This window comes from Arachis stenosperma, chromosome 10, assembly GCF_014773155.1.
Source record: "Arachis stenosperma cultivar V10309 chromosome 10, arast.V10309.gnm1.PFL2, whole genome shotgun sequence".
Lineage (NCBI taxonomy): Eukaryota > Viridiplantae > Streptophyta > Magnoliopsida > Fabales > Fabaceae > Arachis > Arachis stenosperma.
The window spans coordinates 8,570,745-8,642,833 of NC_080386.1; the positions used below are offsets into that span (position 1 = coordinate 8,570,745).

Here is a 72,089-nt window from a genome sequence, read left to right on the forward strand (position 1 = left end):
TCAAGCTTTGAAGATTTGGAACTAAGAACTTTTCTCTCTTTTTCTCTCTACCTATTTTCGGCCACAAAGTGAAAATGAGCCAGCCTTGGGGGTTTTGGAGGTGTAGGGTGAGTTGTGATTGGTTGGCTTGGAGGTGGATTAAAATAATATTAAAATATCTCAGGTGTATAACTACTAAAACTAGGTGTATCGGAACACTTGCAAAAACATCTCTAAAAATTATTTTCTGAGCTACTAGCATAAATGACACTAGTAACATATTTATTATGAGAATAAAACATGAATAATCAGGCCTTAGCATTGCTAAATTCATCAGAGAGTGTTGGTGCTAAGCTGCACCAGTAAACCGTAAACCCGGTTAAACCGATTTTCTGTTTTTAACTAAAACTGACCAGATAACCTTATAATATTATTCAAGAAGCTTCTAATACTAATATAATGATAATATCATCCTATTATCTCTCTTCTCTCATAAATCGAGTCCGGTTCGTCAAACTGAGACTATTTACAAAAAACCAAATCAAAACTTCTTACCGATACGGTTAAAAAACCAGGTTCTTCGTGACCGCGTTATCGAGCTTGTCTCGGAAAAAGGTTCTAACTTAAAGATGACATAATGACAATGAGGATTGAGATACTTGATGATATATCAAAGGTTTTTCCCTTACTGATCTTCCGGAGAAATCCGTACTTTCAGAAAAGATTTCGCGTTCTCGAAAACCGGGGTTGTTACATTAACTAAGTTAACGTGGTACTTAACAAAGAAGAAAAAGAGGACTCCACGTTAACGAGAAACATGAACTCCAATAACGTTTCTCCTCAACGTTAGTGGTAAAAGTGAACACCACTAACGTTGGGAAACTAGGCAATGCCCCACGTTAAGAGTCACGTTAACTTAGTTAACGTGAACTCTAACGTGGAAGAGGATCAACAACGCCAACGTTAGTGACACTCACTTTTGTCACTAACGTTGGATCATTAGCATTGCCTACGTTAACTCTCACATTAAGATTGTTAACGTGAAAGTTAACGTGGAGTTGGGTTCAAAGAACCAACGTTAGTGACACTCACTTTTGTCACTAACGTTGGAAGATGGCTTCATTATTACGTTAAGAGCCTCGTTAACTTAGTTAATGTGGGTTCTAACGTAGGGACTTAAGGCACTTGGAGCATTAGTGACAAAGGTGAGTGTCACTAACGCTCTCGAAGGTTATAGATACCCACGTTAAGAGCTACGTTAGCCAAGCTAACGTGAGATCTAACGTAGGGGCAAGAGGCAAGCAACGTTAATGGGAAAAGTGATTCCCATTAACGTTTGCGAAAAGGGGCACAAGCCAACGTTAATGGGAAAAGTGAGTTCCATTAACGTTGGCCAAGGATTGAGTAAGAAACGTTAGTATTCACGTTAAGACTACTAACGTTGGAATTAACGTGGGCATATAAGGGTGGAACGTTAGTGGAAAAAGTGAATGCCACTAACGTTCTCGCACCCAAAATGTTACTCAACGTTAATCTCACTAAATGCCCAAGCCTAATTCATATTTCTCTGCAAGCTGGGCCCACTAAAGATGAGAATTGCTTCAACTCAAGGTCCAGAGCCCACATCCAAGACTTAAAGAACTCACTAGAAGAGCATGAAGAATAGTATATATAGGAGTAGTTTTGAACTAGAGAGAAGCTTAGCACTTTTGGGAACTACTCTCTGCATATTTACTTTTCTGTACTTCTAGCATGGATTCTTCTTTTCTGCCATTTTTCATTCCTAGAGCTATGAACAACTAAACCCCTTTCATTGGGTTAGGGAGCTCTGTTGTAATTTGATAGATCAATTATAGTTTTCATTCTTCTTCTTCTTTCTTTTCTCTTGATCTTACTAGAAAGCTTTCGATCTTAATTCAATTGGTTAGTTGTCTTGGAAAATAAACTCTCCATAATTAGATCTCCTTTGAACCTTGGAAAAGGGATGAGGAAATCATGCTAGAAATGCTTTCTCATGTTGGACTAAATTGGGGTTTGGATGGATATTGTGACATTTAATCCTCCCAACACTTTGATTTGGAAATACATGTGGTATAATCAGTGACCACACTTTCATCTCTTTCCATGAGCAATTAAATCAAGGAATTGGGCAATTGTTCAAGCTTAGAGAGATTGGATTGCTAAGGAATTGGGATCCAATCACTTAAGATTGCCAAGGAGATTAATGAATGCATTGATTGAGGAAGAGATGAGAATGAACTTGATCCGGAGAATGCAACATCTCCTACACCCAATGATCTCCCCATTTCTGATCTTACCCATTCTATTTACTTTCTGCCATTTAATTTCCTGCTCATTACCCCAACTCCCCATTTAAGATTCTGCACTTTAATTTCTGTTATTTACTTTCTAGTCATTTAAATTTCTACATCTCAATCTCAATTCTGTTTAGCTCAACTAGCATATTCTTCTAACTAAAGTTGCTTGACCAATCAATTCCTGTGGGAGTCGACCTCACTCTATTGTGAGTTTTACTTGACGACAATTCGGTATACTTGCCGAAGGGAAATTTGTTGAGAAACAAGTTTTCACGCATCAAGTTTATGGCGCCGTTGCCGGGGATTGATTTTGAATCAACAATGATTAAGTTAGAAGATCACTAGATTGAGCATTTTTTTTATTTCGTTATTCGTTTTTTTTATTCAGTCAATTTACCTTAGTTCGTTTTTAATTTCTTCCTCATCCCCTATACCCTCTCTATTTTCTGTTCTCTTTTTCTTAGTTGATCATAATTCAGCTCACTAACCCACTAACTGTTTGATAAATTGCATCACTCACACTAACAATTACTCTAACAAGAATAATCTTCACTATACCTCCTGTTGTGCAATCTGTTTGTTGTATGACAGGGAGAAGAGAAGGAGTCTCAACATCCTTTGATTCAGAACCTGAAAGAACCCTTTGGAGACTAAGAAGGGAGGCAAGAGGAAAAAGAATTATTAGTGCTGAGAAAGAGGAAGAGTACTTTGAACCCAACATGGAAGAGAATTTGGAGAACAATCATGAAGAAGAAGCTCATAATCATGCCAGAGAAGGCCATGCAAACCGAGCTGGGCAAGAAAGGAGGGTCTTAGGATCCTATATCAATCTTAATTCAGGAAACTGTGGAAGCAGCATTCAGAAGCCCACCATACATGCCAACAATTTCGAGCTAAAACCTCAGCTCATCACCCTTGTGCAGAATAATTGTTCATTTGGAGGAGGTGCTCAAGATCCTAATCAACACTTGACCACCTTCTTGAGGATTTGTGACACAGTGAAGTCCAATGGAGTCCACCCGGATGTCTATAGGCTGCTCTTGTTCCCTTTTTCACTCAGGGACAAGGCATCCAAATGGCTTGAATCCTTCCCAAAGGAAAGCTTAACTAATTGGGAAGAAGTGGTGAACAAGTTTTTAGCAAGATTTTATCCTCCTCAAAGGATCAATAGGCTAAGAACTGAGGTGCAGACTTTCAGACAACAAGATGGTGAGACACTTTTTGAAGCATGGGAGAGATTCAAAGACTTGACAAGTAGATGCCCACCAGAGATGTTTAATGAGTGGGTTCAACTTCACATCTTCTATGAAGGTCTTTCCTATGAGTCAAAGAAGGCTGTGGATCATTCATCAGGAGGGTCTTTAAACAAGAAGAAAACCATTGAAGAAGCCATAGATGTCATTGAAACAGTTGCTGAGAATGACTACTTCTATGCCTCCGAAAGAAATAACACTAGAGGAGTAATGGAGCTGAACCACATGGATGCACTGTTAGCCCAAAACAAGATGATCACCAAGCAGCTAGCAGATCTTACCAAGAAGGTGGAAGAGAACCAAGTTGCAGCAGCCATCACCTCATCACCAACTCAAGAAGGAGTGAACATAGGAGAAGAAGGTGACTGGGAGCAAGCCAACTATGTGGGAAACTCACCTAGACAAGTCCATGATTCATACTCCAAAACTTACAACTCTGGATGGAGAAATCACCCCAACTTTGGATGGAGAAATCAACAAGACCAAGGGCAAGATCAGAGACGCCACAACTTCAACTCCAACAACAATGCTACTCATCAAAACACCTCACAGAGATATTACCAACATCCATCTAACCAACCTTCTCAACCACCTAATCTCAACCCACCATCATTAACAGATGATAGGCTTTCAAAGATTGAGGTTCTACTTGAAAACATATGCAAAGAAATTCAAGATAGCAAAGCTTTCCGGGAAGAAGTGCAATCTAACATTGACAAACCCCGTTTTAACGGTTTGTCTTGTATTGATTTTAGGGGATTTTATAACCTTTTACCCACATTTATCCATTGAAATAGCATGGTTTTATAACTTCTCCTTTAATTGTGCTTAAGAGTGAAAACATGCTTTTTAGGACTTAAAATAGCTAAATTTAATTCTCCTTGATTCCATTAGATGCCTTGATATGTTTGCTAAGTGATTTCAGATTTAGAAGGCAAAGATTGGATCAAGGGAATGAAGAAAGAAGCATGAAAAGTTGGAGAACTCATGAAGAAATGAAAGAACCGGAAAGCTGTCAAGCCGACCTCTTCGCACTTAAACGACCTTAACTTGAGCTACAGAGGTCCAAATGATGCGGTTCCAGTTGGGTTAGAAAGCTAACATCCGGGGCTTCGAAACGATATAAGATTTGTCATAGTTGCTACACGTATGGTGGCGCGCACATGCAAAGAACGCGCACGCGCCGTTGCTGCCACCTAGTTCACTTAAAGCAACATGTGGCCAGCGATTTTAGAAGCCTTGTGGGCCCAATCCAACTCATTTCTGATGCTATTTAAGCCAAGGATTGAAGGGGAATCAACATACTTCTCATACTTTCATACTTTTCATACTTTACAAGTTAGTTACCATTAGTTTAGTTTTAGTAGTTAGAGTTAGTTTCTAGAGAGAGAAGCTCTCTCTTCTCTCTAGAATTAGGATTAGGATTAGGATTAGTTCTTAGATCTAGGTTTTAATCTTTGCTTTCTTCTACTTCTACCTTTCAATTCTTTGTTGTTACATTCATCTTCTTCTACTCTTTTGTTGTAATTTCCTTTATGTTGTTCTTATATTTTGTTGTAGATATAGTATTGTTCCTTCTACATTCTTCCAATTCAATAAGAGGTAATTCATACTAAATGTGTCTTCTTTGCTTTTCTATTGTTGATCTCTTGTTTTTGTAGTTGTAGATTCCTTTAATTCTTGCATTTAATAATGATTACTTCTATTGCACTTTATGTGTTTGTTGAAATGTCTCTTTTAGTTTTAGTGTAGATTTTGTTCCTCTTGGCCTAGGTAGAGTAATTAGTGACACTTGAGTTATCTAATTCCTTTGTTGATTGATAATTGGAGAGATTGCTAATTGGTTTGGAGTGCACTAAAGCTAGTCTTTCCTTGGGAGTTGGCTAGGACTTGTGGCTCAAGTCAATTCATCCACTTGACTTTCCTTTCTTTAGTAAGGGTTAACTAAGTGGTAGCAATGAACAATTCTCATCACAATTGAGAAGGATAACTAGGATAGGACTTCTAGTTCTCATATCTTGCCAAGAGCTTTGTTAGTTGTTAGTTTATTTTCTTTGCCATTTACATTTCTTGTCCAAAAGCTTAAAAACCCCAAATATAATTCACAACCAATAACAAGACACTTCATTACAATTCCTAGGGAGAACGACCCGAGGTTCAATACTTCGGTTTATAAATTTAGGGGTTTGTTACTTGTGACAAACAATCTTTTGTATGAAAGGATTATTGTTGGTTTAGAAACTATACTTGCAACGAGACTTCATTTGTGAAATTCTAAACCGTCAAAAATCCAATCGTCAAACATGCAGAATCAAGATGCTGCCATCAAAAAACTGGAAACACAGATTGAATTCTTATTCAAGCAAACCCCTGGGCACAACAATTGCAGCAATATTAACTCAATACCAAGGGAGAAATGTCAGGCCATCACCCTCAGAAGTGGGAAGGAATTGAAGGAGACCCACAAGAAACCACCAGAAAAGGAATTGGATGAAGAAAACAAGGGACATGAGGAAGCTCAAACCTCAATCCCCAAGTCACATCAAGAAAGAGAAGCACCCAAGCCATACCTCTCAAAGGCCCCATATCCACAGCAACTGCAATTAAAGAAGAGGGGAGAGGACAACCAATTCTCAAGATTCTTGGAAATCTTCAAGAAACTACAAATAAACATACCCTTTGCTGAAGCAATCGAGCAAATGCCACTCTATGCCAAGTTCTTGAAGGAGTTGATGACCAAAAAGAGAAGCTGGAAGAACAATGAGACTGTGGTACTTACGGAAGAATGCAGCGCCATCATCCAACACAAATTGTCCCAAAAAGTGAAGGATCCTGGGAGTTTCCAAATCCCTTGTATCATTGGAGAAATCACTGTAGAAAAGGCTTTATGTGATCTAGGAGCCAGCATAAATATAATGTCTCTAGAAATGATGAAAAAAATGAAGATTGAAGAAGCCAAACCAATAAGAATGGCCCTGCAACTAGTAGACAGATCATTCAAATTTTCCCATGGGATAGTAGAAGATTTGTTGGTAAAGGTGGGAGACTTCATTTTCCCAGCAGATTTCGTGATATTAGACATGGAGGAAGGAGCTAAGACTTCCATCATCCTGGGGAGGCCATTTTTAGCCACTGCCGGAGCCATTATTGATGTCCAAAAGGGTGAACTTGTCCTCAGATTACACAAGGAGAAAATGACATTCAATGTGTTTAAGGCCATGAGGTACTCACACAACTCATTGGGAGAATGTATGAGGTTGGACTCCGTAGAAGCTTTGGTACAAGACTCTTGAAGAAGAACTTGAAGCATCAACAGAAGAGGAGTTAGCAACAAGCGAAGAAGCTGCAGCCGCTGAAATACATGTTCAAGGTAGGCTAAAAGAGAAGGAAGAAAGAAAAGAAGTGCCCAAATTGAAGCTTAAAGCACTGCCAACCACTCTCAAGTATGCATACTTGAGAGAAAATAAAAGTTATCCAATAATCATAAATTCAGCTCTCAGCCAAGAACAAGAGGAAGAGTTGCTTCAAGTCTTACGAAGGCATAAGGATGCGATTGGATGGACACTTGCTGACTTGAAAGGAATCAGTTCAGCCATATGCATGCATAAGATACTCCTGGAAGAAGGTGCCACACCTTCCGTTCAGCCCCAAAGAAGGTTAAATCCAGCAATGAAGAAAGTAGTGCAGAAAGAAGTTATGAAGTTGTGGTAGGGAGGAGTAATCTATCCAATCTCAGATAGCCAATGGGTCAGTCCAGTTCAGGTGGTTCACAAGAAGGGAGGAATCACTGTGGTGCCCAACGAAAGGAATGAGCTAATCCCTACAAGAACCATTACAGGCTGGAGAATGTGTATTGACTACAGAAAGCTTAATGAGACCACAAGAAAAGATCATTTCTCACTTCCCTTCATGGATCAAATATTGGAAAGACTTGCGGGACATGCATATTATTGTTTTCTAGATGGTTATTCAGGATATAACCAAATAGTGGTTGATCCAAGAGACCAAGAGAAGACATCATTCACCTGCCCATATGGAGTGTTTGCCTATAGGCGCATGCCATTCGGGCTATGTAATGCACCCGCAACTTTCCAACGCTGCATGCTCTCCATCTTTTCAGATATGATAGAGAAGTTCATTGAAGTTTTCATGGATGACTTCTCAGTATTTAGAGATTCCTTCCCTAATTGCCTAAACCATCTTGCCTTGGTATTGAAAAGATGTCAAGAAACCAATTTAGTCTTGAACTGGGGAAAATGTCACTTCATGGTGACAGAGGGAATAGTTCTTGGCCATAAAGTTTCTAATCAAGGCATTGATGTAGACAGAGCTAAGGTGGAGCTAATTGAAAAGTTACCTCCACCCAGTGATGTCAAGGCAATTAGGAGCTTTTTGGGACATGCTGGCTTCTACAGAAGGTTTATTAAAGATTTTTCAAAGATAGCCAAGCCCTTAAGCAATCTCCTAATGTCTGATACACCATTTATTTTTGATGAAAAATGCATGCTAGCATTTGAAAATTTGAAAAAGAGGCTATCCTCAGCTCCCATCATCACCCCACCTGATTGGAATCTACCATTCGAACTGATGTGTGATGCATCTGATTTCGCAGTTGGGGCAGTGTTGGGGCAGAGAAAAGAAAATTTGGTGCATGTCATATACTATGCCAGCAAGGTCCTTAATGATACTCAAAGAAATTATACTACTACTGAAAAGGAATTGCTGGCAATAGTGTTTGCATTTGACAAATTTAGATCATATCTTATTGGCTCTAAAGTTATTGTTTTCACTGATCACACAGCACTCAAATATCTATTTGCTAAACAAGAATCAAAACCAAGACTAATTAGATGGATTTTATTGTTGCAGGAGTTCAACATTGAGATTAGAGACAAAAAGGGTGTGGAGAACAAAGTGGCAGACCATTTATCCAGAATCCCTTGTGAGAAGGGTGATGCCCATGATACAAGTGTAAATGAATTTTTTCCAGATGAGCAGCTAATGATGATTCATAAAGCACTTTGGTTTGTGGATATTGCCAATTTTAAAGCAGCCGGTGACTTACCTCCTGGAATCAACAAATATCAAAGGAGGAAACTCATCAATGATGCCAAGTATTTCATATGGGATGAACCCTATCTCTTTAAGAAATGCTCAGATGGAATTCTTAGGAGGTGCATCTCAGAAGAAGAGGGACGAAAGGTCCTGTGGGGTTGCCATAGTGCTAGTTATGGAGGTCACTTTGGAGGAGAAAGAACTGCCGTAAAGGTGCTGCAATATGGGTTCTTTTGGCCCACTATTTTCAAGGATGCCAAGGAATTGGTGAGAAGCTGCAACAAATGCCAAAGGGCTGGCAACCTACCCAAGAGAAATGAAATGCCATAGCAATATATTCTAGAACTTGAACTGTTTGATGTATGGAGAATTGATTTCATGGGACCATTCCCACCTTCATACTCAAACAGGTTTATCTTGGTGGCTGTAGGCTATGTATCTAAGTGGGTGGAGGCAGTGGCAACTCCAACTAATGACAATAAGGTAGTCATGAACTTTCTTCGAAGGAATATCTTCACCAGGTTTGGAGTCCCACGAGCCCTCATCAGTGACGGAGGGGGTCATTTTTGCAATAGACCATTGGAAGCCCTACTCCTGTGATATGGGGTGAAGCATAAGGTTGCCACACCTTATCATCCCCAAACAAGTGGGCAAACAGAGATATCTAACCGAGAGTTGAAAAGGATTCTGGAAAAGACTATGGGGATATCAAGAAGGGATTGGGCAAAGAAGCTAGATGATGCCCTTTGGGCATACAGGACAGCCTTTAAAACACCAATTGGGATGTCCCCATATCAACTAGTGTATGGTAAGGCTTGTCACTTGCCATTAGAGCTAGAACACAAGGCTTCCTGGGCCCTTAAAACACTGAACCTAGATAGCACCGCTGCTGGTGAAAAAAAGGGTCCTGCAGCTTCAAGAATTGGAAGAATTCAGATCTCAAGCATATGAAAACACCAAGATCTATAAGGAAAAAGCAAAAAGGAGACATGATCTCAACTTGGTACCCAGAAGTTTCGAAGAAGGGCAACATGTACTTCTCTACAACTCTAGATTGAAACTCTTTCCTGGGAAACTCAAATCAAGATGGTCCGGACCCTTTCTAGTCACAAAAGTCTCACCCTATGGACACACAGAAGTAATGGAAGAAGGCTCAAAGAGAAGATTCACTGTGAACGGACAAAGACTCAAACATTACTTGGGCAGCATGGGGGAGACTCCCAAACAGAAGTATAACCTCAACTAAGGAAAGAATCATCGAGCTAGCGACGCTAAAAAAGCGCTTTGTTGGGAGGCAACCCAACCTGAGGTACTTCTCTTCTCATAAGTCTTTCAATAAAAAAAAATATTTTTTTTCAAGTTAAATTCTCTATAGTGTGAGGAACTAAGTTTGGTGTTGCACACCCAAAAACAATTCAAGGGTGAATATAGGGCTCTAAGTTTGGTGATCCACCAAAATTTCAGACGAAGAGTGCAGTGCAACCCTTAGTGATGAAGCATTCCTCTAGCAATTAGAGAACTTACTTGACAGAGGCTTAACCTCTAAAACATAGATTATCTTTTTAGCCCATAGTTATTCTTAATAAAAAGCACACAAGGTTCTTACATGCATCCAAATTGTCAAGTAAGCAAAGAACTAAGTTTGGTGTTCACACACCAAGTTAAGTTCTGAAGCCCACGAGCACACAGGCATGCTGACCCTTTTCCAAGTGCTTGGAGAACAAGCAACTTTCAATAGTGTTGCAGAAAATTAATCAATCTCAGAGAATGAACAGGCCAACAAGTGAAAGGTGGTGAAGTTCCTTCTTAGTTTACCTTCTTTTTCAAAGCTTTAAATAAGAAAAATCATGTATGAAATAGAACATGCTTCCATGGTAGCTTAGGATTTTCAATTATGCATTTAATTATCTTTGCTTAGGTCTATGTTATTGAGCCTAATGTCTTGAATGCTCACTTTTACCTTTCTTACTTGTATGCTTGTCTCTTTGAGTTAATCAAAAAGTAAATGTTACGGAAAGAACGAGAGTGGAGTCATTTTGTGAAGTGCATTCTGAATGTTTGTGGTAGGATGATTAGTAAGCTAAGTTGGTTCACCAAGAAAGGAAAGAAAGCAACTATCCATCCTAAGTCCTATGTTTGAGACACATTCTTTGAGGCTAGCTAACCAATAAGATCCCAACAAGAAAAGAAAAAAGAGTAATACAAGTGAAAATAAGAAAGGGAACACAATAAGAAACAATGCTAGGCACCAAGGGTTTCAAAATTGAGGCATGTGTCTGTGGTGTTTATGTACAAGGGATATACTTGGATAAATAAGCTCTAAGGGATGCCTTATCACTTGGTAACTTGGATTAACTAATCCGGGATTATCAGCTGAAAGTCCACTATTAAGAGTAACCCTTGTTACAGAGCACTTAGTAACCCAAAGAGGTGCTGGACACCAAGGTCTCAAGAAAGAAGAATAACAAACCATGTGCCTGTGGTGTGTATGTATGTGGGAAAGAGACTTGAGGGAGTAAGTCCTTAGGGGTGTCTTAACACCTAGTACCTTAAAACCAACTAGTTTGGGAGTGTTGGCTGAAAGCTTATCATAAAGAGTCGCCCTCTTACAAAGCACCTAGCAAAAAGAAAAATAAACTTTAAAAAAAAAGAAGAGAAGGATCAATAAGAAAGAAGCCTCAAGGGATGCAATCAAGAGAGTGACTAGGGATTTGATAAAGGCTTGAAACCTAAAAGGAAAGAACCTAAGTTGCTATGCATGAAACTCCATGAACCAGGAATGCTACTTCCATTTTATCTTCTTGTTCTTTCATTTCATTTTTTCTTATGCTTCAGTACTTGCTTAGGGACAAGCAAGCTTTAAGTTTGGTGTTGTGATGCCAGGGCATCTAGGCCAGTTTCACTGACCTTTTCTTTACTGTTTTAGGGTAGTTTCATGCATTTTCCTAGTGAATAAGGCAAGTTTTGGGTGAAAATACACTTACACCTTCATTTAAGCAACTATTGTGAATTTTGCATAATTTCATGAGATTTTTGCCAGAATTGCATGATAACTTGATGATGCATAATCTCATGACTTTGGCTAGAGCTTTGATCCACTTTAATTGCTTAATTTCAAGACAAATGAAGCATGGAAGAACCACGTTAGCATTCACGTTAACTTAGTTAACGTGACTACTAATGTGGGATGGCAAAGAGCTTGCAACGTTAATGAGAAAAGTGATCACCAATAACGCCTGCGAAGCCATTCATAGCTTACGTTAAGAGCCACGTTAACTAAGTTAACGTGGTACTTAACAAAGAAGAAAAAAAGGACTCCACGTTAACGAGAAACATGAACTCCAATAACGTTTCTCCTCAACGTTAGTGGTAAAAGTGAACACCACTAACGTTGGGAAACTAGGCAATGCCCCACGTTAAGAGTCACGTTAACTTAGTTAACGTGAACTCTAACGTGGAAGAGGATCAACAACGCCAACGTTAGTGACACTCACTTTTGTCACTAACGTTGGATCATTAGCATTGCCTACGTTAACTCTCACATTAAGATTGTTAACGTGAAAGTTAACGTGGAGTTGGGTTCAAAGAACCAACGTTAGTGACACTCACTTTTGTCACTAACGTTGGGAGATGGCTTCATTATTACGTTAAGAGCCTCGTTAACTTAGTTAACGTGGGTTCTAACGTAGGGACTTAAGGCACTTGGAGCATTAGTGACAAAGGTGAGTGTCACTAACGCTCTCGAAGGTTATAGATACCCACGTTAAGAGCTACGTTAGCCAAGCTAATGTGAGATCTAACGTAGGGGCAAGAGGCAAGCAACGTTAATGGGAAAAGTGATTCCCATTAACGTTTGCGAAAAGGGGCACAAGCTAACGTTAATGGGAAAAGTGAGTTCCATTAACGTTGGCCAAGGATTGAGTAAGAAACGTTAGTATTCAAGGTTAAGACTACTAACGTTGGAATTAACGTGGGTATATAAGGGTGGAACGTTAGTGGAAAAAGTGAATGCCACTAACGTTCTCGCACCCAAAATGTTACTCAACGTTAATCTCACTAAATGCCCAAGCCTAATTCATATTTCTCTGCAAGCTGGGCCCACTAAAGATGAGAATTGCTTCAACTCAAGGTCCAGAGCCCACATCCAAGACTTAAAGAACTCACTAGAAGAGCATGAAGAATAGTATATATAGGAGTAGTTTTGAACTAGAGAGAAGCTTAGCACTTTTGGGAACTACTCTCTGCATATTTACTTTTCTGTACTTCTAGCATGGATTCTTCTTTTCTGCCATTTTTCATTCCTAGAGCTATGAACAACTAAACCCCTTTCATTGGGTTAGGGAGCTCTGTTGTAATTTGATAGATCAATTATAGTTTTCATTCTTCTTCTTCTTTCTTTTCTCTTGATCTTACTAGAAAGCTTTCGATCTTAATTCAATTGGTTAGTTGTCTTGGAAAATAAACTCTCCATAATTAGATCTCCTTTGAACCTTGGAAAAGGAATGAGGAAATCATGCTAGAAATGCTTTCTCATGTTGGACCAAATTGGGGTTTGGATGGATATTGTGACATTTAATCCTCCCAACACTTTGATTTGAAAATACATGTGGTATAATCAGTGACCACACTTTCATCTTTTCCCATGAGCAATTAAATCAAGAAATTGGGCAATTGTTCAAGCTTAGAGAGATTGGATTGCCAAGGAATTGGGATCCAATCACTTAAGATTGCCAAGGAGATTAATGAATGCATTGATTGAGGAAGAGATGAGAATGAACTTAATCCGGAGAATGCAACATCTCCTACACCCAATGATCTCCCCATTTCTGATCTTACCCATTCTATTTACTTTCTGCCATTTAATTTCCTGCTCATTACCCCAACTCCCCATTTAAGATTCTGCACTTTAATTTCTGTTATTTACTTTCTAGTCATTTAAATTTCTGCATCTCAATCTCAATTCTGTTTAGCTCAACTAGCATATTCTTCTAACTAAAGTTGCTTGACCAATCAATCCCTGTGGGATTCGACCTCACTCTATTGTGAGTTTTACATGACGACAATTCGGTATACTTGCCGAAGGGAAATTTGTTGAGAAACAAGTTTTCACGCATCAATAGCCGGTAAATTATATAAGAAAGATTTTATCCAAATTGAAACTACATAAATAATAAATTTACAAAATTATTTGAAATTAAAATACGACGAAACAAAATCATTAAAAAAATGTGCTCAAACCAAAAAATACAAGTACATTACATAGAAATCAACTAAACTACATGTAATGGTCAAAGATAAAGCCATCGTTGTCGCCGTCTCTATCTTCCTGCTGTGATCCTGGTGGTGTCAGCAGTCGAGGACTAGATGATGCTGATAGAGGACGTCTTGATGGCAAAAGAGGCGGCTTGGCTCGCACACTGCTAGACAAGCCTCTCCCAAACTTTTTCCGCATGAAGGAGTACATGTCATGACCGTATTTTTCCATTGTTCTAGATTGGACTATTGGTGGACAACGATTTTCTAGAGGCTCCTACTCTCACTGGTAGCTTGCCTTCAGCTCTGCATATCTTGTTTGATGTTGCTATAGTTCTCGCTCGATGTCCTACTGCAGCTCCCTGTTATTCATACCTCTGTTGGCAGTATACTCAACATTGGAAAAAAACAGAATAGTCATGGTGGATTGATGTCCCATGTCGTAAACCTTCCCCTGCTTTTACCGCTACTAATCTGTGTCCATATCTTATCCTCAGATATGGGAGGCGGCTTAGGGCCCCTATACAATTTGAGTCGCACGCTCCTCCTAGGCTTTGCCTAGCCTATTGTCGAACTCAATCTGAAATAAAATAGTGAAGTATATTTGGGTCTACTGAACTTACAAATGATAGAATTTATTGAGGTATATTTGAGTTTGCTGAACTTACAAATGTGCCCTCAGACCGCTTTCCAACCCACTTGCTATGGTTTCTTCCTCGTGTGTGTCCTCTGGAAGACCTTGCTCCAACGAGGTTTGCGACTCTACTTGATCTCTTGTCAATAAGGTTTAGAATTACAAGAAGTCATTATATATGTTACAATTTTATTAATAATAAAGTAAACAAATTAAGTTAACAATTAAAATTTTAAATGATATGAACTATCTTTTTCGTCATCTTATAGGTACGTGGTGGACCATCTGGTGTGCAGGGGATCCATTGGTTTCGGATGCTCAACTAGCTCGGGCATTAACTGGGATCGCCCAATAATTTCCTATGCTCCAGTAATCCTTCAATTTGGTGAAGATATCGTTCGGGATCCAATCTGTAAAAGTACCCTTATTGTAGATGTTTATTAGCATCTCCTGAAGGCATTTGGTGGCTCTCGCCCACTACATATTGTACATCTTCTCCTCTTTCTGCTAGACAAACTCAAAATGGTCCTACAATATCAATAATTGAATCAAAATAATATAAGTTTATCATTTGATAACTTAAAAAAAAAACCTTAATTACCTCAAAAAAGTTGCCACCAAAGATCGCAGACGTGATATGAAGCCATACTAAACTTGGGTATGAATGAGTCACCTACATCCCACACTAGCCTCTGTCTAAGAGGCTATGTAAATGAGACACCCTCTTCTAATACTCCAGTGTTGACTGTGTCGGCTATGACTAAGGATTAGGCAATGCATATGCCTGGGGTGGTGTCTAGATCTGTATTTGTGTATGTTTCTGGGAATGAGTTTGTGTCTGTGCTTGTGTTTACATTTATAGATGAGGTTATGCTTAAGGTTGTGATTGTGGTTGTGGCTGCGATTATGGTTGAGTAAGTGTCTGGTATATGTCACTCGTATCTGAGGATAACTCCGAGTTGGAATCATCTTGATCCAATCCCTATAACAACTATGTTTGCACCCTAGGTAACAAGGTCAGCGTGTCGACCATAAGATTGGTAGTAGTTGTGGGGTTGTAAGCTAGGTGCATGATGACTGTACACCAAGATCAAGTAAAATATTGTATTCTTTCTGGGTTTGCTCCGTACTATAACCACCACTTTACCCGCCATCGCCTCGTCCTCTATTCCTCTCACCTGTCATGTCACCTAAAACAAGTAATAGTAATAAAGTTATATCAACATTGCTATAGTAAAACACAAAATAATAGCAAATTGATAAGATAAACACATACAAACAAAATATAAACGTATTTACTCGAATTCATTAGAAGATAAAGGGATGGCCGGATGGGATTATCATCACTATCACCATTCTCATCATCCTAATCATCTTTCTCATCATCCCAAGGGTGAAGCAAAAATGTCTAAAATTTCAATTTCAGTTATCAATCTAATAGAATTTGAATCAAGATTTTAGAATAAGGCAACTACTCAAATGAAGATGACAAAAACATCTTTTTATGAAAATGCTTTGTTTGAAAGTATGATTTATTTATTTAGCCACACTTTAAACAAAAATAACACTTTTATAAATATCAAAATCTAACCATCCAATCCATCATCCAAAGGTCAAAAGAGAATATTTTTACATGAAGACAATTATAAAATCTTCATTATAGTATCTACCTTAGAATAATTTCTCTTACACAATTTACCATTCATAATAAGTTAATAACACCCACAATTTGATAATAATGTTTGTTATGGAAGACGCGTGGGCCTCCTATTTGCCTATGAATATAATCTAGTTACTCTTAATTGTTTTTGGGATTTAGATTTCTCTTTTAATAAAGCATAGATTAGAAAGAATAAAATATATATTTTTAGAATTCCCCACTAAGAATACATCATTCGTGAAGTGAAGCAAAGTGATCATTGGATGAAAGCACCGAATAAATGGCCCATCTAGGTGATTAAATAATTAATTAGCCAGAATTATTTAAACCTCCAAGAGAAGGATCATTAACGCAAATTCATTCAAAAGGAATCAACCAAAGGTTTAATTAAATTCAAAATGCTAATAAAGCATGTTGTCTTTATAAATCTGCAAAGGAAAAAGAGAGGATAGGGGACTATTGGGGAGAATCCTTTGGAAGAAAAATTTAAGTGCAACTTTTTTTTTGGAATAAACTAAACGGATCGTCATTTTCATGAGACAAACTCTTAGTTTTATTAAATTTGATTTATTATTCTCTTTTTAAGATTTCTTTTTTCGTTTTTCGACCATATACCATTGGATGAATACCTTCGATATATTATTTTAAAAAATCCCTACCTTTTATTATGTTATCATGCTTTTGAACATTTTTATATTTTATTTTTTAATAATTAATAAAATATAATCTATTATTTTTGAAAAAAAAACTAAGCGGAACATTCTTTTAGGCAACGATTTCAACTTTAATGTTATACGAAATAATATTAGCAACATACAGAATTTGATTGATCAATTTTTAAATAGGTTGATCCTATTTTTAGAATTAGAGATACCTTTTATTTCAAGTGCTGGTCTTGGTCAAATTAACTTAAGCCAAATTATTGATAGAAGTTTTGGTAATAGAATTGAGATGAGATACAATTTGATTTTTGATTTTTTACCTAACAATTAAGAGAATTTTTATTTTAAAGATATTCAATTTGATCTCCAAGTTTTATAACCATAAATTAAATTTATTATTTCGCCATCAATATATTTAATATAATATTTATGTATGTAATTATCTATCATTTTTATCAACCTAATTGGAAACTCACATTCACAAAAGGCATGTGATTTTGTCTTTTAAGATTGTTTTTTAATATGTATGCGATTTTGAGATAAAAATATGAAACTACAAAAATATGTTAGCAGACAGACATGAATACAAACATTATATATATAGATACTAAATTAGTATATTTTGTATTTTGGCAGAAGAGATACAAAGATATTAGTAAGACATGATTTTCATTTTTTTTCATTATTTAATATTATTTTTTTAGAATTATATTTTTTCTTAAATTTTGTACGAGGAAAAAGATAAAATCAAATTGAACTTTTTATAATTTATTCTTTTTATATTTAGTATATTACCATACAAGGTATAAAAATATTAATTTTTTGTCTTTATCTTTTGTGTTTTATTCGTATCTTATTTTGTTTTCAAAATCAAACGCAGTCAAGGGATTAAATTGGGTCATTTATAAAAGTTAGCACATTGATAAACTCAATTAAATCCTTTAACAGATAAAATTGAGTTCGATACTTTTATCACTATGTAAACTAACTGTTAAACTGCTATAGTGATACATAAGTATTTTGTTAACTAAATTGATAAAAAGAAAATTAATTCATAATTATAAAGGTAGAAACTGAATTGTACATGTCTAAAATTAAGGACCAAATTGAATATGATTAACAAAGGCACGATAATTATAGTTATAAATACTGTAGATAAATGTTCCAACGACAAAGGCATGCTAGTGGCCATTATATGATATGATACATGATCTGATTGATTTCCCATAATGGCTAGTGACCAGTATAATTATGCCAACGCATTAATTATCGTATACCATTAAAAGAAAGTGGTGGACCTTGCAACATCATAAAATAATAATACAAAAAAGAAATGTTACCTTAGGCAAATTTATTAAGGCGATTGTGGAAAGTTATCATAAATTATACTATATCAAGACGGTTAAACACTTTGATGAATGGAATTTGTGGGGGTTACTAAGATTTGATTTTGACAAAAGAAACACCAGTTATCTTGAGCCTAGAGGAGACAGCTGAACTCAAGTTGCATTGATTGTAAATGAAACATTGTAGTATATTGGAATTTTTGACTACCAAATCAGAATTTACAAGAATTTAGAATAATCCAACTTGAGTTCAGTGTAGTTAAAGAATTTTCTATTCATGTTAAAACTTTGAACACTGAAAAGAAATACTTGCCAAAAACAAAAAAGGCAAATCTATCCATATATTCTGATCAAGATTGGTTCGCCTCTAAAGCAACTTGAGTCTTACACACTTTCTTGCGGTGCTATGAGTTTTACATTATTTAATTATATGCCTAAAATAACTTCTTTTTATTTAATTTATTTTTTAAAAAAAGGTGTGTGGGGTAGCTTTGCTGTAATAAGCTCATTTTTGGAATTAAATTAGTTCTAACTTCTAAGAGTGTATATGAAACAAATCAATTTACTAAAGTTTCAAATTTAATACAACACCAAAGTTGTATCTAGGTTACTTCGGCTTAAAAGACAACAAATCAGAAGTAGCTGTTGGGTGACTTGGTCATTAAAACTCAACATTATAGAATTCATTTATATAAACATTGCTCGAATTTAAGATGCATTCTTGCAAGAGATTTGATTTCAAGAATATTGAAAAGAAAACTGGAGGACATTATTGTTACAGATATTGTGTTGCATTATAAAGGTGATTTTGTTAAGAGGTACAAGTGCAAGCGTTACTTTTATATGCGAAAACATAGTTTACTATTGATGTTTCTATTCATTAATATAAAAAGGGTAAAATACTGTTTTAGTCCTCAATATTCTTGTCTAAAATCAAAACAGTTTCTAACGGTTTTTCATGTCTGTTTGAGCTTCAATTTTGCATCTAGATTAGAGTTAGACCATGTCCAGAAATTGGGATTGGTGAGTGGTGGAATGGAGATGCAGTGGTGAGGTTTAGAATTTGGATTAGGGATGGTGAAATTTGTGGGGGTGAGAGTGGGTGCAGTTAGAGTCTGAAGTAATTGATTTTGAAAACAAGAAAATTAAAGACTATTTTGATTTTAAGCAAGAACCTTGAGAATTAAAATAATAAAATAATACTTTTGCGCAATCAAAACTCAAGTTCAACATAGGCAAATCATGTTTTAATTCTCTACCAAAACTAAATAATTTAAATCCTTTAAGTCAATTCCAATTCCAATGTCCAACGAGACAAGTCTTAAATGTTGAAGTTTTCTTTCACCAAAATCTTATTTATTTATTTATTTTTTTGGTTTGCACCAGGGTATCCATCAGGCCGAAGCCCAATAAGACAATAACTAATCCCTCGAGTACTGTAGAGGCACACAAAGTGGGCAACCCTCCTAAGCAAATGAGCTCCATTCCCATCCTCCAATTAGTATCGAACCCGAAAGAGATGGTTAAGGAACACAGACCCTCATCCATCTGTACCAACTTGCGTTGGTACCAAAATCTTATTTATAAAAGGTGATTAACACACAATTTGACTAATTGATTGCAAATGTAGTAATATGTTATCCACAGTGTGTGTGTATATTGGAATACTCATATTTTGCCTAATACATACAGATTTACAAACAATATATAATACTTTAGAATAAACCCACCAGTACCTGCCCTATTGTCATCCCTTGCAAAAAAGCAGTTAATCAGCTTAAGAAGAGGTAGCATAATGGCTTGCATGTTTCGCATAATATTTTTTCGTTACGGAATTTTACAGCAAAATATTTTTTCAATGCAAGATTTACCGAAAAGGTGAAATCATCCTGCAAAAACTTCCAATCAGTTGAAGAGTAGCAGTTATGATGATAGGATGCAAGAATAACAAAATGTTTTAAATTGTAGTTGTGAATTCACACTTTCTTTGGTATTATCATTATAAAGTGAAATCCATTAGCGGTCTTATTGTGCAGACAAGGATAGAAATACAATTTTTTCTGCCCTACCAGGACACTGCTGTGCGAAAATGGTAGATGAAGGAATGCTGGTTGAAGATCAATCCATCGTAACTCATACGTTGGATATGGAGATGAACCAATTCAATTTGACCCACAAGCTAAATGAGTTATACCGCGAGCTAGTAATGCAAAAAGAGCTAAGAAAACCATTCAAAAAGATATCTTTCATAAGTGCAAAAAAGAAAGACAAGCCTTTAGATATAGCCAGCATGCAGATACCACAAATGCGCTACCTATTTTATAACTGCAAACCTATAGTGAAATGACCTTTTAAGCCAATAATCTTGGTGAAGGTACCTTAAAAAGATAACTAACATGTTTATCTTGGAGGTGGTGGTGGAACTTGAGATTTGGCCATTCCCACCCATGCGACTATACCGATTGCAAGAATCACCCATCCAAATATATCATACTTGAGGTCACTGCTCTTCTGCTTTGCTGATTCCTGAAACGAACCAAACAATGGCAAATTAAGTTCATATATAATCAGGCTAAATCATATATGTAAGATCCACAGATGTGTATGCCAATACATAAAATCTGTAAAAGAAAGGAAACATTAAGTATTTCAGAAAACTAAACCACATGGCTGCTAGTCATTTTTTCAACATCAAAAAATACGACATGCTAGAAGAGGGTCACTTCAAATGAACAAAAGTTTGTAACCTATTTACTCAGTATTTCAGCCTTAGTACTTATGATCTGGGTAATGGAAGGTGCTTAGTTATCAAAAAAATAAATAACGCTGCATGTCCTTCACAATGTTCTCCGACTCAATCCTAGTTTGTCAATTCAAAATCTGAGTGTCTTTATATTTCCTCCCAATAACTCAATAAGTATTGAAGCTCAGAAATGAGAGGATAAATAGGCTACATGTAGCCAAAAAAGAAGAAACCCAAACCGACCCAACTACACCCTCCAAAACTAAGAAAAATGCCAGTGAAAACAGAACTTAAAAAACCTAAAACACGAACAGAAATAAACCAGAAAGATGGTCAACATACACCACCACAACAGCTCAACCCCAATCTAATCAAGAATCAGTATCACAGCCAAAAACCTAAATCACTTCAATTGTACCACCACGATGGCCATGGATCCAATTCTGACCAAAGTTTCACATGCAGTCCTACAGCCAACCATACTGTTGTGGTACTTTCACAAACTACTTAGCCTGCAGATAATTTATAGCAAACAAACCAAGGAAAAAATTGAAAGCAAAATACCAACATCAGTTTATAACTCTAGAACATGTTTCCTATCTACAAATTTCAAAAGATTGAAACTGTGTCTGCAATGTATCACAAAGAGAAATCATGCCTTTTAGACAGGAAAGAGAGATATCATAGGCAGTCTAGAAGACTAGAACAATCCTGTAAAGCATGTCCCGTGCATCAGAAATCAGCAGGAAAAATATTATTACTATAATAGACCATGAAAAATCCTTGAGATGTGAAGCTTTTTAATTTTCATTTTTTTAGATGTATGTTGATGTAGTTCTTTAATTAGTCAAAATATAACCAAAAAAAAATATTGAGATGCAAATTCCAACATCTTCTGATTAAACAAGAGGGCTAATTTCCTAATTTGAGGCATGATGTCTCAGAACATGGATTTTATACACAGAACAATCTTCAATCCCGATCAAGCTAATTTTAGCATTTTAATATATTCAAAAATGCAATTTCATAAACTTGACATCACAAGCTGTGGTTGATTTAAAGTAAACAGAAAAAGTTGGTGAACATGAAAAAAAAAATGTAGTTAAATGTAACGAAATTTCAGTAAGTCCAACCTTTCTTTTTGAGGGTGTAGAGGAAGCCCCACCACCAGTCATCTGACCAAGCCCATTTTTGTGGATCTCCATGTGCAATAATGGGGCCTGAGACACATAGTTCACAGAGACTGGTTAGAATAGAAGTGATACAATGGCAAATAGGTTAAATATAATCATAAATAACAGAAACAAAAATGAATCAAGAAATCTGTTGCTGCCTCAAATACATATGGGAAGAACTTAAACTTGCCTTTAGCAAAACCTATTCAGAAAACACAGAAGTTGATATATGGCTAATAACATGTTAATCAAGACTGCAACATTAGAAGAACAATTTTCATCATCCATGGTGAACCAACATGATTTTGCTACACAGATGATTAGGAACGAAAAACAAAACATATTTTGCTCTGATCAGACAAATCTAATGGTAAACTTCTGGTGCCAATGATCCAATTTTGATTGCTTTAATAGAAAACGTCCCCAATGTTTAACTTTAACATATTAGCTGCTATGGAAAATATCCGAATCATCTGACATAGTATTAAAAAACATACACACAGTTTTGATTCTTTTTCCTTTGTATTTTTCCAAGTCAACAACAAGACTAGTTAAATATTTAAAAAAATAAAAAATAAAAAATAAAAAACAAATCTGAAAAATTCAATCAAAAAATCAAAATCTCAGATCTTATTGAGAGATAAACCAAAAAAATCAAAATCTAAGATCTTATTGAGAGATAAACCCTTCGCTAAACAGCAGAAACATGACCAGCGACAGGAAGCTAATTTTAGATACAACTGCAAGGCAAAAGCTATTCCATTACCTTATCAGTAACTTCCAAGGACTTCTTATAAAGCTCATTCTCAGGATCCTACAGTTTCATAATCAACAAATAAGTTACCCGTGGATGTACAAGCAAAGAATGAAATCTATCAGGAAGAATTAGATATAAAGAAGAATAGGAGAACACATTACCGCATCAAGAGCTCTCTGGAAACACTCACGTGCCTTGTCAAAATTAACCTTTGCAGCGTCAAAATCAGGAGTTAGGAATGCATAAGACGTGTGGGCATTTCCCAAGCACCAAAGAGTGGCATGCCTTGCTGGATCAATCAGCAAAGCCTCATCCAACTTTGAAATTGCATCTGTTCAATCAGTTCATTATCAAAACCGAAAAATAATCAGTGACCATCCTCACTTTCATAAGAATTAACCTTAAATTTTCTCTAAATCTAACACGCGCCACACAATATGTCCCTATACAATGAAATTGAACCTACTCCTAATTTCGTTGAATATGCAAAAATTATTCCCTTACACTAGCTAAATTGTGGAATTCCCAATCAAGGACCTCAGAAGTAATTCCAAACATTCAAGAACTACCACGCCCGACACAGTATCTTTCAAGTAACTTAATCAACAATTTACTTGGTAAAATTCCAAACATCAAGAACTACCACGCCTGACACATATCTTTCAAGTAACTTACTCAACAATTTACTTAGTAAATACACATACCATCGATCATTTTCTTTGAATCCCTGGGATCCTGGAACGCTGACAGCTCAATCAAAGCTCCTCCCCATTTTGTCAGATTCTGCATGAAACACACGAGTATTCAATAAAGACCCAACTTTACATCTATTTCAAGTCCTTCTGACGAGTAAAATAAACATAAACTCCTTTCTAAACCTCGAGTGTTTAGGGCTAAAAACATTTCCATCCCATAGAAACAATCCACACAGAAACACTTATCAAAACTTCATTTTATTTTAAAGTTGCAGTGAATTTATACATTATCTTTCACAAAATTAATAGAACTATTGATACGCTAAAAAACGCATATTAACAATGAACTGATAGACATAATTAATGAACATGAGATACTTGAGAAACTAGAGAGAATGAAGAGTGATACACATACATCAGCATCAAGAGGGTTTGCTGCATACTTTGCTTCAGCGGTTTTTCGCGTGTGCTCGAACAACAGTAAGCGATCAAAGTCACTCTGAGTGAATTCCATGCCGAAGAGAACGACGACGTTTTTCGTATTTTCACTACTTAGGTTCTGGAGGTTTTAGAGAGCGTAGGCGTACACTGCAGTTACACTAACTGCAGCACTTAACGCGAAGAAGACAAGGGGGAGAGAGAAACTAAGCGGCCAGCTAGTCTCCGTTTGGGCCTGGGCTCAAAACCAGAATCGCCCCCTCACGAGTCACGGCCCACACAAAAACTAACACACTCCTGACCAAAAAAAAGGGACGTTGCTTTGAAACTTTCAAACTTCTTTTCACGCCAATGAACCTTAGTTTACATAGCATATCTTCTCCTTTCCACCTCAAAGATTTTGAGTTCAAATTCTATTAATTACAATCGAGTAGAAAATATCTTATAAGTGTGAAGGATGTGAAGAGTATGTGGATGTGTGTGTGGTATTTAAGATTGGGAGATGTCTAATCCATCTAGGATACCTAAAATTGGGTCGTCCAATCTGTCTGAAAAAAAAAAATTTTTCTTTACGCCAAGAAGAAAACATTTTAAATGGAAGAATTCATGGAACTTGTAAATAAACTGGAATTAATGGATTTAGACTTGAAAGCAAGCAAATTCACTTGATTCAATAAATCAAGAGAGGGATTTGTAACAAGGAAAAGGCTAGACAGAGCAATGGAGGTTGACGCATGAACACGTTGCACTAGCGGCAGTATCAGCAGTTTCATCATAACATTGTCCTCTAATTATGTCAACAAGACCGTAACACAGAACCCTAAAATTCTTCAAATATGAAACATATTGGGAGGATGATGAAAATTGCAGCTGAGAGATAGAAACCACAGAAAAAGCAGAGTGGAATATGGTATTGGAAAAAATGAAGAATTATAAAGAAGAACTAACCAAGTGGAGCAAGGCTACTTTCAAGAGAGCCGATAAAGAGATTGTAAAGAGGCAGAATGCAATAGCTGAAGAATTAAAAATATTTCATTCTTTCATGCATCAACATTTTAACGGAGGGACAGAAATAGAATAGAGCAGCTAAAAAATACTGAAGGAGAGTGGATGCAGACTAGAGCCAAATCCTCAATCTTATTTAGGAGCACTACTCCTGACTTTTTATAACGAGAAAAAGTGCAATTGAAGGAAATCACTAAGGTCATTTCTAAGAGAGTAACTAAAGAGATGAATATGTTGGGCCACCGCGAGGAGCTTTTGACCACTGGTCAAAATCAAGGAAAAGAATATAAGATGAGATGAGAAGATATTAGATCTAACTCAATCTTAAAGTAGTAAGTTAATAGATCTCTCATCTTATAAACTCCTCACTTTTTCTTCTCTTTTTTACGTGAGACTAATTTCATACACTTCTTACACTTGCATCATTAATAGACTAAGCAAACTGAATTGGCTATTTTACCAAAAGTATTGAAAAACCATTGGAAAGGATATATACACGGTGATCAGATGATTCTTCAAAAATGGATGTATTTCAGAGGAGGTGAATGAAACACGTAGTCTTGGTTCCAAAGATCAAGCAAGTTGAAAATTTAAACCACCTGAGGCTGATTAGTTGCTGCAATTTCATATTCAAGATCATATACAAAGTGATGATGAGTCGACTGAAGGGTATCATGGACCAAATTATCTCCCCAGTGCAAAGTACTTTTGTTGAGGAAAGAATGATATAAAGGACAACATAATTATTGTTCAAGAAGTATTTCATGTTCTTTTTTTTGTTTATGATTAAATCTCTTGGATCCTCTTTTCCAACAACCTCACTAATAAGATCTACACTAAAACGACATTTTAAAACATTAGTGCATTCTGAATCCAAAATGACTTGTATCTAGCATGAATATTATTAACTATATTAATTTAACTTACTAAATAACTCATTGTCGTCAAAGCTTTTAGCATTGATGAGTTGTGGTATGGTCCTAAAGTGAAAAGGCTCAAGTGAAAATATTGGAATGGCAACATGATCAATTCAGGTCTTATGTGAGAAAATAAAGATCCATATCTTCGGTGTGCCTTTTTTCATAAGATTGATTTTTTTAATTACAATAAAATTGCTCATGGTATCGAAGAACCGTGAATTGAGGTGAAGCAACTCTCATCATCTCTGTCGTGTAAGCTTAGATGTGAAGAGAAGAAAAAAATGGAGGAAGAAAACTAAAGAAATCAAGAATGAGTGAAGAACGAGAAGAAAGTTCTAGAAAGTGGAAGAAAGAGATGGAAGAAGAAGTTGGTTCTCAGAGAGAAAAAGCATGAGTGTTGGCATCTCTAAAATGAGAGAATGAACCACACAAAAAATTACTTACTCAGGTTCTATTCAATATATATGCTTACAATTAAAAAGCTAACAAACTAACCTACTGTACAAATTTCAACAAACTAAGCTTGACTAACTTAAATATATCTAACAAACTTGGAGTACAAATGTACTCTCAAACTAAATGTATAATGACTATTGATCATGTAACACCCCCTCTCAAACTTGGAGTGCAAATGTCCAATAGTCCAAGTTTGTTATGACAGTTTTGAAACAGGCTAGGTGCAAGAGCTTTAGTTAAAATATCTGCGGCTTGATCAGCACTTGTTACTGACAGCAACTTAGTGACCCCCTCTTGCCATTTATCCCTTGTAATATGACAATCCACTTCAATATGCTTTGTCCTCTCATGAAAAACAGGATTAGCAGCTATATGTAATGCTGATTGACTATCACAATAGATCCTCACTGGTCGTTGTTGGTCAATCTGAAGTTCCTTCATCATGTAACGAAGCCATTGCGCCTCTCTTGTTGCTGAAGCCAATGCCCTATACTCTGCTTCACAGGATGATGCTGCAACTGTATCTTGCCTTTTGCTCTTCCACGAAATTATTGAAGTGCCCAAGAAAAAACAATACCCTGTGATGGATCTTCTAGAATCTAGGCATGTTCCCCAATCACTGTCTGAGAAGCCAGAGGGAGTGAGGTCAGTGGTAGAAGAAAAGAATAAACCCATTGCTGGTGCTCCTTTGAGATATCTCAACACTCTCAATGCTGCTTGAAAATGTTTATCTGTAGCACAATCTAAGAATTGACTTAATCTAGATACTGCATAACAAATTTCAGGCCTTGTGTTTGTTAGATATAAGAGTCTTCCAACAATTCTGCGATATTCTGAAGTTGAGGCTAGAGGGGTTCCCGAGTCTTTTGACAAATGAGTGGTATAATCCATAGGAGTGGATATTGGTTTGGCAGCAAGCATTCCATAATCTTGCAGTAAGTCGAGGTAGTATTTTCTCTGACAAATGGAAATGCCCTTCTTGCTTCGAGCTACCTCCATGCCAAGGAAGTATTTGAGCTCCCCAAGATCTTTAATCCTGAACAAGTTATGCAAATAAGTTTTTATGTGAAGAATTTCCTGCAAGTCACTACCTGCAACCACTAAATCGTCAACATATACCAAGATAACAGTGAAATCCTTCGAAGTGTTCTTGGTAAACATGCTATAGTCATGCTTAGATTGAGTGTAGCCAGCCTTAGTTAGAGAGCCAGCAAGCTTTGTGTTCCATTGTCTACTTGCTTGTTTTAATCCATAGAGGGATCTATCTAATCTGCATACCACACCTGGTTTGTAAATTTTGAGACCTGGTGGAGGTTTCATATAGACAGTTTCATTGAGATCTCCATGTAAAAACGCTGTATTGACGTCTAACTGGTGCAAATGCCAATTCTTGATAGCCGTAATAGCCATAACAATTCGAAATGCGTTCATTTTTACTACAGGGCTGAAAGTGTCTTTGTAGTCAACACCCTTAGTTTGAGAAAAACCCTGTACCACCAAGCGTGCTTTGTGTCGCTCTATAGATCCATCTGGGTTCAATTTGAGTTTAAAAACCCATTTGCAACCCACTGCTTTCTTTCCAATAGGCAATTCAGTAAGTGTCCAGGTCTTATTCCTCTCCAAAGCAGAAAGTTCATTATTAATAGCTTCTTTCCAGCTTGAATCCTTAATAGCTTTGATAAACGTAATTTAGCATGCCGATTTAGAATTCAAAGATGAATATGATCGTGAGTATAGTCTAATCGACACTTAAATTTCGTATCAAACAATCCTACAATCTATATCCGAGAGTACTAGTCTCCCGAGTCGTCCTCCCTTGGAATTGCCAAAGTGTGCATCTTATTGATTAGAAAGCCTTGTTAGGATTCTTTGAAAATTTTAGCAAAGTGATAGGAAACAAACAATCAATCATTAAAAGACTTGGCTTAGGGTTAGCATTAGAATTTCTATCCTTATAGTTCATTCAATGATGACAACAATTAGGCCATGCCTCATTTAGTTATCCCCTAGGTATAGAGGAAAGTCAAATGAAAATAATCAACTTGAGTCACAAGTCCTAGCTTCACCTCATGGGAATCTAGCTTTAGTGCACTCCAAGTCAATTAGCAATCCCTAATTCCAAATCAACAATTGACACAACTATTCAACTTCTTCTAATGGCCCATCCCTATGCCAAGTGAGAAATTTCTACTCCATAACTAGTGTTGACATTTTATCAAACATTTGATGAGCAAGAAAGAAAGTCATAGTAAAATGAGAAGAAAAGTAAAATTGAAAGTATTGCAACACAAGGAACTAACAACAATTGTCAAAGAACAACAATGAAGATCAAATTCTCAAGGTATTGATAAAATCCAAAACTACAAAGTTGAATTCTAGATCTATAAGAATTGAGCAATTACAATTACTACTTGAGATTGGAGAAGAAAATCTATGACATGAACAAAGTAAAGTGAGAATTGCAATGGATCTCACCAAAGAGTGATTGAAAATTCAGAAATTGGATGAAGAAGAACCCTAGTGAGAGCTTGAGATCTCTCTCTCCTCCTCCAAGAGTGTAACTAACTATCCCTCAAAAATATCTAAAATCTAGAAAATGAACTAAAAATCCTTAACCCTTGCCCCTTTGGTCTTCTTAAGCTTTTCCCGCCAAGGCATTCCCCAAAAAATGGGATTCCCAACTAACTCCATGCCTAAGTCACGTGGCTTCTAAAAAAATCACATTCGAACATCGGCGCGCACGCGCAAGGTACGCGCGCGCGCCACCGATGCATCTTGTAATGTACGCGGAGGCGTGACGTACGCGTGCGCGCCCATGAAGGTCATGGCTTAGCCGCTACGCAAGCCGACTCTTGGCTTCGGCTTCTAATTGCTCTATCCACGCGGACGCGTCAAGTGCGCGCACGCGCCCATGCTGAGGTTTCCAAGGCTCAATTCTCATGCTCCCTTCCTTTGCTCCCGTCCTCCTTCTCTCTTCCGGTCCATCCCTGCCCTATATTCTGGAACCACTTAACACACGGGTCACGGCATCGAATGGCATCAAGAGAAGATTAGAAATATATCTATTTTAGTGCAAAATAAGCATGTTTTCATCCATGGGGCAAAACTAGGAAGGGAATACAAAATCTTGTATTTTTATATAGAAAGTGTGTGGAATCATTGATAAAACCCCTGAAATCAACACAAGATAAACCCTCAAAATGGGGTTTTTCAACCTCCCCACACTTAGATTCTAGCATGTCCTCATGCTTAGAGGAATGTAAAAGAAACACAGAAGACCGAGGGATCACAAAAGTATAAGACTCATGAAGTGCAACCTACTTATATGAATGCAACTATGACTAGTGCTATTACCTACTTGGTTAGGAACAAATCAACCTTCCCATGACATATGCGAGCATATGGGACACGATGGTGGTCAATGTATGGGACTTGCCAATTTTTAAGCATCAAATGCGATATATGCAACCTTGCATGAGGAATGCTCGTGAGAGCCGGGAATCAAGGAATTGAGCATCGAACCCTCACCGGAAGTGGTTACACTCTAGCCGCTCGGTGTTTGGGGTTGATTCACTCAATTCTCCCCTAATCATGCTTTCCAAGATTTGTTTCTCTTCTAACAATCAACAATTATTCAATGCATGCATACAATTATCATGAGGTCTTTTCTTTTGGTTGTAATGGGGCTAGGGTTCAGGTAGGATGCATATTTGGTTAAGTGAGTTTGAAATTTGAATCTTTGATAAGCTTAAACTTCCCACCTAACCTATATAATAACCTATACAATTAAGTGCTAACCTAGCTACCCATCCTTCACTTTTCCACATACTCATGCACTTTCTTTTCACTTCACAACACTTATGCATTGATTTTATTGAGCTACACTTTGCTTTGGGGCATTTTGTCCCCCCCCCCTTTTTTTTTCTTTTCTCTTTTTTTTCTTTCTTTTTCTATTTTTTTTCTTGTCTTTTGCATATTTATTTCTTTTCTTTTCTTTTCTTTTCTTTTTTTTTTTGTTTTCTTATATTTTTTTTCTTTCTATATACAAGAACATCAATGCATAAGGTTTTACATTTGATCAATACATGAGTATGTACCCAATTCCCGATATTTTCAATAACAATACAAAATTACCCTTTTATTCACCCAATGTCCCAAGGTTCCCACACTTGAATGATACTCACACATTCTAGCCTAAGCTAATCAAAGATCCAAATAAGGACATTTATTGTTTTTCGCTTTAAGACTTGTAATGTGCTAAAATTAAGAACAAGTGGGTTAATCGTAGGCTCAAATTGGCTAACAAAGGAAGATAAAAGGTAAGGCCATTTGGATAAGTGAGCTAATGAAATAATGGCCTCAATCATATAAATGCATGAATACACAAAATAATGGACATAAAGAATCAAACAAATCAAAGATTACAATCATAGGAAGAGAATAATGCACACAAGAAGGAAAATAAGTGGTTGTAGGATGTAACCACGCAATTAGGCTCAAAACTCACTAGCTTGTGTTCTTAACTCAAAATCCATGTTCCAAAATATAATTCTTCATGCAAATTTGGCATCAAAGTATTTTAAAATTGGCAATGCCACGGTTGCCCCAAAGTATTGGTCTCCTAAGAAAGAGTTTCATTGTTCCAACCAAGTAAACTTATCATGCGAATGGTGTCACTAAAACCTAATCATGCAACCTATCCTAATTGTAATGGAGTTCAAGGAACAAGAATTTATTCGGATGTTTACCTGCGGGGATCGGTCGGCCGACCTCCCCACACTTAAAACTTAGCACGGTCCTCCGTGCTATAGGTTAGGCGCAACGGGTGGTCGAGTCCCGAGTGTCCCTCATCTCCAATGTCATCGGTATCCCTGCTTGAAGTTGCGGTAGATGTGGAGATATCTGGCTCCTCCATAGGTGGTGTGACTACGCTTAGAAGTCTCTTCACATGAGCATATCGGCGTTGGTTACGCCTCTCATAACGGTCCAATTTCTTGTGAAGGTCTTCAAGGCGTTGGGTGGCTGATTTTTGTGGTGTAGATGATGTGGTAGTGTTGCGTGTTGGTGTGGGTAATCCAATGTCCGTGGTGAATTCCGGAGGCTTGAGGCATCTCTTGGTCGGAATAACATCACCTTCGACCGGAATTGAGGTTCTCCTATCTTTAGCCTCTCGATTGACGCCGGCCTTTGCAACTAATTCGGTCACCATAACGGGGAATGGCAGATTTCCCTTGGCATGAATGCGCCCCATGGATTGGCGAATGGCATGCGAAATGTCGATCGGTTTCTCGGTTAAGATGCACCATATCAATAAGGCAAGCTCGGCGGTAATGGATGACCCATGTGTGCTTGGGAGCACGTAGTGAGCTAGAATTTGGGCCCATGTCGTGGCTTCTTGAGTGAGGTGGCGGACGTCTAAACCCTTTGGTCTTTGCTTTATGGTCCCTCGAATCCAATATGCGTCGGGTAAAGCAATTACGCGGAGGATCGCGTCCCAATCGAATACACGGTCATCGCATGTAGCCAAGACTTCTTGGTAGGCATCATATCCCTCCGACAATTGCCCAATCCCAAGGACTTCTCGGATGGTTTCCACTGTGACTGACACTTGCTTCCGGCGCACAAATATTGATGTGAGAAGGGGTGAGTGGTAGTTGGAGTAGAATTCCACCACCCATGAGAGATTGGCCTCCTTTGGTTGCCTCAAGAGGAACCTCCAATGCCTCCGGTCAATGCGTGGCATCACAATCGGATTGAGGTGAGCCGGTAGGACTAGGAGGGATTCCGGGTGATAATTCCTTTCAATCATTCTTGAGTAAACAAGTTCGCAGTAGCGGTTGGGGAACTTGTTTGAATCCTTTGGAGGGTTGTCCTTCTCTAGAACATCAACGGGGCCCTTAGTCTTTTTTAAGAGTGGCTTGGCCGTTAGTTCTTGGCGCACTTTATTGGAAGCTGGCTTCTTCGGAGCCTTCCCTTTGTTCTTTTTGATTACCATCCTGTGATATCAAAGAAAGGGGATAACGTCAAACTCACAGAAGCGTAATTAAATGTGATGATGCAATGAAAAGTTGTGCCATAGAATGTGGGTATCATTATTACATGACAGTTGCAACATGTAACTAAGATAACATGTGAAGAGCAAGGCAATTCATTTGCATGTGGTACAAGGGTAGGTTAAGCATGCAAGTAAGAAGCATGAGAAGCATACACCCTCAGATACCAAAAGTGGGAAGTAAGTTAAAAAGAGTGAGTGAATGGAATGGATAATGTGGGGGTGCACCCAAGAGTGATTGGTAAAATGAGCTCAAAACTCAAGTATGCCTTTCGTCGAACACTTGGCGTGCATCCTTTTTTGTAGTATGTGATTAGATGAAGAAGAAAGCAATGTAACATTCCACAATCCATTATTAATGATTACAGTGCACAGTGGTTGTAAGAAATCAAGCAACACATCTCATCTACCAATGCAAGAGAAGTTGAGACCCAAATGCCTATGAAGAGTTAAATTGAAAAAAAGAGAAAAGAAAAGAAAAACAAAAACATTCTAAAGAAGTAACTAAAAAGAGGAAGGAGGGAAGGAAAGAAGCAACCTAAAAGAAAATGAAACTAAATGATTAAGAATCAAAAGAGATAGGTGGAGTAAGAGGGTAGCTTAATATAGTACCTTGAGAGATGGAAGAGGATATGGAAGAAGAAGTTGTAGAGTGGAGTGATGGAGGGTGGAGGGTTAATGTGGGGCCACCGGAGGTTGGTGGTAGAAGGTGGTTGAGAAGAAGAAATGGTAGTGGGTGGATGGGTAGTAGAAGGAATGAGAAGAAGAAGGAAAGTGGAAGAAGAATGAAGGGGGAAAGTATGCCCCTTCTTAAGTTGGCGCCGATCACCCGCGCGTGCGCGCACGGTGCGCGCTCGTGCAAGAGAGCGAGGCGGAGTGGGGGCGCGCGCGCGCACCTTGCGCGCACGCGCCCATGCACTTGGGCAGGCAGCACAGGGGTGGCATAGAGGTGGCACAACTCTTGGACGACGGTACCAGAAGTTTGCAGGGCTATTGGCGCGCTGCGCACGGTGCGCGCACGCTCAATATGGTTATGCCCCAGGCATGAGATGGGCCTGGGGTGGTCCTAACTCTCTGTGGAGTGGCCTAGAGGAGAGTGCAGAACAAGGGGCGCGTGCGCGCCAGGTGCGCGCACGTGGCAGAGGTGCTGGGCCGGTGGCTTAGTGCGGGCCCGAGAGTGGCCTAACTCTCTATAGCAGGGCGTTTTAACTTGATAAACTACCAATGAACTCAACAAATGAAGCAGAATTAGAATTGAAATCTAGCTATCAAACATGAAGTCAAGTGTTAAGCTAGTGTCAATTAAAGAATGATGCAATGGGCTATGTACAGGGAGATCTTACCATGGTGGGGTGTCTCCCAAGTGGTAGACCCCATAAGGTTCTACTTTCTCCACTTGGTAGGGTCCATCCCACCTTGATCTAAGCTTTCCGGGTAGTAATCTCAACCTTGAGTTGTAGAGAAGGACTAGTTCACGGGTCGGATTCTCTTCTCCTAATGTTCTTGTCATGGATTGCTTTCAACTTTTCCTTGTAAAGTCTAGAGTTGTAATAAGCTTCTAATCTCAAACATTCCAATTCCGCTAATTGAAGCTTTTCTCTACTCCGGCCCCCCCAAGCTATTACATTCTTTTACGGCCTAATAAGCTTTGTTCAATCTCTACCGGTAAGTGGCATGCTTTGCCATATACAAGCCTAAAGGGGCTCATGCCAATAGGTGTCTTGTAAGCCGTTTGATAGGCCCAAGTGCATCGGGGAGTTAGTGCTCCAATCCTTCCTATTGGCTTCACAATCCTTTCCAACACATGTTTGATTCCCGTTAGAAACTTCGGCTTGGCCATTTGTCTGATGGTGGTAGGCTGTAGCGACTTTAGTATGATGCCATATTTTCTCATGAGGCCTTCCATTTTTTGTTGCAAAAGTGGGATCCTTGGTCACTTATTGCTCTTGGGGAGCCAAAGCGACAAATGAGATTGTTCCTCACAAAAGAATAAACACATGAGCGTCATCCGTTCGGGGGGGATTGCCTCACCATTTTGATACATAATCGACGGCTAACAAGATGTAGAGAAAGCCATTGGAATTTGGAAATGGTCCCATGAAGATTTCCCATACGTCAAAGATTTCACAAAAAAGATATTTTGTTGGGGAATTTCGTCCTTCTTAGAAATATTTCCAAACGAATGCATTGGGGACAAGATTTGCAATAGAGGGAAGCATCTTTGAGAAGAGTGGCCACCAAAATCCGCAATCAAGGACCTTTCTTGCCGTCTTTGGGCCGTAGTGACCACCTCCTTCGGAGCATGGCAAGCGTCCAAGATTGCTTGGAATTCGGTTTGAGGTATGCACCGTCGCACTATTGGTCCGCTCCACACCTCCACAAATAGGGATCATCCCAAATATAGTATTTGGATTCGCTTTTCAGCTATCCTTTTTGTGTTTGTTGAGATGGGAGGGAAAGTGCGTGAAACAAATAGTTTGCTATTGGGGCATACCAAGGAACTACTTCCGAGATTGCGTGCAAAGCATCTAAAGGAAAAGAGTCATTGATAGGAGTGGTGTCACCTTTTGTGTGTTCGAGGCGACTTAAATGGTCCGCCACTAGGTTTTGGGAACCACTCCTATCCTTGATCTCCAAGTCAAATTCTTGTATCAAAAGCACCCAACGAATTAATCTCGGTTTTGATTCCTTTTTGGCCAACAAGTACTTTAGTGCCGCGTGATCTGAGTACACTACAACCTTGGAACCAAGAAGATAGGCTCGAAACTTGTCCAAAGCAAAAACAATGGCTAGGAGTTCCTTTTCGGTAGTAGTGTAGTTGGATTGGGCTCCGTCTAGTGTTTTGGAAGCATAAGCTATGACATAGGGAATCTTACCCTCGTGTTGTGCTAACGCCACTCCTATCGCATAATTCGAAGCATCACACATGATTTCAAATGGTTGAGTCCAATTTGGTCCTCGCACAATAGGAGCTTGTGTCAATGCTACTTTAAGTTTGTCATATGCTTCCATACATTCCTTGCTCAACTCAAATTCCGTGTCCTTTTGTAGTAGTCGAGAGAGAGGTAAGGCTACCTTGCTAAAGTCTTTGATGAATCTCCGGTAGAATCCTGCATGTCCAAGAAAAGAGCGGACTTCCCTCTCGGAGGAGGGGTAAGGTAGACTAGATATGACATTTATTTTTGCCGGATCTACGGAGATGCCTTCTTTTGAGACTATGTGTCCCAAAACAATGCCTTGTTTTACCATGAATGACATTTTCAAAATTTAAGACAGGTTTGTCTTGGTGCATCTCTCTAAGACTTTTTCAAGGTTACCTAAGCAATTCTCAAATGAATCACCGTACACACTAAAGTCGTCCATGAAAACTTCCATAGATTGCTCTAGAAAGTCCGCAAATAAGCTCATCATGCATCTTTGAAACGTTGCTGGTGCATTGCATAGGCCAAACGGCATACGCTTGTAAGCATACGTTCCAAAGGGCAAGTAAATGTGGTTTTTCTTGGTCCTCTAGAGCAATGTGAATTTGGAAGTAACCGGAGTAACCATCAAGAAAACAATAATATGATTACTGGCTAATCGATCAAGCATTTGATCAATGAATGGTAGTGGAAAGTGATCTTTTCTGTGGCCGCATTCAATCTTCGGTAGTCTATGCATACTCTCCAAGAATTTTGCACTCTTGTTGCTATAAGTTCACCACTTCGTTTTTATTGTTGCACCCCGGACTTCTTTGGCACTACTTGGACCGGGCTTACCCACTCGCTATCCGAGATAGGATAGATGATGTCCGCTTCAAGTAGCTTGGTGACTTCTTTTTCACAACCTCAAGAATGGTTGGATTAAGTCTCCTTTGAGGTTGTCGGACCGGTCTTGCTCCTTCTTCAAGAAATATGCGGTGCTCGCATACTTGGGGCTTATTCCCACTAGATCCGCCAAACTCCACCCAATTGCCCTTTTGTTTTTCCTCAATACATCTAGCAATTTTCTTCTTTGAGGAGTTAACTCTTTGCAATTATCACGGGGAGCTTTTGGACTTCATCAAGGTATGAGTACCTTAAGTGGGGTGGTAGTGGCTTCAATTCCATCTTTTTGTCCTTCTTTGAAGTTTGAGTTTCCGGATGGTTTGTATGATGTGTGGTGTTTAGTTCGCTTGATCTTTCATTTGCTTCTTCAACCATGTACTTCTCATCTAACTTTGCAAGGTGCACTTCGGCAACCATGTTATCAATTGGGTCACACCGAAATAGAGAGTGATTCTCCGGTGGATGCTTCATTGCTTCTTCTAGGCTAAAACTTACAATTCTCCCATCTATTTCAAATGAGTAGTTTCCCGAGTAGGCATCAAGCTTAAATCTAGAAGTTCTCAAAAATGGTCTTCCAAGTAGGATAGATGATGCTCTCGGTCTCGCTTGATGGCATTTCAAGGACATAGAAGTCAATCGGAAACACCAACCCTTTGATATTCACCAATACGTCTTCCGCAACACCCGTCACGGTTATTATGCTTTTATCCGCTAGGACAAATCTTGCCGTCGACCTTTTTAGTGGTGGCAACTTCAATACCCGGTAGACGGAGAGTGGCATGATGCTAACACATGCTCCGAGGTCACACATACAATCTATAAATTGAACTCCATTAACGGTGCAAGTGACCATACAAGGGCCCGGATCATCACACTTCTCGGGCAATGCTCCCATTAAAGCGGAAATAGAACTCCCCAATGGGATGGTTTCCAATTCAAGAATTCTATCCTTGTTTATGCATAGATCTTTGAGGAATTTTGCATATCTAGGAACTTGATGGATAGCATCAAAGAGGGGGATGGTTACCTCAACTTTCTTGAACATTTCTACCATTTTGGGGTCGAGTTCTATGCGCTTTCTAGCTTTCTTTGAAAGTGTTGGAAATGGAAGTGGTTGAGCAATTTCTTCTTCCAAGGTTCTTTTGGCCTTGGTAGTCTCCCTTGTTGGTTGGGCTTCATCCTCAACTATGACTTGTGGTGTCTCCTCTTTCACTACCTCTTCTATATCTATTCTCTCTCCCTCTTGGGCGGTTGTGATAGGATTTGAGTCCTTTGCTTCCTTCTCTTTTAGTTGTGTTCCGGATCTAAGGATGATGGCATTGATGTCCCCCTTTGGATTTGGTTGAGGTTGAGAGGGAATGACGCTTTGGATTGGGGGTTGAGGAGTGGGATTTGATGGTGTATCCATGCGTGCAAGAAGAGCTTGTAGTGTAGAGGTGAGGCCAGTGAGACCGGAAGCAAGTGTGTTTTGTAGTTCCTTTTGGCCTTGGATAATGGTCCGGAGTGTTTCGTCTTGGTTAGAGGGGTGGTTGCATATGTGAGTTGAGGAGTTTGTGATTGGTTGGGTGGTGGTCTTTGATGTGGTGGTTGGTATGTTTGGTAGTTTCTTTGTGGGTTTTGTTGGTTGTATGGTTGATTTTGTGAGTTGTATGGCCGGTTTTGTGAGAAGTTTTGTGAGTTGTTGCTCCATCTTTGACCTCCTCCATTGTTGTTGTTGTCCCTATTCCCTTGTTGATGGTTGTCTCTCCAATTTTGATTATGGTATCCACTCCCTTGATTGTAGCTTCCTCCTTGATAAGGGTGCCCTTGGTTAGGATTACCGCCTTGGTAGTACCCTTGATTGGGGCGGTCATAGAAATTATGGGTGGCCGCCAAGATGTTATCTTCTTGAAGGCTTGGGCACTCACCCGTGTAGTGAGAGTAGCAAGAACAAATGCCACATACTTTTTGAGGGACCAATTGTTGGTTATGTTGTTGAGGTGGTGGAGGGTGTTGTTGGTATGATTGGGGTTGTTGTGGTTGTTGTTGGTTCAGTTGGAGTTGCCTCAAGATAGATGTCATCTCGCTCAAGGATTGAGTTAGAGCGGTGGTTTCACTACTAGTTGATACCTCATTCACGGTCCTTGGGCGGTTGACTCTTCGTCTCATATGTTGATTGGATTCGGCTAAGTCAATGATAAGTTGCCATGCCTCATCCGCTGTTTTATATTTGGACAAAGAACCATTGCTAGAGGTGTCCAAGAGAGTTCTATCTTGCTCTCGCATCCCTTGACATATGTATCCAAGCAATACTTGAGTGTCAAGCATGTGATTAGGGCATGCGTCTAGTAGCTTGCGAAACCGTTCCTAATACTCGTATAGTGGTTCTGTCTCACCTTGCACAATACAAGACATTTCCTTCCTTAGCCTATCCATCTTCTCCGGGGGCAAGAATTTATCCAAGAATCCCCTTCTAAGTAGGTCCCAATCGGAGGTGACTTCACTAGATAGAGTGTAGAACCATTCTTTAGCCTTGTCTTCAAGAGAGAAAGGGAAAGCAAACAACCATATAACAACTTCATCGGATCCTTCCCGTCTAGTAGTTAAGCATATACGATGAAAGTCCTTGAGATGTCGAATAGGATCTTGTGCGGGAAGCCCGTGAAACTTGGGTAGGACCGTAGGAGGTTGATCAAAGCGGTCTTCAATTCAAGGTTTGCATTTAAGTTGGGGTGAGTTACATGAAGGGGTTGAAGGACATAATCCGGTGCACCCGCTTCCTTGATGGTAACTCTCCTCGGAGCATCCATGGTATTAGTACCTAAAACAAAAGAAGAATTGTTAGTGAAATTGATGGAAGTATGGCTAATGCCTTCTTTGAGTGACGGTTCAATGTTCACTTTTAGTAAGGTGGTTGAGGTGGTGAAAACCTCTTCACCTTTCCCAAACTTTAGCCGCCTCCGAGCTTGTCTAATATGAAACAAAGTTCGTTCTATTTCCGGATCAAAAGGGACTAAGCTCGGATTTAGTTGTGAACGCGTCATGCAATGAAGGAGAAATAAAATTCATGGTAACGATGAGGGGTTAGTCACTTGAACAATTTACAATGAAATGTAACTATGTACATATATACACACTATTCCAAACAATAACATGGCACACTAAGCAAATTCCCCGGCAACGGCGCCATTTTGATAAACGTAATTTAGCATGCCGATTTAGAATTCAAAGATGAATATGATCGTGAGTATAGTCTAATCGACACTTAAATTTCGTATCAAACAATTCTACAATCTATATCCGAGAGTACTAGTCTCCCGAGTCGTCCTCCCTTGGAATTGCCAAAGTGTGCATCTTATTGATTAGAAAGCCTTGTTAGGATTCTTTGAAAATTTTAGCAAAGTGATAGGAAACAAACAATCAATCATTAAAAGACTTGGCTTAGGGTTAGCATTAGAATTTCTATCCTTATAGTTCATTCAATGATGACAACAATTAGGCCATGCCTCATTTAGTTATCCCCTAGGTATAGAGGAAAGTCAAATGAAAATAATCAACTTGAGTCACAAGTCCTAGCTTCACCTCATGGGAATCTAGCTTTAGTGCACTCGAAGTCAATTAGCAATCCCTAATTCCAAATCAACAATTGACACAACTATTCAACTTCTTCTAATGGCCCATCCCTATGCCAAGTGAGAAATTTCTACTCCATAACTAGTGTTGACATTTTATCAAACATTTGATGAGCAAGAAAGAAAGTCATAGTAAAATGAGAAGAAAAGTAGAATTGAAAGTATTGCAACACAAGGAACTAACAACAATTGTCAAAGAACAACAATGAAGATCAAATTCTCAAGGTATTGATAAAATCCAAAACTACAAAGTTGAATTCTAGATCTATAAGAATTGAGCAATTACAACTACTACTTGAGATTGGAGAAGAAAATCTATGACATGAACAAAGTAAAGTGAGAATTGCAATGGATCTCACCAAAGAGTGATTGAAAATTCAGAAATTGGATGAAGAAGAACCCTAGTGAGAGCTTGAGATCTTTCTCTCCTCCTCCAAGAGTGTAACTAACTATCCCTCAAAAATATCTAAAATCTAGAAAATGAACTAAAAATCCTTAACCCTTGCCCCTTTGGTCTTCTTAAGCTTTTCCCGCTTTTCATCATAAGTTTTGGGTTCTGAATGCATGGATGCAGCTAGTGTGAATGCTTTGTGCTTTGGGGACAACGACTCATATGAGACTACTTGTGAGAGGGGATATTTATGTGTGGTGTTGGTAGTAGCTGAACCATTGGAAGAGGCAATCATGCAATGAAAGTCTCTCAAATAAGACGGTGGTCTCTTGGGGCGAAGTGACTTTCGTGTCTCTAAATGCAACTCATGGTTTTCATGTAATGTATGTTGATGAGGTATTATTTTGGGTGCTGAACCTCTAAGAGTAATTTCTAATTGAGGACTATTAGGTGCAATTTGATTAGAATTGTCACTGCTTAACTCGATGGATGCAGAAGTGTGTTGAGAGTCATGAGATGCATGCTGAGTACCATCAGATTGTGTGTGATTTGTGTTATTATTGATGATATTATGATGAGGTGAGTCAAAAGGGTCAAAAAATGTATAATGTGTAGGTATGCAGGGTGCTGCATGATGTTGTAATGATGATTCAAGTTTCTCAGTTTGTAAAAAAGGTAGTACATGTTCATAAAAACTGACATTTCTTGACAAAAACACTTCTCTATTTGACAAATCATATAAAAGATATCCTTTAACTCCAATTTTATGACCAAGATGTACACATTTTCTGGCTCTTGTATCTAATTTCTTCCTATGTGCAGTCAATGTAAATGCGTAGGTAAGGCAACCAAATACTCTCAAGTAAGCAATTTCAGGTAATTTATTTTTTAAAATTTGATAAGGACATGATTCATTGAGGGACACACTAGGAAGCCTATTGATTAAATGGACAGCATGAGCTGCAGCAAAATGCCAAAAACTTTTAGGTACATTTGAATGAAACATTAATGTTCTAGTAACTTCCAAAATATGTTGGTGCTTTCTTTCTACAATTCCATTCTGTTGAGGTGTCTCAACGCAAGTTGTTTGATGAATTATGCCTTTGGAATTGTAGAAAGAAGGCATTTTAAACTCAAGACCATTGTCGGTTCTAATTTTCTTTATGGTACTGCCATATTGAGTTTGTACGAAATTGACAAAATTTTGCACATGGGAAACATTTTCAGCTTTAGAGCGCATGAGATGCAACCAGGTATATCTACTTTTATCATCTATTATTGTTAGAAAATATTTGTGACCTTCCATGGAAGGTGTTCCTATGGGTCCCCATATGTCCATGTGTACAAGGTCAAATAAAGCTTAAGATTGAGAGAAAATATGTGAAAAAGCTATCCTTCTTTGTTTGGCAAAATGACAAGAATCACAGGGATCCATAAATCCTTTATTTGTCAAAAATTCATATGATTTTTGCATTACATTTATTCTTTGAAATGGTATATGTCCTAGTCTAAAGTGCCATAAGGCTCCTGCTTCATGTTTATTGGAGTTGTGAGGCCAACTCAGAGATGATAATGCTGTATGCAGTTTTGGTGATGCAATAGTTGTCAGACTCTCAAATGCATATAATCCTCTTCTTTGTTCAGCTACTCCAATCATCTTCTTGGAGAGATAATCCTGTATCTCACAAGTAGAATCATTGAAAATGAATTCACATTTCAGATCAGTAGTCAATTTTGATACTGAAATGAGATTGAATTTAAAGTTGGGAATGTATAATGCATGTACTAGATGAAATGTGTTGCTAAACTCTATTGTTCCAGCTATGTCAGTAACTGTTTGAGTACCATCAGGCAAGTTAATGCGTATAGGTTTTATGTGATACAAATTTTTGAATGATTTTAATGAAAAAGAAACATGTTCACTAGCTCCTGAGTCTATGACCCAGGAATTTGGACTAAATGTGGCCAAAGACATAATGAATGCAATACCTTGATTTGATGGTAGAGAAATGGTGTGATTAGAACCTGTGTTATGACTCTGTTGTTGATTATTCTCCCTTTCAAGAAGTGCCAATAATGCTGCTCTCTGATCTGCAGAGAACTGAGCCTCTAACTTGCTAATTGCTTCTTGAGTGTTGTTACTGATATTATCACCATTCAAATCAGTAACCATGTTGATGATTCCACTGCCGCTGCCACTCCTCATATGAGGTGGGTATCCATGCTTTTTATAGCATACATCCTCAGTGTGTCCACTCTTACCACAAAATACACACTGTTTGTAAATTTGACCTCTGCCTCCTCTTCCATTTAATCTACCACCTCTGGCTCTAAGGCTTCTACCCCCTCTAGTGGCCATATTGATCTGAGGGTTAAAGCCTTGATTGGCTCTAGTGTCACCTGTGGTTATCAATGCTTTTCCTTCGATGATATCTGCATTTTGTCTCTCTTGCTGTAACAAAAGTGAGAAGGTTGCATCTACCGTTGGGAGCGGCTTCATCAACATGATCTGGGACCTCACTACGGCAAATTGATCATTTAGTCCCCTGAGGAGCCTCACTACATTGGTATCTTCTTGGTAATTCCTCATCACATCTAAACCACAATCACAAGTTCCAGTGCAGTACTTACATGCTGGAATTGAGCGAAAATTATCTAACTCTTCCCAAATTCCTTTCAATTTGGTGAAGTATGCAGTAATGTTGAGGTCTCCTTGCCTTATGCTAAACAATTCTTCTTGTAACTCAGCCATTCTGAAAGAGTCTCCCTGGTAATAGCGATGTCTCAAACTACGCCATATATCTGCAGCAACGTCCATCCACACCACACTGTGTGCTATCTCTGGACTTAAAGACAAATTCAACCAAGACACCACATATGTGTTGCATCTATCCCACGCATCAAATAGTGAATCATCTTCCGATGGTTTTACTAAAGTTCCATCAACAAACTTCAATTTATTTTTAGATCTCAACGCTCTACACATAGCTCTCTCCCAAGCATGATAGTTACTGGGACCTAAAATAACAGAAATTAAAGGAGTTCCTGGACTCTCACCAGGATGCAGAAAGTACGGACTCATTGGATCCATAATCGGACTTTTGTTCGCTCGATTTGCTGCTGATTGCAATTGATTAACCTGATTAACGAGGTTCGCAAGTGTTTGAATGTCAAAATTCGAGGTTTGGTTGGCCATTCTTTCTGAAAATTAGGGATTCAACTCAACGATCTTGTAAGTTTCAAGATTCGGATGCTCAAAACTACAAGTTTGATTCAAACTTCAAACCTATTAGATCTTTCACATCAGTGCTCGTGATCGGAGCTTTCACCTCTGTTCCACGCTCACCGCACCATATCGAAGAACCGTGAATTGAGGTGAAGCAGCTCTCATCATCTCTGTCGTGTAAGCTTAGATGTGAAGAGAAGAAAAAAAATGGAGGAAGAAAACTAAAGAAATCAAGAATGAGTGAAGAACGAGAAGAAAGTTCTAGAAAGTGCAAGAAAGAGATGGAAGAAGAAGTTGATTCTCAGAGAGAAAAAGCATGAGTGTTGGCATCTCCAAAATGAGAGAATGAACCACACAAAAAACTACTTACTCAGGTTCTATTCAATATATATGTTTACAATTAAAAAGCTAACAAACTAACCTACTGTACAAATTTCAACAAACTAAGCTTGACTAACTTAAATATATCTAACAAATTTGGAGTACAAATGTACTCTCAAACTAAATGTATAATGACTATTGATCATGTAACAGATGGTATACATCTGAAATTCAACAATGACTCCCCTCCACATTTTTGCCACGACTTTTGGAATCAAAACTTGAATCCTACCATCGTCCAAATTGTTAAGAATACATAATATAAGCGTAAAAGAACATATTTATAACTTGTAGTAATTAGTTTGCATATACTTGTCTTACTATCGTAAAGAACTATTTAATGGAGTTTATCTCCTTAGGACTAAATCTGTTTAAAAGCTTTTAAATTCTAACGACATGAATTTTAAAACTCCATTCAAGTTTCCTTGCATTAACATCTTCAACGAAATTATATGTTTCAACTTTCAACTATAATATGTTCGGTTTTAACTGAAGCACTTAGAAAGGATTTTTGTTTCTCACCTGACAATTCAAACTAAAAAAAAAAGAAGCAAATGGCAGGTGAGCATAATGCCTTTCAAATAAATGTGTCTTTGAAATAATATTAAATTAATTACCTTCTGGTGTATATTATCCACTAGACATGATTGAATTTATTTGTGTTTTTTGGTAACTTTTTGTGTATAGATTCTTTTTTTTTTTTGATTTCTGGTAATAAATTAAATACTTTTTATTTATTTTATAATACTTATTTGATTTGAGTATTGTCATAGGTAGAAACTCATGTGCAGTCGACTTCACGTGAAGTTGATATCTAAGAGCCGTTAGATGATTTAACTGATTTGACTAAATTTTCATCTAACGACTCTCAATTATCGACTTCAGGTGAAGTTTTTACCAATGTCATATGAGCGCTAACACTTGTCAATTATACAGGACTTCACGACACGTGTTGTGTTTAAAAAATTCTATTTATGAATCTATGAATCACAGACCTGTTACTATTCTCTTATTTTATAATATATATATATATATATATATATATATATAATAGATTAATAGATACTACAATTCTATTATATATTAAATAGATTTGAAAAAAATAAATTAAAATGACAGCCAGGGAAGAAGAAAAGGAGCTCGAATTACGATAATACCCACATGCCCTCTCAATTCCCGCCAATTCGAAACCCTTACAAAATGAAAGAGAGGGAGAGTGAAAATAGAATCGCAGTCGTGGGTGGAGTATCTGGATATGGCGGAGGAAGAAGAAGTTCAGATTCAAGAAAACGCGGAGTCATCCCGACCCGAATTCCCGACGGGTCGGGTGAAGAAAATAATGAGACTAGACAAGGATGTGAATAGGGTGAGCGGAGAAGCGCTGTTCCTGGTGTCGCGCTCCACCGAGTTGTTTCTCCACTTCCTGGCTGAGAAATCGGCGCGCGTGGCCATCGAGAAGAAGCGCAAAACGGTTACCATTGACCACCTTCGGGTCGCAGTCAAGAGGCACCAACCTAGCAGCGATTTCCTCCTCGACTCGCTCCCTTTGCCTTCTCAGCCCAAAAATCTCCCTCTTTCCACCGCCGCCGACCGGAGAAAAGCTGATAAGCCCGCACCTGCCGGCACTCGTCGCATCGATCAGTTCTTCCGGAAGCCTGAAGTCCAAGTTGCTCCCGTGGCAGATCCTGAAGCCGAAGCTCCTGCGGAAGCTGATGCTGAAGCTAAAGATGCTCCCGAAGCTGATTCTGAAGCCCAAGCTGCTCCTGTGGAAGATCCTGAAGCCGAGCCTTCTGCGGAAGCTGATGCTGAAGCTAAAGCTGCTCCCGAAGCTGATTCTGAGGCCCAAGCTACTGGAGCTGAAGCTGACGCCGGAGCTGAAGTTGCTGCCGAAGCTGAAGCGGCAGTTCACGTAGATGAGTGTTAGGTTGAGTTTGTTTATAGTTATACTATTTGGAAAAAAGGAAAAAATTTAAAAATGAGGAACGAAAAGAAAAGAGATTAATTAAAGATTGCAGCCAGGTCTTTGATTTCTCTGCAATTTAGGTTTTTTGTACATCGATAGCGACATGTGATTCTAATTTTCAAGCTGATTAAGGGTAATTCCTTTCTTTCTGTATTGCCTATATCTTTATCCATGTAGGGCTTACTTGATTTTCTTCTTTTTGACGATTTGTTTTGTTTCAATGAACTAGTAACTTTGCTCTTTGGTTTACACGTCATCATTAGGATCCGCGAAACTGTTATTTATGATTATCATGCATTTACAATGTCAAGTTGTTATTTCTATTCAAACTGTAAATTGTGTGTTTGTATCAGCTTCGATTTTTTAGAACAGCTTATAATCAACTGCTGTATATGGTTTTCTTGTCAATATCCAATTCAAGTCTTCCACTTGGATCTGCAAAGAAAAATGATTTCACTTTTTGTTGGGGACCTAGCAGCAGCTTAGCACACTTGAAGCAAAGTTCCTGAAAAATGATTTCACTTTTTGTTGGGGACCTAGCAGCAGCTTAGCACACTTGAAGCAAAGTTACAAACAAAGCAATGGACGAAGAATTTAATCTGTATACAGGTATACAACTAACAAGGTCTCACTCATTTAGGAAACTCAAGTGCAAAGAGATAAATACAAAAAAGAAAAAATCCTATACATGATGAGTTCATATTTATTCTTTTGCAGGTTGGTGACAGTTTTATTGCAAACGATGCTTTCTACAGGTGCTTTTCACTCAAATTATGTTTCAAATAAAGAAAATTTAAGGAGAAAATGGTCCAGAATGTGTTGATATCACAGAAGATGCCTCGTCTCTTGAATGAGGAGGAATGCCAGGTTCACCAAACATCCTTCTTCTTTGCATCTTCCTTCCATCATTAATGAAGGATATAGCTTGATTTCCTGAATTTATGCTGTTTGATCTGAATTGATGGATACTGATGGGAAGCCTTCTGTTCACTGGCATAGGACTGTCTAGACCTCCGTTACAGCTTTTATTTGGAATACGTCTACTGCTGGTGCTTGGTCTTGATGCATACATATTATCTCGCTCAACTGCTACTTGACTCTGGACCTTCTTCTTTTCCCATGGCTAAAACCCAAAAATTATTAGAGGAGCCAAGAATTTGATGAATATGGCATAGTTATTTCTTGAACAACATAAGGTGATATAGAAATTAGTATCTGTTTAAAACCGGTGTATGATACCAACCTGCTGTCTTTTCTTTTCCTCCTCTTTTTCTCTTCTTAGCATGTTATACTCTTCCAACATTTCCATTAGAGGTACCTACACAGATATTATTTTGCCAGCTATGATCAACGTAAAAACGAATGGAACCATACTAGAAAAAGCATTGCAATGAGAAAGTAAACTGTGCCAGTGTAAGAATGCTCAAATCATTGGTCAACATAACTGAAGCTAGAACTGTATAATATGATTTGTTTCTTGCAATTCTTTAAGTTTTTTATTATCATCTTGTGTGCTGCTGGTGTGCTTTTTGTTACTCTGTTGGGTGTTTCTTGAAAATTTATCTATAGACGCTTATGCCATTACTTGATTAACTGTAAAACACATTTTGCAACTTCACACTTTTCTCAAATATCTAGAGGACTCACAATTGTGCCTATCCTCTGCCCAGATGTTTCTAATACTATGCTTAAGTGTCACGCATTTAACATTGGCCAACCTTTCTTCTAAGATTAGGTCCTAAATTTGAATCTACTTTTACACATGTATCAATATATATTCTTGCAATACTTGTTTTGCCTTTCTTTGGATGCTACCTGTTCTGTAAATTTTAAAATGCTTCTCACTATTCCATAACTCAATTAGACTGTGTAATATATACTTTTCAGATGCATCTTTTCTAGTATAAGAATAGTGTTTTAGAATGTAGGATAGCTGACCTGATCATACAAGAAAACTTTATTTCGTTCTTCTTCCCAAGATCTGGCCATTTTAATTATCAAATCTACCAAAGCTGTAAAAAGCATCCATGTTATGTAAGTATTTGAGTTTGCTTCCAATTAGTGCAAATCTTATTGTTGTCTATATACCTGGCATTTTGCTGACCATTATACGGGCACGTTCAGCACGTCTCAAGTTTTTGTGAGCTCCTCTGCTGACTGAGTATCGATTCTCATCCTGATAATACACTTGGATTGTGAAACGTATAATAGAGATATTTATTCCTTAGCCATAGTTATGAAGATTGATTGAAATGAAAATTCTAACCGTGCTATATTCTTCTAGCCAGCGTTCTTCATCACGTGCTAACATCCACTTCTCCACCTTCTCCATTATAGCCTTCCTGCTAGCAGCCTCTTCTTTTGCTCTTGATATCTGTTCATCCATACTCATGAGGAGATTGGAATGGTCAATCTCCCCTTTTTCACATCTATGTCACTATCTAGGACTGTTTAATTTTAGATAGGCACTTAATTTTGTTTGCAAAGGAACACACATTCATTAATTACAGACTTACAGTCACCTGAGTTTATAAGGTTAATGATATTCTTCATCTCTGTCTGTGAAGGTATCTCCACATGTGATTTCTTGCATATCAATTCCAGTTCCTCCCGTTTCTTCTGGAATAACTCTTTCATCTTGCTTGCTTTTAGTTGATCCAGTCTCTTGACTTCAGCTTCAGTCTTGAATAATGAAAAAAAGATTCTTCTATTAGTTCCATTTTTATTTTCCACCATTTAAATATCTGAGAGTTTCTGATATTCTGGGGATAAACTTAGATACATACCTGCTGCACTATTTCTAGAGTTAGACTTCCTGGATCAGATACTTCTGAAGATGAGACTGATAACAAATTGATTACGTGTGAAAAAGGTTGTCGGTCAGTGTACGGTGCATCCATAAGATTCCATAGATTCAACAGTTCTTTCCCTAAATGATGAAGCTGCAAAGCATTCAAGTTAAAAATGCAATACCTGAGGCTTTAAGACCTTATATTTGTTTTAGATTGGCTGGCATCTCAACAAGTTGGACTAAACACAATTTTCTCAACTAAGAGTCAATGTATACTGAATGTTTTATAATTTTGCACCCCAAGTCAAGAATCCTTTCACTCATTTCTAATTACAAAATAAATTCAAATAACTATGTAACTGTTATAAGATGAGATTAAAGGCTTTTCTTAGTTCATTAGTGACTGGTATAACTCCTTGGGATGGAGATAAATTTAACATATTTCATATATGCCCAAAATAAAGATACAACAACAGTTTTATTAGTTTCACCTTGTCAAGTCGGGCTTTCTTTTCTTCGTAAAGGGACTCTACTGTGGTGTCAAGTTTATCCAGGATTTTGTCACTTATATTCTTTGTTATTCCACACAAATCATTCAAGCTTGGGTGAACTTCCATGATGATCGCTGAGGAATCTTTTCCCAAGATTGTGGACAGGCTGTATATTACGTCTATGTATTTCTCCACTTGCTGGAGTCTTTCATTCTTCAAATGTAATTGCAATAAGCAAGATGAAAAAGTCTAGTTTGTAAAATACTAACTTCTTAAATGGCAGGGAAGGAAAATAACTGCTGCTAGGTACCTTCTCATTGTAGAGCCTTTGCAACTCGTTCTGATACTCCTCAAGTCTTTTTAGTGAAAGATCATTCTCGTTTACTACAATGATTGATGTTGCATTATCTGAATTACCTGCAATTTCTGCAGAAATCTTTTGAATTTGCCCCTGCACCGCTCGGAACTGGTTTAGCCTCTCTTCCTTCCTCAGACGCATCTCTCGGAGTGCTGGAGTGATCGAATCTAGCTGCTCTTTTAGTGTTCCCGCCCTTTTTTCTGGCTGTTCAGTTAGTAATCTCATCAATGAAGAGTCTACAGTGATAGTTCATGTCTTGTTGAAGCATACACATTTGTCATTTCTCATTAGTCACATTTAACAATCAATGCACTCTGGCATAAAACTATTTGTGTGTATCTACTTAATTGCTACATAACATGGTATCAGAGACTATATATGACTATATGATCCTATAATCTAATAATCTATAGCTCAATCTTGCATGATAGTCTTATGACAATTATCAAATTCGTATCTACTATGAATAATGAGACAGTTGGAAGCATAACTGTTTCTAGATTAGTAAGTCTCATAAGCATTAAGTGAAAAAAAAAAAGAAGGTACTAATTGGCTCACTTTACTTCAAGATATATGAAAATGGTCTAATTTGCTTGTTATGATTTTTCTAGTTCTAATTGTTTATGTATACTAACTGGAGAAAGCTAAGTGGAATAGGTACCCGTCCAGGTAGAGATCTTTCACCAAGAGACAACAAAAGGTGTGTAAATTCAGCCTCGGCCTCGGCCAATTCTTGGTGCAGATGTGCTCTGGATATATTTGCTTTGTCGACCTTTCGTCTATAGACCTCGAGGCACTCTTGCTCCAAATCCAGCAGAACCTTCTCCCTCTCGAATTTGTCTTCTCCGACTTCGTCCCATATTATCTAAAGTCATTCAAAATCGAGGAAAAATAACATGAATAATGGAATGTGACAGAAGATTCAAGACATTCAATGTGTGAAATGAGTGTGAAGGAGGCTCTTGCCTGCAGTTCCTGCAACAAGAATCCACATGAAGTTTCTAATATTGCAGAATTTCTCATCCCTATTGGTGTCTGGACTGAACCCATTTTTGTTTTTGGTGGCACCGTTCCAGTGTAGAAGGAACTCAGATACTACTGAGTAGTATACCTCTGAATGAAGAGGGAAAAAACACAGAAGAATGATTGGGGAAGAAAAGAGGTTTTGGTGTCAGTGGAAGAGAGTGTTTACCATTTGGTATGAGTTTTAGCTTAAAAGACAAGGGTGGCAGAGGTGGGTAATGTAAGCTTTTGTTTCAAGAATCAGACTCGGCCACATTTGATCCTACAAACTTTAACTTTTTCCCTCCCTCTTTTTATTATTCCAATTGCAAAGTACAATATAACTGTCTCTTTCATTTTAGAACCTAAAATTGATAGGGTTCCTTAGTTAGATGTGCTAGATGTGATGTGTGTCTTGCACCATGTTTCTTCAAGTATAGCTCTTCTATTTTGTAGGACTTGATTCCTACGTTATCTATCATTATCAAATATATATTTTTTGATGCTGATCCTGATTGGGATAGACAAACATAAAACACTTATTTTCTGCTTTCTGTATTGGATGCCTCTTTTATTTCTTTTTATCAAAGAAAAATTTAGGTGGATGCAATTTTATATCTATTAAAGTTAGGACATTTCTCCAAATTTAGTAAATATTTATTAAAGTATTTATAAATTATATATCAAATGAGTTCTCATTTTTCTTAATTGCGTTTTTCGCATGTATTTTAAATTTGGTAATGTTTCGGTATCTTTTTAAAACTAGAAGATAATTTTCTATTGTGTATTATTATTATATAATAGGTCTGTTTTGTACACTTTTAACATATGAAATAATTATAACCAACTTGGGTTGGTCGGCAGATTTTTAAATAAAGTTCAGATCCGCAACGAATTAATTTTTGACCTGTCGAATTGGAAGACACCGTGGAAAACAAAGAAAAAACATATGAAATAATTATACGTTTAACTAATTCGACACATATTTAAAGTTTTGATAAAATAAGCTTTTAGTTCATGAAGTACGCAATGAATATCTTCTAGAATAAGTTACTTATCTAAAATTTAATTTAAATATGATTTTTTTATATTTAAATAAAATATATAGAATATTTATTTCACATATTAAATACGTGTACAATTAGATTTTTATGTGATAATATAAAAAATGTAATTTATTCTCTAATTTCCGGATGATACATGAGTAATTGCCTTCAAAACTTTTATCAATTGTACCAATTAATACCCTCAATGCACGATGCTGATTCTAATGTTGATTATTTGATTATTTCTGTTGCAAGCTTCCTTTCCAGAAGTGAGATCGAATTTAGTATGACATCATTATCACGTGTATTGAATTTTTTTTTCTTTTTAAAAAATTAAATAAATGTAGTTTTAGGTGCAATGAAAACAGCGAGGAATTTGATTTTCGAGTTGCTATGAAATTTTCTTTTATTGAATAAAACGTTCCACCCTGTTCCAGTATAGCAGTATAAAAGCTGAGACATGCCTTGCAAAGGAAGAAAGAAAGCATAAACATAAACTATTATGTTATAATAGTGCATACATGGACTTTTTAAGACACCTTGCACAGGAGAATGGAGTTTAGAGTATATATAGTGGTGGAGCTTGAGAAATTCGTTTGAGGAAAATAGTAAAATACATAATAATATTATATAAAAACAAAATTTATAAATAACACGATTATTTAATATTTTGTCAATGCCATGACAATAAATAAATTATTTTAAAAGAAAAGGATAAATAGATTCTTGACCTTTTAATTTGTAGACATTTAAGTTTTTGATAATTTGAAAATACATTTAAGTTTCTAATCTTTTTAAAACTTAGATATATTAATCTTTTATGTTTACTTGGGCCTGTCAGACTCAATGGAAAAATCAAACGTGACTCCCGTTGTACTGATATGGTTGATACGGATGCTCACGTGAAAAAGTTTTTAAAATTAGACAAATTAGATTCAGGAATCGATATGTCCAAATTTTAAAGAGGTCAGGAACTTAAATGTATCTTTAAAAAAATCAGAGATCAATTTATCCTTTTCTCTTATTTTAAAGATAAATATTATAAAATATCTTAAAAGGGTACTTTTCAAAATTTAAGTGATTTAAAATTTTTAATAATGATTATTAAATCAATTATTGCAATGATTATGATGATGATGATCTTTTTCAGGTAGTCCAATAGTCCATCATGTTGAATTAAAATAAGTATTGAATCAATGTGTGAAGAGTTAAACACATGTACACTTAAATTGTTATATAATACTTTAGTCAAATGAGCTTGTTATGTTATCTACAGTACTACTACTAAATATTTTACAAAATGTTTGGGGAATTATGGCCCCATTGTCCACAAAAAGTTTTGCCAGTGTATATGTGTTATTTTTTTATATTATAATAACGTATATTTTTTGTCTTTAATATTTTTAAAAAATTTTAAAAATAATTTTAATATTTAATATGTTTAATTTTGTCTATAATATTTCAATATATTTCAATTATACTCTTATGTATTAACACTGTCAATTAAGATGTTGACGTGGTAATTGTATTGATATCAAGAATAAAAATAATATTTACAATTTAGTAATTTTTTTAAATAAAAATCATATTGTAACATTCTTAAACAATCACTTTTACTGAGTATACGTTTTTTTCTTGTGTCTATTGAGAATTAGTTTAATATAAATTTTTTTAATATAATTATTTACACAAAAACATTTTTTTTGAAGCATATCATTTTTATTATATAAAAATAATTTGGATATCTAAAAAATATCATATAATTTGTTAATAAATATGTGATTGTGGAAAAAAACTTCTAAAAGGCGAAAGATTTTAATTTATATAATTTTGTATTCACATTTAATCATGTGCTATCACATAGACAAATAATTAATTTCGTTACTCATTTAAGTCAGTATAATATAATTTTTTTTAGTAATCAAATTTTTGAATATGACAAAATTGCAATTCTATTTTTTGGCTCTAAAATAATAAAAATACCCTCTTAAATACGTATCACAGGGGAGGAGCCACATATAGCAAAAGAGGGGCAATGACCCCTCCCAAACTTATAAATTCTTTTTATAAATTGTGTATAAATTTTACTTTAGCCTTCTTTAAAAATTTTATTTAACTCTTTTTCTATTACAAGATTAATTTTTGACCCCTCCCTAAATTTCAACCTAGCTTCGCCATGACGTATCATATTTATTCACCAAAAAAATACAAAATATTTGAGAGGAGATAGATTGAGTATATAAAAGTAATAATAAATTCAATAAACATATGTTAGATTAAATACATCATAAATAGATTTGTACTAATATTTTTCAAGAGCTTGCAAATAGATTTTAAATACTAATAAAGACTTGTATTTTTCACATCATTTTAAAATATAAATTATAATTAAATGAAAGATAAGAATAGTAAAATTACAAGCAAGAATTTTGTTCGGATTCGGTCACACTTCTGTATTCACATCTAGTTCTGCCTATAATCATGCCAGAAATTTATCTACTATCAATAAAACTTGAAACATGTGATTGATAAATCACTACAATTTATGCACTTTTGATACATCTTCAGGAATTCTTCATCATATATATTAAGTCTCGCCTTATGGATTTAGCTCATTTTTAGGATCCTGCTTTTAAAATTACCTATGATACGTCTTTCAGTCTAAAAGGTTGGTATTATTCCAATTTTAATAGCTAATTGCGTATAATTAAGGGTACTTGCAACATTATTGTAATACTTTTTGAACTACATTTCTTAGGATTGCATATAGAATATCATTGATTTACCTTCAGTATATTTTAGAAAGCAAATTTTATGGTGCCTATAATTTGATACTTAATTTTTGTCTAACTTACTTTTTATAATAAATTTTAAATATTTAATCATTATTTATTTTTATACTTTTAAATTTAAATATTAATTTTTAAACTTTTTGATAAGTTGGACAAACAATTTTAAACACTATAGCAATCACCATTTTAGAATTAAGTTTGGATGCTTTACTTACATAGTTGATTAATAATGTACTTATTTCAGAATGTGGATTCTTTCATGTTGAATTTTCATATATGATTTGCCACTATTTTCTTATGCTATGCCATTTATCTAAAATAAATTATTAGAAACTATGCATAATTAAAAAAGCTTGGTGAAAATAGTATACGGGGATCTATTTCCTCTTCTCTTGTACAACAAAAAGCACAAAAATTCTTGGAGCGCAAGATTCATCTCTGCAATGGCTCCCTTCTTCGCAATGTAATGTCTTTGAATATTAAGATACAGTATTCTGGATGTGACGGTATAGTTATGGTTCAATTATTCTCAAATTTGAAATCCTTGTTGCTCTCAACTTAAATAAGGATGATGGGTTTGGAATTATATTATGCAACTGGAACCAACTCATATCTATGAACTCAAATCGTCATTAAGTCTAAAAAGATGACCCTTTATAAAATAAAAGTATACTGCTACGCTTAAACTGAGTTTACAAAGAATCCAATAAGGTCGTTTTTCCATTACCATTATCTAATACTGGTAAAAGAAAACCAAACATTTATGCAATTTATAAATGGGCAAAGAAATGCTTTCTTATTTTATTAACCTGCTTTAATTTACATATCTTAAAGGTAAAATTCCAAAAGCATCAATTAGAACATTTGACCATGTCACCAGAGAAGTGCATTTGGTTTGTTACAATAAACCAAAAAAATTTGACAACTTAGAAAGATATATACTGACTATGAATCCGTGTTTGCCTCCACCAAAGAAGTGTCGGTTGCAGCTCTTTGAGCTTCTAGCAACTTCATTTGGCGCTCCGCATGTTCCCTTTCGCAAGCACTAATTCCCATAATAATATCCAGCATAGTACCAGTAGTGCCAAAGAATACAAGGGGTGCCAGAGATTTGCGCTTTATCCCCACCGGAATCGCCAGCAGAGCTCCTGCCACTGAGAATACCCAAGTGCCCAATGCACTTAAAACAATTCCATTTCAGTAACATTTTTGAATGAATATTTTCGAAAGACGCATGCAGAAAAGCTAGAAAATTAAACAGTAACGAGTGGACAAAAGAAACTTTGCCAAAAAGAGGAATATTATTGATAATCTTTCTATACTAGGGAACAGTGAGACTAAAACCATTTAGAAGATGCACCAAGGTACCAGCCTCACTACAATTCATGGTTGCCCATGGAATTGCCTAACAACTACAAAGCAAGAGACATATAGAAAGGAGATTGGAATCAGTTAGGGAGTAACCAAGGGGACAAAAGTGCCATTACAGCAGTGAAGAATCATCATTGGCCCCAAAAGTATTCCTCTAAGTAGTTGTTTCAGCGGATTGATGCCAATCCACAGAAATAGAGTGAAAATGACAATGAGCATCGTGATTTGAATTAAAACCTAACTTCATCAGAAAATATAGCTATTCATATTTTTAACATTGCATCGGCAAGTTCAGTATGCATCAATTTGATAGTATGGTGTAATCATAAACAACAAAATCAAAGTCTTTTCATGCTAAACAAAGTTGGTTACATGAATCAAATGGTACCGAAGTGTCTTACTGTAAACTATGAATAAAAGCATTTAAATCTAAATGGCATAACAAGTAATAAAATTTCATGCCTAATGATATTTAAAACCCCCTACTAAATGACATAGTAATATCATGGAAATTTTTTGAACACCTTAACCCTCATACAACGAGTAGAAACCCACTCCATCACCTTTAGATTTTAATGTGAATGCCACTCCAACATACAACTCTAACTGAAGCTTCAGTCTACCCTATACTCTTAGTGTTCCTACGCATTAGTTCCTTGAAGAATTGTCAACATTTCATTACTCATTACCTTGCTAGTTATCCTTGGTGGACCAGAAAAGTTTATTCCCTTAAGTCACAAGAGTGGGAGTAATAGGGAGTTAGGGACAAGAAACATAAAAAGTTTTTGCCATTTTCATCACCAAGGTAATAAACAAATGGGTTACTAATGTCATTTCCAATAACAGTCCCTCTAATCGACCCATTAGTAGACTATGAAATCTGAGCACAACTTTCTCACACACACTAGATATCTGTTAAGAGAGGTTTCTCTAAATATTGAAAACATGAAAAAACACAAAATGTGATCATTGTATCAAAAACAAAGAGAAAGGTCACATAACAGAAAAGATGAGATGGGGCTTAATTACTTGGAAACAGAGCAGTCTTCGAGATGCTTCACTTCTTCATTTGCCATTTTTCCTGTGATAGGTTTTGCGGCGTTGATCTGGACATAAATGATCAAATCTATTAATATATAGTTACTTTTTCTTCCATTGCATTCACAATTTTCCTTTTCCCCTTCCCCTAGAGCAGAAAATGTTTCTTTAAACCAGATTTTTAAATTCTGATGGTGTCATTAATCTAATAATTATTATACTGTCTTAACAACTGCAATATTCAAGGAAGAAGGAAACAGAAGATGAAATGGCAAGGATTCCTTTTCTAGGGAAAACTAACCTTTGGTTTTTCTTCTTTTCCTTCTATGCAAATTTCCCTCTCTGAAGAACTATTATCAGGGTTTACAGGGACAAAAAAAAATACAGAAGCAGAAAATGGTACCACAAAGGGGAGAGCTAGAGAAAAGGACGGCGAAACCACAGAGCTCGGAGAACAGGACGGCGGGTCGGCTGCGACGCTGGTCAGACGAAGGCGGTGATCCTCAAGACGGAGAGACAACGGAGCTTGCGGCGCAGTGAATCGTGCACGGCGGAGCTCGAGGCGCGGTGAAATGAGGACGGCGGAGTTCCAGCCGCAGTTAATCGCGGACGGCAGGAGATTGAGGAATTGTGAATGGTGGACGCTGTGTGAGTCTTGAGTGTGTGGGAGAAGGAGAATACAAAAGTGATGAGTGATGAGAGTAGATACTGTGAGTGGTGAATGAGAAACTGATTTAGGGTTTGGTCGAGCTCATGTTTGCACTTTGCAACAGAACATGGAGAGGGAAGCCTTCTGTTGAATGCTGGGTCGGGTTTCCGTTTGGATATCCAGCTTTCTTGGATCTAGGCTAGGTTGTGGGCCGGGTCGTGACAGAAAAATGTAACGATATGGAATTAAAAAAGTAGAGGAACTAAAAAAATAACTAAGATCCGAGATATCGCAAGTGAACTAGAGAATTTGTTAAAGGGCTTAAACTTTTTGAAGGGTTAGGCTTTATCACCTCCAAATATAATCAAAATCGTAAGAGCTTCATTACATGTATTTCGTTTGATTTAATGGGTGCATTAAGAATTCAAACGAAGGGTAAGAGTACCGCGTTCGTGTTCTTGATTCCGAGATATGCCACCATGTTGAAGAAGCGCTTGTGCAGCTGAGGAGAAAATGCAAGAGAGGGAAAAAATAAAGTTTGAGGATAATGGAAAGAAATATATAGAAATAAAATCATCTTTGAATTCAAAATTTAAACTTTAAAACGGTAAAATTTGCATATTAAGCTTTTGCCATTATTGAGCTTGATTTATAAAAAGTAGTAGTATTAATATTTGGTGTAATTTTTAAAATCAAATTATAAGTTTCTAAGAATCTATTTATTGAAAAATTAAAAAAATTACTTTTCTCATAATAAAAAAGTTTTTTATCACATTTTTTTAAAAAAAAATATTTTTAGAACTAAAAACTCAAACACAAAATAACTTATTTATAAACTACTTTTAATATAGACATTTATTATTTAAGTTATTTTAAAAAAAAAATTTAATTAAGCTGTTCATCCAAAAAAAATAGATAAAGACAAAAGAAATTATTTTTGGTATTAATAAGATAGATAAATGATAAAAAGAAACAATTCAAAATTTAAATTTTGAAATTTGTTAATGCAAGAGACGAAAAGAACTTGATGATCGTGTGTGAGATAAATAGAAAAGAATGATTATGGTTAACAGTTAAATTAGTTTTTTAGATTATTTATTTTTTAAATTGGTCTTTAAATGATATTTTTTTAGTCATATTAGTCCTTAAAAAATAAAATATAGGTTAAATTGGTCATTTCATCTGTTAAATGATAATGTGTTACGTTAATAAATGTCATGTGACAACGTGACATGATGATGTGGTAAGTTAATATCACATATCTTAAAATAATTAGTTGATGTATCAAGTTAGTAACACTTGATATAACACGTGTCATTTGATAATGTCATAAATTTATTTCCAATAAAATTAATCCTTGAAAATATACATGTAAATTATTTTTAATTTTTAATTTAAAAATAGATTAAATTAGTCTTTATATAAATTTTTTTATTTTTTTATAATATTAAATTTTTAATATTTTTTAATCCTACTCATTTTAATCTTATTTTTTACACTTTAATAAACAAAAATTTTTACAATTAAAATAATTAAATTATTATAAAATTATTTTTTATACGTATTTTTAGATTTTTTATTTTTAAATTTTAGTATTTTGTAGTGAATTTTTTTATATGAATAATTTTATCAAACTATTATTAATTATATACTAAAAATTATAATTTTTTGAATCTTATTAAATAAATATAATAATTATTTTAAATATTTTAATCTTTTAGAATGTATGGATAATGTATGGATGTATAAGCTTACCGGATGCAGTGGACTAATGGTTATGCATGTATGAGACAAAGCATGGCAATAATGAATAATATGAATGGCATCAATAGTTTATTTTATAGTTACACCATACTTGAGAGACTTGAAAGCATGGAATTCCATTCTTTGGTAAGTTCTCTTTTAGAAGGATAATATTAAATTAAATATATTAGATTAAATTTGGTTAAAAATTAAAATTTTTTTCTGTTAGAATATTCAAATTAAAAATACTTTTTTATATAATCAATCACGTAAAAAGATGAATATACAAATAAATTTGTGTTTAGTTGTACTTTTTTTATGAAAAAAATTACATTCATACAATTATAAGAGTGTGTAAAGTTTTTGATAAGAGCAAGGTTATAAAAACCAAATCGGTCAATGAATCGGTAAAATAACTAGTTTATTGGTTTATTAGTTCGATCGAGATTCGATCGGTATTCAACTGATTTAATTAAATATTAATTAAAAATTTAATATATAGTTTCAAATATTTAAATTTGATCTTTTCTAACCTAATAAAATTCAAAATTGCACCTAATGTTCTACACCAAAAAAATATTAACAAAATTCAACTACCCACAGGAACTAATTATCACTAATTAGTAATCATCAGAAAATCAGCAACAACATCATCCTCATTTCAGAAAATCAGCATTTCAGAATAAGCAAACATCAACAAAATCAATATTATTAACTCAGCAACTCAGAATTAAATCCAGTAACTCAACTAAATCCAACTCCAATTCAGAATTAAACAAAGCCACTAATCATCACTAATCAGTAATCATCGGAAAATCAACAACAAGCCAACAACATATCAGTAACAACATCATCATCATTTTAGAAAATCATTCTAAAATCATAACTCATTTTAGAGAGTAGGAGCTGTGGTGAGAGAGAGATGTAACTCATGAAGCAAATTTTGTGTCCAAATGACTTCAGATTGAGCTGCAGCAATTGCACGAAACTTAGCTTCTGTGCTTGATTGGCTAACGGCACGTTGCTTGTTGCTTTTTCATGCAATCAAGTTTGTTCCTAGGTAGACACAATATCCAGTAACACTTTTTCTATCATAAGCATCTGCTCCCCAATCAGCATCTGAAAAAGCAAATAATCGAAAGTTAGTACAGGCTGTAAATAAAAGACCCTGATCCATACTTCCTTTAATCTATCTAAGTATCCTTTTGAGTGCTTTCCAATGATTAACAGTGGGATTGTGCATATACTGACAAATCTTGCGAACAGCAAATGTGAGGTTTGGCCTAGTAAGTGTGAGATATTGGAGGGCCCCTGCAATAGAACGAAATAATTTTAGATCTTCAAAATGAGAGGAATCATTAGCTGACAATTTTAAAGAAGCAACCATAGGAGTTGGGGCTAAATTAGCCATAGTCATTTTGGTTCTATCAAGTAAGTCGGTGATATATTTCTTTTGATGTAGTAAAATTTGAGAATCATTCACATAATTGGCTTCTAAGCCAAGAAAAAAAAAACTGAATTTGCCAAGATCTTTAAAAGAGAAAATAGAGTGAAGCAGCTGAATTAATAATTATAATTCAGAGGGGTTATCTCCAGTTAATAGAATGTCATCAACATATGCACATAATAGAGTTACAGATGTATTAGTATGTCTTATGAATAAAGAAGGATATGAACGAGTACTAATAAAACCAAACTTCTTTAATGTGGCAGATAAGGTTAGAAACCAAGCTCTAGGAGCTTGTTTGAGTCCATAAATAGCTTTCTGTAATCTGCAAACAATAGAAGGGTTAGTGTCACAAAATCCTGGAGATTGTTGCATATAAACTGTTTCATGTAAATCACCATTGAGAAATGCATTGTCAAAATCAAATTGTCTCAATTGCCAGCCTCGAGACAAGGCAATTGAGAGCACAATTCGGATAGTTTGAGGTTTAATCACATGACTAAAGGTTTGCTCAAAGTCCACACCCTCTCTTTGATGAAACCCCTTGGCCACAAGTCTAGCTTTATATCTAATGACTTGGTGATGAGCACATAATTTATACGCTTTTGGCATTGTTTTTATATAGTTTTTAGTATGATTTAGTTAGTTTTTAGTATATTTTTATTAGTTTTTAAGAAAAATTCATATTTCTAGACTTTACTATGAGTTTGTGTGTTTTTCTTTGATTTCAGGTATTTTCTGGCTGAAATTGAGGGACTTGAGCAAAAATCTGATTCAGAGGCTGACAAAGGACTGCAGATGCTATTGGATTCTGACCTCCCTGCACTCAAAGTAAATTTTCTGGAGCTACAAAACTGAAAATGGTGCGCTATCAATTGTGTTGGAAAGTAGACATCCAGAGCTTTCCAGAAATATATAATAGTTCAAACTTTGCGCGAGTTTTGACGACATAAAATGGCGTCAAAACGCCAGCTCTCTGCCATTTTCTGACGTCAAAACGCCAAAACTGGCATACAAGTTGGAGTTAAATGCCCAAACTGGCATAAAAGCTGGCGTTTAACTCCAAAAGAAGCCTCTACACGTGTGAAGCTCAATGCTCAGCCCAAGCACACACCAAGTGGGTCTGGAAGTGGATTTCTGCATCATTTACCTATTTCTGTAAACCCTAGTAGCTAGTTTCATTATAAATAGGACCTTTTACTATTGTATCTTGAAATCTCGAAATCTTGGGATCATAGAGACATTCTGGATATCATATTTTCATACTTGGGGAGGTTGGCCATTTGGCCATGCCTGGACCTCCAGACCACTTATGTATTTTCAACGGTGGAGTTTCTACACACCATAGATTAAGGTGTGGAGCTCTGCTGTTCCTCGAGTATTAATACAATTACTACTCTTTTCTATTCAATTCATGCTTATTCTTATTCTAAGATATTCACTTGCACTTCAACCTGATGATGTGATGATCCGTGACACTCATCATCATTCTCACCTATGAACGCGTGACTGACAACCACTTCCATTCTACTTAAGATTGAGCGTGTATCTCTTGGACTCCTGACTCATGCGTGTTGATTGCCTCTCCTGACAACAAAGCCTTCAACTCCTTGAGATCATAGTCTTCTTGGTATAAGCTAGAATTATTGGCGGCCATTCCTGAGATCCGGAAAGTCTAAACCTTGTCTGTGGTATTCCGAGTAGGATCTGGGAAGGGATGTCTGTGACGAGCTTCAAACTCGCGACTGTAGGGCGTGGTGACAGACGCAAAAGGATAGTAAATCATACTCTTACATGATCGAGAACCAACAACTGATTAGCCATGCGAGAAACCGTAGAGGACCTTTTTCACTGAGAGGACGGGAGGTAGCCATTGACGCCGGTGCAACCCAACATACAGCTTGCCATGGAAAGGAGTATGAAGGAGTGGATGAAGGCAGTAGGAAAGCAGAGATTCAAAAGGAACAAAACATCTCTATACACTTATCTGAAATTCTCACCAATGAATTACATAAGTATCTCTATCTTTACTTTATGTTTTATTTATCTTTTTATTTATTAAAACTCCATAACCCATTTGAATCCGCCTGACTGAGATTTACAAGGTGACCATAGTTTACTTCAAGCCGACAATCTCCATGGGATCGACCCTTACTCACGTAAGGTTTATTACTTGGACGACCCAGTGCACTTGCTGGTTAGTTGTGCGAAGTTGTGAAAAAGAAGTGAGATTACAATTGTGCCGTGGTAGTAGTGAGTCTTACAGACTTTAATTGTGATCGAAGACTCTGAATTCTTGCCCTGGATGATGCTGTAAAGAATTCAAGAATAGTATCCCACATCTCATAGAAGAATTTACAGTGCACAATCTTGTTTTTGAAGGTTGTATCCATATATGCCAATAGCCAGGTCATAAGAGATTTGTCCTGGAGTCTCCATTCTTTAAAGGTTTCTGATTCAGTCTTCTTTGGCTTTGCTGGGTCTCCAGAATCCACCATTTGAGCTGGGATGTTCTCCTTCTTGAAGTGGCTTTCAAGATTCTGGCTTTCCACTATGATGATTGCAGTTTGTTTCCACGTTAGGAAGTTATTGCCGTTGAGCTTATCAGAGATAACTGGTAAACAATATTTGGAGTTGGAAGCGTTAGAAAGGATCATAGCCATGGTGTCAACCATTAGGCTCTGGATACCATGTAAAGTTTCTGATAAGAGTAGTAAAGTTGATGATGCAGAAAATAAAATTATAGAATGCAGAGAGAAGAACAGAAAAGAAGTGAATTGAGAGAAAATCAGAATAACTATCATGTATTAAACTCTCTTCTTTATGTACAAGGCATTATTTATTTATAAAGACATATTGTGTAACTGAATCTTGTAACAGAATTTCAGTTATTGACTCAACTACACATAGTTAACCAAGATCTGTAGCTTCTTGATCTTGATCCTTGACAGAGTGTTTAGAAACAAATTAAATTAAAAATGACACTTTTAATTATGAAAGCTTTTATTTGAAGTTAGTAATTAGGATTTAGGAATGATAGTATACTCGCGAGTACTTGATGCATGAGCATCTTGTCTATCTTTTCCTAGTGAATTTGCACTTAAATTGTTGAGTTTAATTAAGAATTAATTATATTTTAGCCACTATGGATGCTATTTTGAGTTTTGTGCAATACTGTTTATTTTAGGTAGCATTCGGCAGAATTTGATGAAGTTTCTGCAGCACAAGAATCAAAGGAGATGGCTGCGAGGAGCGACACACACGCGTGCCTGACGCGTGTGCATGATCTGGAAGTATCCATGGCGACGCGTACGTGTGACTGATGCGTACGCGTAATTTGAGGATTTGCTTAGCGACGCGTCTACGTGACCGACGCGTCCGCGTGACTTGCGAAGAAGACCATCGACGCGTACGCGTGACATGCGCCACGTGCAAAAACGCAGAAAATGATGAAGGGTGATTTCTGGGCCCTATTTTAGCACCCAAGTTAGGCGCGGATTTAGTGAAGCCAAGTGGTCTCCACGTTACAAGATGCAGAATAGTTAGTTAATTCTGATTTAAATTCAAATTTGATTTTAAATTAGAAAAAGATATTATCTTAATTTTTAGATATTAGATTTTAAAATTATTAGGATTAGTTATAAATAGAAACTCTGTACATTTAGACACGGTACCTTTTGACAATCCTTTTTTTTTCTCTTTGAACCATGAACAACTAATCCTCTATTGTTAAAGTTAGGAGCTCTGTCTATTTGTATGGATTTATTCGTTTGATCTTTCTAATTTAATCCATGTTTAGATTTATATTTCAATAATTGTTTTCGTTATTTATTTTATGAACATTAGGTGGAACGGAAGTATGACCCATGTTCTAATTGCGTTCTTGTAAAACTTGGAAAAGCTCTTTACTTGAACAACAGCTTGAAAACATATTATACTGAATTTCTAATTGTTTGTATTTAACAGGATACGTGACATATAATCCCCTTAATTTTGGATAATTAGGATTTTTTTGGCATATAAATTAGAAATTGATGATCACCCTCTAATTGAAATTAATTGACCAAGGAATTGGCAATTAATGAATTTTAGAGGAGACTAGGAAGGTCTAAGGAATTAAGGTCTAGTCACATATAGTTTGCCATGAAATTAAATATTGCATGATTAAAATAGTTAGTAAGGAAAATAAATCCGGAAAAATAGATAACTCTGAAACCTTAACTACTTTCTCAAATATTTTATTCCCAACTCATTGCTGCTTGCTTTCTGAAATTTTTAAAGTACTGTTTAATGCTCTTTGAATATCTCAAAAACCATTTTCTGCTTGCCTAACTAATTCTATCAAACGCTATTGTTGCTTGATCCATCAATCCTTGTGGGATCGACCCTTACTCACGTAAGATATTACTTGGTACGACCCGGTGCACTTGCCGGTTAGTTTGTGGGTTGAAAAATACCGCTCAAGTTTTTGGCGCCGTTGCCGGGGATTGACTGTGATTAACAACTATTAGTTGTTTGATTGCTTAGATTAGGTGTTTTATTTTTAAAAAAATCTATTTTTAAAAATATTTTTGAAAAAAAATAATAATAAATTTTTAAATAAATAAATAGCACCAATATTTTTCTTAATTTTTGAAATTAAGTTTGGTGTTACCCATTTATTATTTATTTTATTTAGTACGTTTATTATATTATTTTACACAAATTACCTCACTAGGAATTCTCTACACTCTGACGTAGAGATTCCCATTCTTTCTTGTTTGCTGTTTGTTTATGCGTAGGAACAGAGACAAAGAACTTCTCTTAGACTTTGATCCTAAACCTGAAAGGACTTTCAGGCGGCGTTTACAACAAGCAAGACTTTACAAAGCTGCAGAATCCACAATGGATTTGAATAATACTGATAATGCCAATGCGGCAAATCCGAATGGGAATGAATAAAGGAGAGTACTTGGCTCTTTCTCTGCTCCTACTGCAGATCTGTATGGAAAGAGCATTGTGGTGCCTCTTATTACTGCGAACAACTTTGAGTTGAAGCCTCAACTGGTCACTCTGGTGCAACAAAACTGCCAGTATCATGGTCTTCCCCACGAAGACACAAATCAATTTATCTCTAGTTTTCTACAAATTTGTGATACTGTAAAGACAAATGGAGTAAACCCAGATGTGTACAAACTCATGCTCTTCTCGTTTGCTTTGAGGGATGAAGCAAAACTATGGCTAGATTCTCAACCCAAAGAGAGTTTGGATACTTGGAACAAGGTGGTCACTGAGTTTCTCACTAAATTTTTTCCACCAAAGAAGCTGACTAAGCTTAGGGTGGAGGTTCAGACCTTCAGGCAGAAGGATGGTGAGACTCTGTATGAAGCTTGTGAGAGATACAAGCTACTGATTAGGCAATGCCCTCCAGACATGTTCTTCAAATGGACTCAACTAGATATCTTTTATGAAGGCTTGGGTGAAATGTCCAAGATGTGCTTAGACAATTCTGCAGGAGGTTCATTACACAAGAAGAAGACACCAGAGGAGATTATTAAGCTGATTGAATTGGTTGCAAGTAACCAATATTTATACTCCCCTAACAAGACTCCTGTGAATTCTGAAACCCCTCAGAAGAGAGGCGTGTTGGAAGTAGATTCTGTTAATGCTCTTTTTGCTTAGAACAAGATGATGTCTCAGCAAATAAATCTACTTACTCAACAGATGGGTGGCATGCAAGTCTCAGCTATCAACACCCAAAATCCACCACAGGAAGTCTCATATGACATGGCAGGTAACTTTGTGCAAAATGATAATTATGATTATGCTCAACCCTCTTTTGAACAGTTGAATTACATGGGGAGTGGTCCTAGGAATTCCAACAATGACCCATATTCTAAGACATACAACCAGGGATAGAGAAATCACCCAAATTTTGGATGGAGGGATCAACCTCAGAGACCTCAGAACTTCAACAATAATTCTCAGGGCAGTCTCCAACAGAACAATGATTTAGAAGTAATATTGACAGGTTTTAGACAGTGGTGGACGAAATTGTGATCAACAATAATGGCTCTTTGGCATGTGCAAAAAAAAAAAAAACTAACTCAGCACTTTCTTTTCACAACTCTGTTCAACTTAACCAGCAAGTGTACTGGGTCATCCAAGTAATACCTTACGTGAGTAAGGGTCGATCCCACAGAGATTGTTGGTATGAAGCAAGCTATGGTCACCTTGTAAATCTCAGTTAGGCAGATTAAATGGTTATGGGTTTCGAAAATTAATAATAAATAGAAAATAAAAAGGGATAGAAATACTTATGTAAATCAATAGTGGGAATTTCAGATAGGCGTGTGGAGATGCTAGAATCCTTTCGAATCTCTCCTTTCTTATTGCTTTCATCCAATCCTTCTTACTCCTTTCCATGGCAAGCTGTATGTAGGGCATCACCATCATCAGTGGCTACTTTTAATCCTCTCGGGAAAATGGTCCTATGCGCTGTCACTGCACGGCTAATCGTCTGGAGGCATCACCCTTGTTGATAGCTACATCCCATCCTCTCAGTGAAAATGGTCCAAATGCTCTGTCACAGCACGGCTAATCATCTGTCGGTTCTCAATCAGGTTGGAGTAGAATCCATTGATTCTTTTGCGTTTGTCATCACGCCCAGCCTTCAGGAGTTTGAAGCTCGTCACAGTCATTCAATACCGGAATCCTACTCGGAATACCACAGACAAGGTTAGACTTTCCGGATTCCCAGGATCCTACTCGGAATACCACAAACAAGGTTAGACTTTCCGGATCCCCATGAATGCCGCCATCTATCTAGCTTATACCACGAAGATTCTGTTGGGGAATCTAAGAGATATGCGCCCGGCCTAAGGTAGAACGGAAGTGGTTGTCAGTCACGCGCGTTCATAGGTGAGAATGATGATGAGTGTCACGGATCATCACATTCATCAAAGTTTTGTGCAACGTATATCTTGGAATAAGAATAAAAGAGAATTGAATAGAAAGTAATAGTGATTGTATTGAAACTTGAGGTACAGCAGAGCTCCACACCCTTAATCTATGGTGTGCAGAAACTCTACCGTTGAAAATACATAAGTGAAAGGTTCAGGCATGGCCGAATGGCCAGCCCCCAAAACGTGATCAATGGCCTCCTAAGATGAAGAATAAAACAAAACTGAGACCAAAGATGTAACATGGTCAAAAGACGTCTAATACAATAGTTACATGTTCTATATATACTAGACTAGCTACTAGGGTTTACATGAGTAAGTAATTGATGCATAAATCCACTTTCGGGGCCCACTTGGTGTATGCTTGGGCTGAGCTTGATCTATCCACGAGTTGAGGCTTTTCTTGGAGTTGAACTCCAAGTTATAACGTGTTTTGGGCGTTCAACTCCGGATCATGACGTGTTTCTGGCGTTTAACTCCAGACAGCAGCATGTACTTGGCGTTCAACGCCAAGTTACGTCGTCAATTTCCGAATAAAGTATGGACTATTATATATTTCTGGAAATCTCTGGATGTCTACTTTCCAACGCCGTTGAGAGCGCACCATTTAGAGTTCTGTAGCTCCAGAAAATCCATTTTGAGTGCAGAGAGGTCAGATTCCAACAGCATCAGCAGTCCTTTTGTCAGCCTTTTTCAGAGTTTTGCTCAAGCCCCTCAATTTCAGCCAGAAATTACCTGAAATCACAGAAAAATACACAAACTCATAGTAAAGTCCAGAAATGTGAATTTAACATAAAAACTAATGAAAACATCCCTAAAAGTAGCTTGAACTTATTAAAAACTACCTAAAAACAATGTCAAAAAGCGTATAAATTATCCGCTCATCAGACAGGAAACCAGAGCATCCATCAAGAACCTGGAGATTCAAATGGGTCAAATAGCCACCAGAGTTAATGAAATTGATCAGAAGATCACTAATAGCCTTCCTGGTAACACAATTCCAAATCCAATAGAGGAATGCAAGGCTATCACCGTGATAAGTGGACAAGTGGCAAGTACGGAAGCACAAGTTATGCAGGAAACCAGAGCCTCCATTAAAAATTTAGAAGTGCTAGCGGGCCAACTGAGCAAGCAATTAATTGAGAGGTCTGCAAGTACATTTCAAGGTGATGCAGTGGTGAACCCAGGTGAAGATTGTAAGGTTATTCAATTGAGAAGTGGTAAAGTAGCTGGCTCTGAGACCAAGGCCAATGAAGAGTTAGTTGAAAAGGAAGCTCCAGAGGAGAAGAATGAAGAAGTAGAGCACGCCCCTCTAAAGCGTGCAGACAATCCATTCCCAGACTCTCTTGACACTCATCCTACATTGCCAAAGGCTCCTGAGTACAAGCCTAAGATGCCATATTGATGATTGGATTTTTGACGGTTTAGAATTCCACTAATGAAATCTCGTTGTAAAGTATAGTTTCTAAACCAACAATAACCCTTTCATACAAAAGATTGTTTGTCACAAGTAACAAACCCCTAAATTTATAAACCGAAGTATTCAAACCTCGGGTCGTCCTCCCTAGGGAGTGCAATAAAGTGTCTTGTTATTGGTTATGAGTTATTTTGGGGTTTTGATAAGAGGCATGAAAGTAAATGGCAATGAAAATAAACTAACAACTAATAAAGCTCTTGGTAAGATATGAGAACTAGAAGTCCTATCCTAGTTATCCTCCTCAATTTGTGATGAGAATTGTTCATTGCTCCCACTTAGTTAACCTCTTAACCATGGAGGGAAGTCAAGTGGATGAATCAATTTGATCCCTCTAGTCCTAATTAACTCCTAGAGGAATGACTAGCTTTAGAGGCATTCAAATCAATTAGCAACTTCTAATTATCAATCAACAAAGGAATTAGATAACTCAAGTGTCACTAATTACTCTACCTAAGCCAAGAGGAACAAAACCTACACTAAAATCCAACCAAGCATTTCATCAAACACTTGGAAGGCATAAAAGGAAAGCATAGTAAATCAACAACAAGAATGAAATCTAGCAACAATTATTGCAAAGAATTAACAACAACAAATCAAGGAAATCACAATTATCATGAATTACCTCAAATTGCATTATTGAAAGAAAACAAATGAACAACAATCCATCCAAAACAAAATGAAGAATTACAATTGTTAAAGTGCATAACTAAAAAGGGGAAGAGGAGAAGATTAAGACTTGATGAAGGAGAAGTAAATTGAGGCAAGAGTTAAACCTAGATCTAAGAAGAGAGGAAGAGAGATTAATCTAACCCTAATCCTAATCCTAGAGAGAAGTGAGAGCTTCTCTCTCTAAACTAATTCTAAACTAATCCAAAGTATACTACTATATGCTAGACTTGTTAGATGCCTTCCCTTTAATCCTTCATCCTTTTATTCCTTTCTCTTAGCAATTGGCGCCAAAATGGGTTCAGAAACCCTCTCAAATCGCCAGGCACGTGTTGCATTAGTGAAGTCATGTGCTGTCATCGACGCGTGCGCGCACGGTACGCGTGCGCGTCCCTGGCCGATTCTGCAGTGCGCTCGCGAGCGCTTTGTGCGTGTGCGCGTGCTTGGTCGAGATCAATTTCTTTGGCTTTTGTGCTTCTCTCCACTTGCATGCTTTCTTCCTTGCTCCCTTGATCCATGACTAGCCTATTTCAACCTGAGATTACTAGCAAACATATCAAGGCATCTTATGGAATCAAAGAGGAACTAGAATTCATCAAAATAAGGCTTAAAAAGCATGTTTTTACACTTAAGCACAAATACGGGAGAGATTACAAAACCATGCCAATTCATAGGTTAAATGCGAGAAAAGGTTATCAAAATACTCTAAATTCAATACAAGATAAACCCTAAAATTGGGGTTTATCAACCTCCCCACACTTAAACCTTAGCATGTCCTCATGCTAAAATAAGAAGGAACTAAGGGTTATGACATTTATTTGAATGCACTAAACTATATGAACTTATCTAAATGCAATTATCTAAAGCAAATGGAAATGCTTAGTTCAAACAAATCAATTCCCAAGAGAGTATGTGTAAGCACAAGAGCTAGGCAATAGGAATTAAGTTCAAACCACAATTGTATTGAATTATTAAGAAGAGTTCAAACTTGCAAGAATATAAATAATATGGGTGAGCACATGTGATTGAACTTTTGAACCCTCACCGGATGTGTATCCGCTCTATTCACTCAAGTGTTTAAGGGTTAATCCACTCAATTCTCTTCTAATCATACTTTCAAAAATTTAATTTTCTTCTAACAATCAACACTTATTCAATGCATGCATACATTCATCATGAGGTCTTTCAATTAGGTTGTAATGGGGTTAGGGTCAAGGTAGGATTATTTATGGTTAAGTGGACCAGGGTTTAGATCTTTGATTAGTATAGACTTTCCCACCTAACTATATAATGACCTATACAAATTCAAACTATTCTAACTACCCATTCTTCACTTCTTTTTTTTTTCTTCTTATATATTCATGCATTCTATTCTTGATTCATAACACTTATGCATTGATTTCCTTTTGTTGAACTTCACCTTGGGGTATTTTGTCCCCCCTCTTTTTTTTATATTCCTTTTTATTTTTATTTTTTTTCTTTTTTCTTTTCTTTTTTTTCTTTTTTTTATATCCCTTTTCTTTCATTTTCTCTTTATCAATTGCATAAGGTCTTATACATTTAATCAATCCATGAATATGTTCCCAATTCCTAAATATGAAAGTGCGCTACCCTTTTTATCCCATCCAATGTTCCCAAGCCTTACCAACTTTGAATAATAAACACTCTCACTAGCCTAGGCTAATCAAAGATCCAAACAAGGACTTTTCATTGGTTTTCCGCTTTGGGCTTGTAATGTGCTAAAATGAGGATAAGTTGGTTAAGCATAGGCTCAAAATTGGCTAACAATGGAAAGTAAAAGGTAGGCTATTTGGGTAAGTGGGATAATGAAATAATGGCCTCAATCATACAAATGCATGAATACAAGAAATAAATGGACATATAGAATCAAGCAAATCAAGGATCACAATCATAGAAAGAGAGCAATTTCACACAAGAATAGAAAATAAGTGGTTATAAAATGTAACCACATCACTAGGCTCAAGTCTCACAAGCTTGTGTTCTTAATTCAATACATGCTTCACAAAGTATGAATTCAAGCAAGTTTCACCAAAAATTTTCTTTCAATCAATTGGGTTGGTGCCCTATGCCCTATAATAAAAATTCTTGGGAAATCTCAATATTTGACTAAGCATTGTTGTGATTGAAAAATTCAAAAATTTTCCCTAGTTTACCCTTTCCTTTTTCACTTAAAACTAATTTCTTATGCAAAAAGGGTGACTAAGTTTCACTTAAAACATGATTTCTAATCACAACCATAAACTAAAAAGAAAAAATATACGAAAGAAGATATGCAAAATGCATAAAGACAAATCCAACTAAAGTATGGAATCTATCATCCAAAACATCTAAAAATATCCAAAAGCATCAAAATATCTAAAACCAAAATAAGCAGTAAAGGTATCCAAAATAAACTCAAAATACATCGAATATATACAAAGGGTATGCAAAGTAAGATAGCTAGAAAAGTGGCCAGAATGTTCACCGGTATCTAATGA

General features: G+C 36.7%; 4 protein-coding genes and 1 non-coding gene across 7 annotated transcripts; 1 reads left to right on the top strand and 4 right to left on the bottom strand.

Moving 5' to 3' along the window:
- Positions 1–3,466: 3,466 nt before the first annotated feature.
- Positions 3,467–3,574, bottom strand: LOC130959793 (small nucleolar RNA R71). The gene has a single exon (XR_009078859.1). It is a non-coding gene; the product is annotated as a small nucleolar RNA R71 (small nucleolar RNA).
- A 16,816-nt stretch (positions 3,575–20,390) lies between these two features.
- Positions 20,391–24,134, bottom strand: LOC130954494 (mitochondrial import receptor subunit TOM20-like). Its single transcript, XM_057881241.1, has 6 exons — positions 23,946–24,134; positions 23,540–23,618; positions 22,997–23,166; positions 22,845–22,892; positions 22,037–22,123; positions 20,391–20,686 (listed from the first exon to the last, which is right to left on the bottom strand). The coding sequence occupies exons 1-6, from the start codon at positions 24,042–24,044 to the stop codon at positions 20,561–20,563; spliced, it is 609 nt and encodes a 202-aa protein (XP_057737224.1). The 5' UTR covers positions 24,045–24,134; the 3' UTR covers positions 20,391–20,560.
- A 20,885-nt stretch (positions 24,135–45,019) lies between these two features.
- LOC130954667 (uncharacterized) lies at positions 45,020–46,339 on the top strand. The gene is made up of 2 exons (XM_057881423.1): positions 45,020–45,912; positions 46,201–46,339. The coding sequence occupies exon 1, from the start codon at positions 45,072–45,074 to the stop codon at positions 45,738–45,740; it is 669 nt and encodes a 222-aa protein (XP_057737406.1). The 5' UTR covers positions 45,020–45,071; the 3' UTR covers positions 45,741–45,912; positions 46,201–46,339.
- LOC130954666 (65-kDa microtubule-associated protein 8) lies at positions 46,194–50,674 on the bottom strand. 2 transcript variants are annotated; one of them, XM_057881422.1, is made up of 11 exons: positions 50,386–50,674; positions 50,081–50,284; positions 49,372–49,623; positions 49,062–49,274; positions 48,566–48,721; positions 48,302–48,461; positions 48,046–48,197; positions 47,868–47,955; positions 47,718–47,791; positions 47,023–47,097; positions 46,194–46,902 (listed from the first exon to the last, which is right to left on the bottom strand). In XM_057881422.1, exons 1-11 carry the CDS (start codon positions 50,467–50,469, stop codon positions 46,573–46,575), a joined length of 1,788 nt encoding a protein of 595 aa, XP_057737405.1. In that variant the 5' UTR covers positions 50,470–50,674; the 3' UTR covers positions 46,194–46,572. The 2 variants fall into 2 exon arrangements, with proteins under 2 accessions (XP_057737405.1, XP_057737404.1); XM_057881421.1 differs by having other exon boundaries at positions 48,296–48,461.
- A 4,247-nt stretch (positions 50,675–54,921) lies between these two features.
- LOC130954722 (uncharacterized) lies at positions 54,922–57,425 on the bottom strand. Of its 2 annotated transcripts, none has more exons than XM_057881482.1 (3): positions 57,072–57,425; positions 56,660–56,736; positions 54,922–55,439 (listed from the first exon to the last, which is right to left on the bottom strand). In XM_057881482.1, the coding sequence occupies exons 2-3, from the start codon at positions 56,704–56,706 to the stop codon at positions 55,205–55,207; spliced, it is 282 nt and encodes a 93-aa protein (XP_057737465.1). In that variant the 5' UTR covers positions 56,707–56,736; positions 57,072–57,425; the 3' UTR covers positions 54,922–55,204. The 2 variants fall into 2 exon arrangements, with proteins under 2 accessions (XP_057737465.1, XP_057737464.1); XM_057881481.1 differs by having other exon boundaries at positions 54,925–55,439; positions 56,970–57,425.
- Positions 57,426–72,089: the final 14,664 nt, after the last annotated feature.

Excerpts from the sequence above, each read along its gene's own strand:
- LOC130954722 (XM_057881482.1), bottom strand. The coding sequence starts at position 56,706 with ATGGCAAATGAAGAAGTGAAGCATCTCGAAGACTGCTCTGTTTCCAA. Across the intron at positions 55,440-56,659 it reads GAAGACTGCTCTGTTTCCAA|TGCATTGGGCACTTGGGTAT; the intron begins GTAATTAAGCCC and ends AATTGTTTTAAG.
- LOC130954494 (XM_057881241.1), bottom strand. The coding sequence starts at position 24,044 with ATGGAATTCACTCAGAGTGACTTTGATCGCTTACTGTTGTTCGAGCAC. Across the intron at positions 22,893-22,996 it reads TCCAGAGAGCTCTTGATGCG|GATCCTGAGAATGAGCTTTA; the intron begins GTAATGTGTTCT and ends ATGAAACTGTAG. Across the intron at positions 20,687-22,036 it reads CTACACCCTCAAAAAGAAAG|GAATCAGCAAAGCAGAAGAG; the intron begins GTTGGACTTACT and ends GGTTCGTTTCAG.
- LOC130954666 (XM_057881421.1), bottom strand. The coding sequence starts at position 50,469 with ATGGGTTCAGTCCAGACACCAATAGGGATGAGAAATTCTGCAATATTA. Across the intron at positions 48,462-48,565 it reads CTCTAGAAATAGTGCAGCAG|ACTGAAGCTGAAGTCAAGAG; the intron begins GTATGTATCTAA and ends TCATTATTCAAG. Across the intron at positions 47,098-47,717 it reads AAGTTTTCTTGTATGATCAG|GTACCTCTAATGGAAATGTT; the intron begins GTCAGCTATCCT and ends ATATCTGTGTAG.
- LOC130954667 (XM_057881423.1), top strand. The coding sequence starts at position 45,072 with ATGGCGGAGGAAGAAGAAGTTCAGATTCAAGAAAACGCGGAGTCATCC.